This window comes from Triticum aestivum, chromosome 3A, assembly GCF_018294505.1.
Source record: "Triticum aestivum cultivar Chinese Spring chromosome 3A, IWGSC CS RefSeq v2.1, whole genome shotgun sequence".
NCBI classification, from domain to species: Eukaryota; Viridiplantae; Streptophyta; class Magnoliopsida; order Poales; family Poaceae; genus Triticum; species Triticum aestivum.
The window spans coordinates 623,396,800-623,468,888 of NC_057800.1; positions in this window are offsets into that span (position 1 = coordinate 623,396,800).

Sequence of the window (72,089 nt, forward strand, 5' to 3'; positions counted from 1 at the left end):
GGACGTATATGCGTTGGAGCCAGTCGCCCCAAACTTCAACCCATGGTCCTCCTATCCGATCACTTTCGATCGCAGGGACCATCCCACTAGTATCCGTCATGGCGGATTCGCCGCACTAGTTCTGGACCCAATCATTGACGGATTTCACCTCACTCGAGTCCTTATGGATGGCGGCAGCAGCCTGAACTTGCTTTATCAGGACACAGTGCGCAAAATGGGTATAGACCCCTCAAGGATCAAACCCACATAAACGACCTTTAAAGGCATCATTCCAGGTGTAGAGGCCCATTGCACAGGCTCAATTACATTGGAAGTGGTCTTCGGATCCCCGGATTACTTCCGAAGCGAAGAATTAATCTTTGATATAGTCTCGTTCCGCAGTGGTTATCATGCACTGCTCGAGCGAACCGCATTTGCGAGATTCAATGCGGTACCACATTATGCATACCTCAAGCTCAAGATGCCAGGACCTCGCGGGGTTATTACAGTTAATGGAAACACAGAGCGCTCTCTCCGAACGGAGGAGCACACCGCGGCCCTCGCAGCAGAAGCACAAAGCAGCCTCTCAAGGCAATCCATCGGTTCGGCGTTTCAAGACCCGGACACCTTCAAGCGCGCTCGGAGCAATCGGCAACTAGACTGCCTGGCGCGATTTGAGCTCGCGTAGCAATGCGGCCCCACCCCAGTCCCAGCCAAACGGCGAAACTCGTGCCACGCGTACATAATTACGCATTAAAAATACCATGGGCAAGGTGGGGAGGGGGGCACAACTGCGGCACGCCCCAAGACGCGGCTTAAACCGCACTAGGGGCTTCCTGTTTGGTCATTTTCTCTTTTTCAGGACCTTAATCTCTGGAAACCCTGTCTGGTAGCACTATTGCCGAACACATGATGTAGCAACCAAGGAGGCAAAAAGCTACTTCACACCACGGCATTCCCAGGTGGATTACAATAACGAGTGAAATATTTGATTTAATACTATTCCTCAGCTTGCCCTTGGAAGGGAAATAGTCCCACTCTTTGCTTATTGCACCATCTGTATCATCCTGCTTTCACGCACCTTTTTGAATAAACAATGCATAACATTACGACTATTATTGCATTCTTGTTATATATATATATATGTTCAATAATGACGCCTTGCAACCGTACACTTTGGTACGGCCAATACACCAGGGGCTTACGTACCCCACAATATGGTGTGAAAACTTCGAACACTTTCACAAGTGCAGCACCCCGAACTTATAGCATTATATGCATCAGCTCCGAATCATGTCTTTGGTCAAATGTTGGGTTTGCCCGGCTCCTATGTTTTGGTACCTTACGTTCCGCTCTATCGGCTAAGGTAGCGCTAGGAGAACTACTGCGATTGTGCCTCGGTTCTGCTGGGCTAAGCACCTCAGTAGAGAAAGCTAAAACTGACTGTCATGATAAGGCGAGAGACTGGTCGCTGTTCGGCGAGTTTTCGAGTCCCTAAAGACTTATGCCGCTTAGAGCGAGGGGTCGGCCCTGTCCGGCTTAAAGGTGTGTATCGCGCCCCGAATTCGGCCTTCCGAATACCAGGGGCTTCGCCGAAATTTAAAATTATAGAATTCTATGGCTAAGTGAGGGTGATAAAGCATTATTAGTCCGGTTGCCTTGTTTGTTGTGCTGAGCACCTCCCTCGAAGGACCCAAACATGGGAACAACAATGCTCAGGTTTATCTCGAACACCCCAGCACTCATGGCATGGGGGCAGAAGCCGAGGACTAGCCATCTCTCAGATTGGATAAACAGCCAAATAGAAGGAAATATTTTAAATTCACACAAGCGTTGCATAGCGCATATGAAACAAGTTTTCATCGTACAGGATCACACGAGCAAGTTTACTCAAATATTACATCCTTTGAACATTCGTCCGCTACAAGACGGGCACCCTTCAGGACACCCTCATAATAAATTTCGGGGGTGCGATGTGAAGGAAATATGCCCTAGAGGCAATAATAAAGTTATTATTTATTTTCTTATATCATGATAAATGTTTATTATTCATGCTAGAATTGTATTAACCGGAAACATAATACATGTGTGAATACATAGACAAAAACAGAGAGTCACTAGTATGCATGTACTTGACTAGCTCGTTAATCAAAGATGGTTATGTTTCCTAACCATAGACATGAGTAGTCATTTGATTAACGGGATCACATCATTAGGAGAATGATGTGATTGACTTGACCCATTCCGTTAGCTTAGCACTTGATCATTTAGTTTGTTGCTATTGCTTTCTTCATAACTTATACATGTTCCTATGACTATGAGATTATGCAACTCCCGTTTACCGGAGGAACACTTTGTGTGCTACCAAACATCACAACGTAACTGGGTGATTATAAAGGTGCTCTACAGGTGTCTCCGAAGGTACTATTTGGGTTGGCGTATTTCGAGATTAGGATTTGTCACTCCGATTGTCGGAGAGGTATCTCTGGGCCCTCTCGGTAATGCACATCACTCAAGCCTTGCAAGCATTGCAACTAATAAGTTAGTTGCAGGATGATGTATTACGGAACGAGTAAAGAGACTTGCCGGTAACGAGATTGAACTAGGTATTGAGATACCGACGATCGAATCTCGGGCAAGTAACATACTCCCTCCTTCCATCTATATAGGGCCTAATACAATTTTCGAGGCTAACTTTGACCAAATGTTAGAGCAATAAAATATGACATGCAACTTACACAAAGCATACCGTCAAATTCGTATGTGAAAGAAGCTTTCGATGATATAATTTTCACATTATGCATGTCATGTACTATTAATCTTGTCAATAGTCAAAGGTTGTCTTAAAAAATGCATTAGGCCCTATATAGATGGAAGGAGGGAGTACCGATGACAAAGGGAACAACATATGTTGTTATGCGGTCTGACCGATAAAGATCTTCGTAGAATATGTAGGAGCCAATATGAGCATCCAGGTTCCGCTATTGGTTATTGACCGGAGACGTGTCTCGGTCATGTCTACATAGTTCTCAAACCCTTAGGGTCTGCACGCTTAAAGTTCGGTGATGATCGTAATTAGGGTTTTTGTGTTTTGATGTACCGAAGGTTGTTCGGAGTCCCGGATGTGATCACGAACATGACGAGGAGTCTTGAAATGGTCGAGACATAAAGATTGATATATTGGAAGCCTATATTTGGATATCGGAAACGTTCCGGGTGAAATCAGGATTTTACCGGAGTACCGGGGGGTTACCGGACCCCCCCCTGGGGGGTTATTAGGCCTACATGGGCCATAAGGGAGAAGAGGAGGGTCGGCCAGGGCAGGCCGCGCGCCCCCTCCCCCCTAGTCCGAATAGGACAAGGAAGGGGGGGGGGGGCCCCTTTCATCTTTCTCCCTTCCTCCTTCCTTTTCCAACAAGGCAAGAGGGGGAGTCCTACTCCCGGTTGGAGTAGGACTCCTCCAGGCGCACCCATAGGGCCGGCCGCACCTCCCCCTCTCCCTCCTTTATATACTGAGGCAAGGGGCACCCCATGACACACAAGTTGATCCTCGTGATCGTTCCTTAGCCGTGTGTGGTTCCCCCTTCCACCATATTCCACCTCGGTCATATCGTAGCGGTGCTTAGGCGAAGCCCTGCGTCGGTAGAACATCATCACCTTCATCATGCCATCGTGCTGACGAAACTCTCCCTCAATGTTTTGCTGGATCTGAACTTGAGGGACGTCACCGAGTTGAACGTGTGCAGAACTCGGAGGTGCCGTACGTTCGGTACTTGGATCGGTCGGATCGGGAAGACGTGCGACTACTTCCTCTATGTTGTGTCAACACTTCTGTTGCCGGTCTACGAGGGTACATAGATAACACTCTCCCCTCTCGTTGCTACGCATCACCATAATCTTGCGTGTGCGTAGGAAATTATTTGAAATTACTACGTTCCCCAACAGTGGTATCAGAGCCTAGGTTTTATGCGTTGATGTTGTGCACGAGTAGAACACAAGTGAGTTGTGGGCGATATAAGTCATACTGATTACCAGCATGTCATACTTTGGTTCGGCGGTATTGTTGGATGAAGCGGCCTGGACCGACATTACGCGTACGCTTACGCGAGACTGGTTCTACCGACGTGCTTTGCACACAGGTGGCTGGCGGGTGTCAGTTTCTCCAACTTTAGTTGAACCAAGTGTGGCTACGCCCGGTCCTTGCGAAGGTTAAAATAGCACCAACTTGACAAACTATCGTTGTGGTTTTGATGCGTAGGTAAGAACGGTTCTTGCTAAGCCCGTAGCAGCCACGTTAAACTTGCAACAACAAAGTAGAGGACGTCTAACTTGTTTTTGCAGGGCATGTTGTGATGTGATATGGTCAAGACATGATGCTAAATTTTATTGTATGATATGATCATGTTTTGTAACCGAGTTATCGGCAACTGGCAGGAGCCATATGGTTTTCGCCTTATTGTATGCAATGCAATTGCGCTGTAATGATTTACTTTATCACTGAGCGGTAGCGATAGTCGTGGAAGCATAAGATTGGCGAGACGACAACGATGCTATGATGGTGATCAAGGTGTCGCGCCGGTGACGATGGTGATCATGAAGGTGCTTCGGAGATGGAGATCACAAGCACAAGATGATGATGGCCATATCATATCACTTATATTGATTGCATGTGATGTTTATCTTTTGTGCATCTTATCTTGCTTTGATTGACGGTAGCATTATAAGATGATCCCCCACTAAATTATCAAAGTATAAGTGTTCCCCCTGAGTATGCACCGTTGCGAAAGTTCTTCATGCTGAGACACCACATGATGATCAGGTGTGATAGGCTCTACGTTCAAATACAACAGGTGCAAAACAGTTGCACACGCGAAATACTCAGGTTTAACTTGACGAGCCTAGCATATAACAGATATGGCCTCAGAACACGGAGACCAAAAGGTCGAGCGTGAATCATATAGTAGATATGATCAACATATTGATGTTCACTATTGATACTACTCCATCTCACGTGATGATCGGACATGGTTTAGTTGATTTGGATCACGTGATCACTTAGAGGATTAGAGGGATATCTTTCTAAGTGGGAGTTCTTAAGTAATATGATTAATTGAACTTAAATTTATCATGAACTTAGTACCTGATAGTATCTTGCTTGTCTATGTTTGATTGTAGATAGATGGCTTGTGCTATTGTTCCGTTGAATTTTAATGTGTTCCTTGAGAAAGCAAAGTTGAAAGATGATGGTAGCAATTACACGGACTGGGTCCGTAACTTGAGGATTATCCTCATTGCTGCACAGAAGAATTACGTCCTGGAAGCATCGCTAAGTGCCAAGCCTGCTGCAGGAGCGACACCAGATGTTATGAACGTCTGGCAGAGCAAAGCTGATGACTACTTGATAGTTCAGTGTGCCATGCTTTACGGCTTAGAACCGGGTCTTCAACGATGTTTTGAACGTCATGGAGCATATGAGATGTTCCAGGAGTTGAAGTTAATATTTCAAGCAAATGCCCGGATTGAGAGATATGAAGTCTCCAATAAGTTCTATAGCTGCAAGATGGAGGAGAATAGTTCTGTCAGTGAACATATACTCAAAATGTCTGGGTATCATAATCACTTGACTCAACTGGGGGTTAATCTTCCTATTGATAGTGTCATTGAGAGAGTTCTTCAATCACTGCCACCAAGCTACAAAAGCTTCGTGATGAACTATAATATGCAAGGGATGAATAAAACTATTCCTGAGCTCTTCGCGATGCTAAAAGCCGTGGAGGTAGAAATCAAGAAGGAGCATCAAGTGTTGATGGTCAATAAGACCACCAGTTTCAAGAAAAAGGGCAAAGGGAAGAAGAAAGGGAACTTCAAGAAGAACAACAAACAAGTTGCTGCTCAGGAGAAGAAACCCAAGTCTGGACCTAAGCCTGAGACTGAGTGCTTCTACTGCAAGCAGACTGGTCACTGGAAGCGGAACTGCCCCAAGTATTTGGCGGATAAGAAGGATGGCAAAGTGAACAAAGGTATATGTTATATACATGTTATTGATGTGTACCTTACTAATGCTCGCAGTGGCACCTGGGTATTTGATACTGGTTCTGTTGCTAACATTTGCAACTCGAAACAGGGGCTACGGATTAAGCGAAGATTGGCTAAGGACGAGGTGACGATGCGCGTGGGAAATGGTTCCAAAGTCGATGTGATCGCGGTCGGCACGCTACCTCTACATCTACCTTCGGGATTAGTATTAGACCTAAATAATTGTTATTTGGCGCCAGCGTTGAGCATGAACATTATACCCGGATCTTTTTGATGTGAGACGGTTATTCATTTAAATCAGAGAATAATGGTTGTTCTATTTATATGAGTAATATCTTTTATGGTCATGCACCCTTGAATAGTGGTCTATTTTTGATGAATCTCGATAGTAGTGATACACATATTCATAATGTTGAAATCAAAAGATGCAGAGTTGATAATGATAGTGCAACTTATTTGTGGCACTGCCGTTTAGGTCATATCGGTGTAAAGCGCATGAAGAAACTCCATACTAATGGACTTTTGAAACTACTTGATTATGAATCACTTGGTACTTGCGAACTGTGCCTCATGGGTAAGATGACTAAAACGCCGTTCTCCGGTACTATGGAGAGAGCAACGGATTTGTTGGAAATCATACATACAGATGTATGTGCTCCAATGAATGTTGAGGCTCGTGGCGGATATCGTTATTTTCTCACCTTCACAGATGATTTAAGCAGATATGGGTATATCTACTTAATGAAACATAAGTCTGAAACATTTGAAAAGTTCAAAGAATTTCAGAGTGAAGTTGAAAATCATCGTAACAAGAAAATAAAGTTTCTACGACCTAATCATGGAAGAATATTTGAGTTACGAGTTTGGTCTACATTTGAAACAATGCGGAATAGTTTCGCAACTCACGCCACCCGGAACACCACAGCATAATGGTGTGTCCGAACGTCATAATCATACTTTATTAGATATGGTGCGATCTATGATGTCTCTTACTGATTTACCGTTATCGTTTTGGGGTTATGCTTTAGAGATGGCTGCATTCATGTTAAATAGGACACCATCGAAATCCATTGAGACGACGCCTTATGAACTATGGTTTGGCAAGAAACCAAAGTTCTTGTTTCTGAAAGTTTGGGGCTGCGATGCTTATGTGAAAAAGCTTCAACCTGATAAAGCTCGAACCCAAATCGGAGAAATGTGTCTTCATAGGATACCCAAAGGAGACTGTTGGGTACACCTTCTATCATAGATCCGAAGGCAAAACTTTTGTTGCTAAAATTCGGAGTTTTTCTAGAGAAGGAGTTTCTCTCGAAAGAAGTGAGTGGGAGAAAATTAGAACTTGATGAGGTAACTGTACCTGCTCCCTTATTGGAAAGTAGTACATCACAGAAACCGGTTTTTGTGACACCTACACCAATTAGTGATGAAGCTAATGATAATGATCATGAAACTCAGATCAAGTTACTACCGAACCTCGTAGATCAAGCAGAGTAAGATCCGCACCAGAGTGGTACGGTAATCCTGTTCTGGAAGTCATGCTACTAGATCATGATGAACCTACGAACTATGAAGAAGCGATGGTGAGCCCAGATTCCGCAAAATGGCTAGAAGCCATGAAATCTGAGATGGGATCCATGTATGAGAACAAAGTGCGGACTTTGGTTGACTTGCCCGTTGATCGGCAAGTAATTGAGAATAAATGGATCTTCAAGAAGAAGACTGACGCTGACGGTAATGTTACTGTCTACAAAGCTCGACTTATTGCAAAAGGTTTTCGACAAGTTTAAGGGATTGACTACGATGAGACCTTCTCACCCGTAGCGATGCTTAAGTCTGTACGAATCATGTTAGTAATTGCCGCATTTTATGATTATGAAATTTGGAAAATGGATGTCAAAACTGCATTCCTGAATGGATTTCTGGAAGAAGAGTTGTATATGATGCAACCAGAAGGTTTTGTCGATCCAAAGGGAGCTAACAAAGTGTGCAAGCTCCAGCGATCCATTTATGGACTGGTGCAAGCCTCTCGGAGTTGGAATAAACGCTTTGATAGTGTGATCAAAGCATTTGGTTTTGTACAGACTTTTGGAGAAGCCTGTATTTACAAGAAAGTGAGTGGGAGCTCTGTAGCATTTCTGATATTATATGTGGATGACATATTATTGATTGGAAATGATATAGAATTTCTGGATAGCATAAAGGGATACTTGAATAAGAGTTTTTCAATGAAAGACCTCGGTGAAGCTGCTTACATATTGGCATTAAGATCTATAGAGATAGATCAAGACGCTTAATTGGACTTTCACAAAGCACATACCTTGACAAGGTTTTGAAGAAGTTCAAAATGGATCAAGCAAAGAAAGGGTTCTTGCCTGTGTTACAAGGTGTGAAGTTGAGTAAGACTCAATGTCCGACCACCGCAGAAGATAGAGAGAAAATGAAAGATGTTCCCTATGCTTCAGCCATAGGCTCTATCATGTATGCAATGTTGTGTACCAGACCTGATGTGTGCCTTGCTATAAGTCTAGCAGGGAGGTACCAAAGTAATCCAGGAGTGGATCACTGGACAGCGGTCAAGAACATCCTGAAATACCTGAAAAGGACTAAGGATATGTTTCTCTATATGGAGGTGACAAAGAGCTCATCGTAAATGGTTACGTTGATGCAAGCTTTGACACTGATCCGGATGATTCTAAATCGCAAACTGGATACATGTTTTTACTGAACGGTGGAGCTGTCAGTTGGTGCAGTTCTAAACAAAGCGTCGTGGCAGGATCTACATGTGAAGCGGAGTACATAGCTGCTTCGGAAGCAGCAAATGAAGGAGTCTGGATGAAGGAGTTCATATCCGATCTAGGTGTCATACCTAGTGCATCGGGTCCAATGAAAATCTTTTTGTGACAATACTGGTGCAATTGCCTTGGCAAAGGAATCCAGATTTCACAAGAGAGCCAAACACATCAAGAGACGCTTCAATTCCATTTGGGATTTAGCAAGTGGGAGACATAGAAATTTTCAAGATACATACGGATCTGAATGTTGCAGACCCGCTGACTAAGCCTCTTCCACGAGCAAAACATGATCAGCACCAAGGCTCCATGGGTGTTAGAATCATTATTGTGTAATCTAGATTATTGACTCTAGTGCAAGTGGGAGACTGAAGTAAATATGCCCTAGAGGCAATAATAAAGTTATTGTTTATTTCCTTATATCATGATAAATGTTTATTATTCATGCTAGAATTGTATTAACCGAAAACATAATACATGTGTGAATACATAGACAAAAACATAGAGTCACTAGTATGCCTCTACTTGACTAGCTCGTTAATCAAAGATGGTTATGTTTCCTAACCATAGACATGAGTTGTCATTTGATTAACGGGATCACATCATTAGGAGAATGATGTGATTGACTTGACCCATTTCGTTAGCTTAGCACTTGATCGTTTAGTTTGTTGCTATTGCTTTCTTCATAACTTATACATGTTTCTATGACTATGAGATTATGCAACTCCCGTTTACCGGAGGAACACTTTGTATGCTAGCAAACGTCACAACATAACTGGGTGATTATAAAGGTGCTCTACAGGTATCTCTGAAGGTACTTGTTGGGTTGGCGTATTTCGAGATTAGGATTTGTCACTCCGATTGTCGGAGAGGTATCTCTGGGCCCTCTCGGTAATGCACATCACTCAAGCCTTGCAAGCATTGCAACTAATAAGTTAGTTGCAGGATGTTGTATTACGGAATGAGTAAAGTGACTTGCCGGTAACGAGATTGAACTAGGTATTGAGATACCGACGATCGAATCTCGGGCAAGTAACATACCGATGACAAAGGGAACAACGTATGTTGTTATGCAGTCTGACCGATAAAGATCTTCATAGAATATTAGGAGCCAATATGAGCATCCAGGTTCCGCTATTGGTTATTGACCGGAGACGTGTCTCGGTCATGTCTACATAGTTCTCGAACCCGTAGGGTCCGCATGCTTAAAGTTCGGTGACAATCGTAATTAGGGTTTTTGTGTTTTGATGTACCGAAGGTTGTTCGGAGTCCCGGATGTGATCACGGACATGACGAGGAGTCTCGAAATGGTCGAGACATAAAGATTGATATATTGGAAGCCTATATTTGGATATCGGAAACGTTCCGGGTGAAATCGGGATTTTACCGGAGTACCGGGAGGTTACCGGAACCCCCCGAGGGTTATTGGGCCTACATGGGCCATAAGGGAGAAGAGGAGGGCCGGCCAGGCAGGCCGCTCGCCCCCTCCCCCTAGTCCGAATAGGACAAGGAAGGGGGGCGTCGCCCCCCTTTCCTCTTTCTCCCTTCCTCCTTCCTTTTCCAACAAGGCAAGAGGAGGGAGTCCTACTCCCGGTTGGAGTAGGACTCCTCCAGGCGCACCCATAGGGCCGGCCGCACCTCCCCCTCTCCCTCCTTTATATACTGAGGCAAGGGGCACCCCATGACACACAAGTTGATCCTCGTGATCGTTCCTTAGCCGTGTGCGGTGCCCCCTTCCACCATATTCCACCTCGGTCATATCGTAGCGGTGCTTAGGCGAAGCCCTGCGTTGGTAGAACATCATCACCGTCATCACGCCGTCGTGCTAACGAAACTCTCCCTCAATGTTTTGCTGGATCGTAACTCGAGGGACGTCACCGAGTTGAACGTGTGCAGAACTCGGAGGTGCCGTATGTTCGGTACTTGGATCGGTCGGATCGGGAAGACGTACGACTACTTACTCTACGTTGTGTCAACACTTCCGTTGCCGGTCTACGAGGGTACGTAGACAACACTCTCCCCTCTCGTTGCTATGCATCACCATGATCTTGCGTGTGCGTAGGAATTTTTTTGAAATTACTATGTTCCCCAACACGATGCTCCTTGCCCTGCGGCGGCCCTTCCTTGATCAGCTTCACGGCGTCTAGCTTGGCCCACTGCACCTTCACACGGGCGAAAGCCCAGCGTGCACCTTCGATGTAGACGGACCGCTTGACAACCTCCAGCCGTGGGCAGGCATCCACAAGCTGCCTCACCAGGCCGAAGTAGCTATTCGGAAGGGCGTCGCCAGGCCACAGCCGGACTATAAGGCCCTGCATGGCCTGTTCGGTCGCCTTGTGCAGCTCAACCAGCTGCTTTAGCTGGTCGCTTAGAGGCATCGGGTGTTCAGTCCCAGTATACTGAGACCAGAACAACTTCTCTGTTGAGATTCCCTCCTCGGCCTGGTAAAACTGCGCGGCATCCGACACGCTGCGGGGCAAATCTGCGAATGCTCCTGGAGAGCTCCGAATTCGGGTAAGTAATCGGTAATTTACTTTTACATGCTTGCTCTGCATATTGAATGCCTTACCCGCTGCTATCTTCTTCATTGCGTCGATCTCCTGGAGGGCCTTTTGGGCTTCGGCCTTGGCACTTTTTGCGCTCTCGAGGGCCGCGGCAAGCTCAGACTCTCGCGTCTTCGAGTCAAGCTCCAACGCCTCGTGCTTCGTCACGAGAGCCTGGAGCTCTTGCTGCACCTCGCCCACCCGAGCCTCTCGCTTTTCTCGCTCGGTGCGCTCCTTGGCTGCTTTATCTTCGGCCTCGGACAGCGCTTGCTTTAGGGTCGCCACTTCGGTCGTGGCCCCTGGCAAATTCATGATGATCCTATCATTTTGCAATCACACTCTTTTTATACATATCCACAGACTAGGTACTACTTACCTTTGTTCTCCTCGAGCTGCCTCTTGGCAAGGCCGAGCTCGTCCTGCAAACCTTTAAGGTCCTGCTTCAGTACGGTGACCTCCACAGTCAGTGCGGCGGACGCCAGCAGCGAAGCCTGCATATGCATATTGACATACTCATATTAGACTCTTGCGTGATCCTCTGTTCGGCTTTTCTTTGTGAACATTGAACAGAGCATCAGGGGCTATTGTCTATGCGGTAATATTTTCCTATATTTTAAACACTTACCTCAAAGCCTGTCAGAAGGCTGGCACATGCTTCAGTCAATCCGCTCTTGGCGGACTGAACCTTTTGGATCACTGCACTCATGATAGTGCGGTGCTCCTCGTCGATGGAAGCGCTGCGAAGCGCTTCCAGCAGATTGTCCGGCGCCTCTAGATGGACAGAGGTCACCGGTACAGGCGTCTCGCCCCTCTTAGAAGGAGGCTGCCCGCCCGAGTCCGGAACCACTGGAGGTTCCGGCGCGGTGTTCGGCTGAGAGCCGGACTCGGAGCTCTCAGGGGCCTTGTCCCCTCGGCTCCCGGAGTCCGGGAGGCTGCCTTGAGGCGCCTCCAGGACTGTCTCCCCTCGACCCGGTGCCTCATGAGACAGCACCTCGGCGTCATTTGCAGGATGAGGGGAGGTGGTGGTCGGGACTGGATCGCTATCCATATTCGACGAACCCAAGGAGCCGTCCAATGATACATCGATATGGGCTCGGGGCGGCCTACATAATCATATTTTGGCGTTATGTGAAGTAGTACGACAAAGGAATACTATGACTTACTCTGGTATCCGAATACTTAAGACTTCCCCAGGGGCTTGGCCCTGGGCAGCCACTCGTCTTCGCCGTCGACGGCGGTGGTAGAGCAGTCCGGAAGGAGAGTTCTCCCCTTCTTGGACCCTTCGGCCTCCCCAGTTGGGGCGGCCTTCCTTTTCTTGTCTCCCTCGTCTGGAGGGGGAGCATCTTCTTCTTCCTCCTCGTCTTCGGGGGAGGATTACGCCGTAGAGTCCTCGGACGGTGAGTCCGACGATGCCTGGCGTCGGGAACTCTTTCGGGTTCCCTTGGCCTTCTTGGTCTTCTCCGGCACCATATAAGGAGCCGGAGTCAACATCTTTGCCAGAAGAGCGTCTGCTGGGCCTTCGGGCAAAGGAGCCGGACAGTCAATCTGTCCGGCCGTCTCCTGCCAGTCCTGTCAAAGGTATGGGAGTTTAGATCCCGCATGGAGTCAATCTATAAAAAATAAGTATCCTGTGGGAGGTAAGGCAGCTTACCGCACTGGCTTGGCGCTTCGCGTTGAATCTGCGATCCTCAGTAATGGGAGGGGGGACCTCAGCGCTCTTTAACAGCACCCTCCAGGCATCTTCGTGAGTTGTGTCGAAGAGCCTGTTCAGAGTCCGGTGCTGCGCCGGGTCAAACTCCCACAAGTTGAAGTCCCGTTGTTGGCACGGGAGGATCCGGCGGTGGAGCATGACCTGGACTATGTTGACGAGTTTGAGGTTCTTGTTCACCATGTTTTGAATACATGTTTGGAGTCCAGTCAGCTCTTCCGGACTATCCCAGGACAGGCCCTTCTCTTGCCAGTAGGTGAGCCGTCTGGGGAAGCCAGATCGGAACTCAGGGGCCGCTACCCATGTAGGGTCACGTGGCTCAGTGATGTAGAACCACCCCGATTGCCACCCCTTTATGGTCTCCACGAAGGAGCCCTCGAGCCATGTGACATTGGGCATCTTGCCCACCATGGCGCCTCCGCACTCCGCCTGGCGGCCACTCACTACCTTCGGCTTGACATTGAAAGTCTTCAGCCATAAACCGAAGTGGGGCTTGATGCGGAGGAAAGCCTCGCACACGACGATAAACGCCGAGATATTGAGGATAAAGTTTGGGGCCAGATCGTGGAAATTCAGTCCGTAGTAGAACATGAGCCCTCGGACAAATGGGTGGAGAGGAAATCCCAGTCCGCGGAGGAAATGGGTGAGGAACACTACCCTCTCATGGGGCCTTGGGGTGGGGATGAGCTGCCCCTTCTCTGGGAGCTGGTGCGCGATGCCGTCGGGAAAGTATCCGGCTCTCCTCAGCTTCTTGACGTGTCCCTCCGTGACGGAGGAGACCATCGACTTACCTCCCGCTCCGGACATGGTTGGAGAAGGTCGAGGTGGGAAATGCGAACTTGGGCGCTGGAGCTCGAGTGTGTGAAGGTGGATGAGCAAAGGAGGAAGAAGGCGTGGATGAAAAGGTAAATCCTTATCCCTTTATATGGGCGGACGAAACTATGTGTCCCCACTAGCCTGGTAAAACTCACTTGTCCCCCAAGCGCCATAATCGATGGCGCGATTGGGTTACCCACACCCGTATTGATGAGAATCCTGTGATAAGGGGACACGATCTCTGCTTTGACAAGACGTGTCAAAAAACTGCCTCGCATTATGTGCGGGGCTAGTTAAAGGAAACGGTTCGAATAATCACCGGGCCGTGACATAATGTCGTGTTGCCAAAATGAGTCAGCAAATTGGATTTGTGGAAATATTATTCTCTCTATGGTGGTATGTGGAACTTATTTTGCAGGGTCAGACACTATCCTTATATTCAAATTCTTCCATGGTATATTCGGAGGAGGAACCCACCTTGCAATGCCAAAGACAATACTGCGTGCCGGACTCATCGTCATTGAAAGCCTGGTTCAGGGGCTACTGTGGGAGTCCTGGATTAGGGGGTCTCCGGACAGCCGGACTATCTCCATTGGCCAGACTGTTAGACTATGAAGATACAAGATTGAAGACTTCGTCTCGTGTCCGGATGGGACTCTACTTGGCGTGGAAGGCAAGCTAGGCAATATGGATATGTGTATCTCCTCCTTTGTAACCGACCTTGTGTAACCCTAACCTCTCCGGTGTCTATATAAACCGGAGGGTTTTAGTCCGTAGGACAACATACAATCATACCATAGGCTAGCTTCTAGGGTTTAGCCTCTCCGATCTCGTGGTAGATCTACTCTTGTACTACCCATATCATCGATATTAATCAAGCAGGACGTAGGGTTTTACCTCCATCAAGAGGGCCTGAACCTGGGTAAAACATTGTGTCCCCTGCCTCCTGTTACCATCCGCCTTAGACGCACAGTTCGGGACCCCCTACCCGAGATCCATCGGTTTTGACACCGACACTCTCCCTCAACACTTTGCTGGATCGGGAGTTCAAGGGACGTCATCGAGCTGAACGTGTGCAGAACTCGGAGGTGCCGTACGTTCGGTGCTTGATAGGTTGAATCGAGAAGACATTCGACTACATCAACCGCGTTAAGCTAACGCTTCCGCTTTCGGTCTACGAGGATGCGTGGACACACTCTCCCCCTCTCGTTGCTATGCATCTCCTAGATAGATCTTGCATGAGCGTAGGAAAATTTTGAAATTGCATGCTACATTCCCCTTTAGTGGCATCCGAGCCAGGTCTATGCATAGATGATATGCACGAGTAGAACACAAAGAGTTGTGGGCGGTGATAGTCATACTGGTTACCACCAACGTCTTATTTTGATTCGGTGGTATTGTTGGATGAAGCGGCCCGTACCAACCTTACATGACCACGTTCATGAGACCGGTACCGATAGACATGCAACTTGTTTTGCATAATGGCTGGTGGGTGTCTGTTTCTCCAACTTTAGTTGAATCGAATTTGACTACAGCCGGTCCTTGTTCAAGGTTAAAAAGCAAACTTGACGAAACACCGTTGTGATTTTGATGCATAGGTAAGAACGGTTCTTACTAGAAGCCCGTAGCAGCCACGTAAAACTTGCAACAACAAAGTAGATGACGTCAAACTTGTTTTTGTAGGGCATGTTGTGATGTGATATGGTCAAGACATGATGTGATATACGTTGTTGTATGAGATGATCATGTTTTGTAAAAGTTATCGGCAACTGGCAGGAGCCTCATGGTTGTTGCTTTATTGTATGAAATGCAATCGCCATGTAATTGCTTTACTTTATCACTATGCATTAGCAATGGTTGTGGAAGAAATAGTTGGCGAGACGACAACGATGCTACAATGGATATCAAGGTGTCAAGCCGGTGACGATAGAAATCATGACGGTGCTTTGGAGATGGAGATCAAAGGTACAAGATGATGATGGCCATATCATGTCACATATTTTGATTGCATGTGATGTTTATCTTATTATGCATCTTATTTTGCTTAGTACGGCGGTAGTATTATAAGATGACCCCTTGCTAAAATTTCAAGGTATAAGTGTTCTCCCTGAGTATGCACCGTTGCGACAGTTCGTCGTGCCGAGACACCACGTGATGATCGGGTGTGATAAGCTCTACGTTCACATACAACGGGTGCAAGACAGTTTTGCACGTGCGGAATACTCGGGTTAAACTTTACGAGCCTTAGCATGTACAAACATGGCCTCAGAACACTAGAGACTGAAAGGTCGAACGTGAATCAACATGTAGTAGATATGATCAACATAGAGATGTTCACCATTGAAAAATACTCCATCTCATGTGATGATCAGACATGGTTTAGTTGATATGGATCACATGATCATTTAGATGACTCGAGGGTTGTCTATCTAAGTGGGAGTTCTTAAGTAATATGATTAATTGAATTTAATTTATCATGAACTTAGTCTTGATAGTTTTTGCATATCTATGTTGTAGATCAATGGCCCGTGAACCGTTCCCTTGAATTTTAATGCGTTCCTATAGAAAGTTAAGTTGAAAGATGATGGTAGCAACTAGAGGGACTGGGTCCATAACTTGAGGATTATCCTTGATGGTGTCCTAGACTAGGGGGTACTCACCACGTCGTCTCCCGATCTGTTAGATTGGGCCGAGGACCCCCATGGCCGTATACTCATGGGCCAGTTCGGACAGCTGCCGCATACAAGGAAGATTCCACAAGACTTGGCAATCAAGGCAAGGACTCCACCCCACCGGCGTATTCGGCTAGGACTCTTGTTATCCTAGGCCTCTGGTGCATTATATAAACCGAGGCCAGGCTAGTCGATAGATCAACTCCATATACAACAATCATACCATAGGCTAGCTTCTAGGGTTTAGCCTCCTTGATCTCATGGTAGATCTACTCTTGTACTACCCATATCATCAATATTAATCAAGCAGGACGTAGGGTTTTACCTCCATCAAGAGGGCCCGAAACTGGGTAAAACATCGTGTTCCCTGCCTCTTGTTACCATTGATCCTAGACGCACAGTTCAGGACCCCCTACCCGAGATCCGCCGGTTTTGACACCGACATTGGTGCTTTCATTGAGAGTTTCGCTGTGTGATCGACAAAAGGATCGATGGCTCGCCTGCAGATCAACTGCGACTTCGGCATCTTCGTCACCAGCTCGACTGGTCACCTTGGTTCGACCAAGAATTGCGCCCCATGTTCGGATCACCATGTTCGGACGAGGGCCTTCATCAAACATCAACTCCGATCTCTATCAAGATCACGGAGGAATCATCCATGGAGCTCGGGGGCTCAACGTCAACATTGCCCTCAAGCGATCGTGCTGTTTTTCTGGACATCAAACTCGTATCTGCTTCCACCACCTCCTCGAGCATCGCTTTGACGATCTCTTTGGTGGAATTGTGCGGAATTGAGCCTACAACAACCCTGGAAAATTTCGTCGAGTTCCGATGGAGGAATCTCTGGCAATCCACGATATACCGGAGCCCTGTCAAATCTGGACGGGAATTTGGATGTGTTTAGGGCGTGGTGTCCAGCTTCTAGCTCGGACGTCCTTTGGAAGATCCAATCGTTGATCGGCTGCGGAATTCCTGTATCTACCACCTCTTAAAATTTCAGCTCGATCCGACTGTCCAAACTCCGGGAACCTTCCGATTAGTGCATCACTTTTCGGATCTGTTTTCTGCGCGAAAACGAATCCGACCCGATTTCATCTTTTCTATGAACGGGATTTCGGACATCCCTTTTGAAGGAAGTTTTGTATGGGGTATTGTGTTTTGTTCCCGAACACATCCCACTAACTTTAAGATCTTTCGAACATGATCTTCAACATCATGCTGGTGTCAAACCAGTCCGGCAATATTACTCCACGGCTGCCGACCTGCGCTAAGACACGGTGTCACTTTGTTGAGCCGAGCTCAACTTCTTCGGATCATCATCTCGGCAAGCCGAACAAGAGTCCGGCATCGCGAAGGATAAATCATCACCAACATCGCCGCCCCACGGATTACACGGAGCGGGCATACCGGCATCGCCGCACGGTTGCTTCATCAAGCCGGCATCGACCACGTCACGACCTGCATTGACAGAGCCGCACTATCGCTTCTTCAAGCTGGTGTCCATCACGCCGACCTACTTCAACTCATCGGATGACATTGGGGCTTCGACATCTCGGCTGGACCGGGGGCTTCACCATCTCTTCATCAACCTACTCCGGACACTTCGGCGTCACTAGCCGACCAGCTCCGTCACGTTAGATGGGCCGAGGGCTTTGCCTCGGCGAGCCAACCTTTGTCAGCATTGCCATGCCGTCATTTTATCGCCCATCAGGCAATGGGTGTGCGGATCGAGTCCCAATTTTGGGAATCACCTTCCTTCGGATTGCTACAACAAATAAACCAGGTGCTATCAATCCCTAATATTTTTTGCTTGTTTAGGTTCATTTTTCCCAAGGAATTATTACTCTGGTTTGTCCATCATATGTACATAGGCCTATCAAATGGTAGCCGCATAGACGATAGTCGCATGGTGGTTCGGTCAATTTCCGTACATAGTCCGGCGAACGCCGCATCCGGAGCTCGGACTGACCTGCGAATTCAGGCTTTGCCATGCCTTTACCGCATCACGCCGACGCCCTGCATCGACATTGACTTCGGCGCCAGGCCATATTTCTTTTATTACTCACTTTGCATAAATTATTTATTATGCAACGATTTTTTTAAATTATCATTATTACTACTATCTCCGGTTTGCACTATTTTTTGTGCACAGGAAAATGATCTGGGGACTTCGGCGTCACTCTGCCGGTCTGCATTGACCGTGCTATGTCACCACTTCGGCGTGTCGAGCTCTCTGCGCCGCCACCTCGGGACCGGCTTGGGGGATGGAACCTTGCCCCGCATCAAGCTCGGACCGCGTCATCAATACCGAACACATTAACCAGCTAAGTCGCTTTCATGCTCAAAGCTTTAATTTCTAACTTGTGTTCGATTCGACCAAGCATTATACTTTTTGGAAAAAAGTTGCTTGTAAAAATTTCCTTGTCCAAACTTTATTTGTGACGCATAAATTCAAATACCCAATTCATTTGGGGGCTTCCTTCATGAAGCTTTTCCTCTTGCATATGATTATACTTGTACGGCTTCGTTCCTTGTTCGTGTATTACGCCACAATATGCACCATATTGACTTAAGCGATTTGCAAGCTGGGTTGCCTCGCTCCTGTGTTTACCCCTACGTTCCCGATTGTTCGGCTAGGGAGTAAAGGGAGCACCTCTGCGATTGTCACGATCGGGTCGCCCGAGCCGGACCTCAGAATGGGTGAAGCCGAAAGCTAGCACTCTTATAGTTTTCAATGATGGTCGGCACACAACGGAACTCATGAGTACAAAAAATCTATTGCACAAGTCTCATAATAACAATGAGCACCGAAGAAAGGTATCGGTGGGGGTACTATTTTCTTCGAAGATGCTTCTTACACTTCACGGTAATATAGCATAAGTTCCCTGAGCGCGCTTTGTCTGTTACAGCCTTATGGCCTGATTGCCTGGTTATTGGAAACACCATCGTTATTCTTGACCGATGGAGTACATAACACTTTTCGGTCCTTTACCAAAGAGGGAGAAGCTGACGGTCGGTTAAGACGCGTTTAAAGTTCGGTTGAACATAGATATGATATAAGTACTTCGGTACATGCAATCATTCTTCTACCCAAGTCACTTGGGGGCTCTTAAAATTTCTATGAGCTATTTTATAGTAAATGTGTTTTCTTCTTGGTCGTTGCAAAGTCTTTTTCTATCGCTCCTTTTTCGACGTGAGTGTGTGGTCAAAATCCAGATAACCCATTTTCTCGCTAGCGACCGCTTGAGTTTAGTTCGCTAAACTGGTCTAACGAGAAGCACTCCGCCTTCGGGATAGGAGGCTGCAGCCGTAGGCTGACCCGCTTGAAGTCTTGAGATCGGATGTGTAATGTTAAAGCACGACAGAAGCACTTTTTTTTCTAAGACCAATTTTCGGATTGGCACCGAACACTTGATATTGTTTGGACATCATGTTTTTACTGACGTTTCTTGGTTTTCCAAGCTTTTTGGCACTTTTAAACTAGTTGTGCTTTTCCAGCATCAGTGTCACAGTGCAACGCCGGACACCTTTAGGGATTCGGCAAAAACATTCTCAGATATTTCTATATACGCATCGGTTTCGAATTGTGTCTTCGGTCAATAGTTGGGTTTCCCGGCTCCTGCACTTGCTTCCTATGTTCCTTTTTGTTCAGCTAGGCGTGCAAAGGGAGAACCACTGCGATTGTGCTTCTAGCTCACATGGTTAAGCACCTCAGTGGAGAAAGCCGAAAACTGACTGTCACAATAAGCGTAAACTGGTCAGCGATCCGATGATTGTGTTAAATAATCGGCCACTCATAACAATGGCCGAAGTGTTTACGGCTGGACCTCGACTGTCGCCGAACACTACCGGGGGCTATTAACTAGCCTCCCAAACTAAATCCTTGATATTTTGCTCTTACATAGGAGCTGAGGTTTCATGATCATGCTTAGCATGACAACCCAAAGAAAGGAACCGATAGCGGGACTATTTTCTTTGGAAGACATTTCTTCTGTTAAACAGTAATATAACATATCTCTCTGCGTACCTTTGTTTATACAACTGTGTGGCCAGATTGCCTTGTTTGTCGTAAATCTTTGCCCTCATAAAGGATTTATAAAGTAGGACAAACACTCCTTGGCTACTGGCCGAGGAGGTGGAAGCCGATGGTCGGTCAACAAAGTTTTGTACAATGCGGATCCAAGCATTAATGACGTAAAGTACTTGGATACATAGAGTCATTACACATAATTTGTGATTTTACTATGGATATCGATCCTTAATTCGGCCACCCATGCCCGCATTAAGGCTCGGGGGCTACTGGGCTTCGGGCTTATTATTTACAAATATTAAAGGGGCACATTGATCCCCTGATCTGGTGTTGCCACCCGACCAGTGTCTCGGGGGCTACTGCATTGCTTGTCCAATGCAGAAAATTTTATGTGCAATATAGTTTCCGACGAGATTTTGATCCTCAGGTTGGTCGGCCGCACCCAACCTAAGTCTCGAGGACTGAGCACGCCGCTTTTAGTGTCCCGAAGTATTCTGCCGAGCTTGGACTTGATCCTCAGGCCGATTTTGCAAATCAACCTGAGTCTCAGCGGCTACTAGGATCAGCGGTCTTACGTCATCCTTCAGGTGCATCTCGGGTTTTAGACCGATACACACCTTGAGGGCTACTGGCTATATATCTCGGTAGAGAATAAATTGCACCGACAAAAAATATTCACAAAAATCGGCCCACATTCGGGGTGGTGCACCACCTCGGAAGCAGTCCGGCATAAAGCTTAGGCGCTAGTGGCTGGCTCCGTAGAGGGCATTTCCGGCGTTAAGCTCGGCTAAACTCCTTCAAACTTTTTTGAACCAAGGTGATATGACACCTCGGATATAGTCCGGCGTTGGAGCTCGGATACATAGTCCGGCATTGGAGCTCGGATACATTCCGGCATTAGAGCTGGGAAGCGGTCCGGCATTGGTGCTCGGCTGCAAAAGATACCTCGAATACAGTCCGGCGTTAGAGCTCGGACGCAAGAGGACACTACCTCCCGGGAACAACTTCAAACCCGAGGTGTGGCATAAAAATAATAAGGCATTGATAAAGGCCAGAAACTTAAAGGGGCTCCTCGGATACCCGGCGTATAAACTCGTCGAATGCATTTCGGCGATCCTCAAGATCGAAGATGAGAAGATTTGTTGAACCAGTTTTCAAGACCGGCGACCGAAGATGAAGAACAGTTCGGAAGAATCGAGGAGCGTCCCTAACTTGAAGACCGGTTCAGGGGGCTACTGACGGTGTCCTGGACTAGGGGGTACTCACCTCGTCGTCTCCCGATCTGTTTGATTGGGCCGAGGACCCCCATGGCCGTATATTCATGGGCCAGTTCGGACAGCTGCCGCATACAAGGAAGATTCCACAAGACTTGGCAATCAAGGCAAGGACTCCACCCCACCAGCGTATTCGGCTAGGACTCTTGTTATCCTAGGCCTCTGGTGCATTATATAAACCGAGGCCAGGCTAGTCGATAGATCAACTCCATATACAACAATCATACCATAGGCTAGCTTCTAGGGTTTAGCCTCCTTGATCTCGTGGTAGATCTACTCTTGTACTACCCATATCATCAATATTAATCAAGCAGGACATAGGGTTTTACCTCCACCAAGAGGGCCCGAACCTGGGTAAAACATCGTGTTCCCTGCCTCCTGTTACCATCGATCCTAGACGCACAGTTCGGGACCCCCTACCCGAGATCCGCCGGTTTTGACACCGACAATCCTCATTGCTGCATAGAAGAATTATGTCCTTGATGCACCACTAGGTGACAAGCCCCCTCCCGCTAATGTAAATGCTTTGAACGTCTGGCAGATGCGGTCTGATGACTACTCTATAGTTCAGTGTGCCATGCTCTATGACTTAGAATCAGGACTTCAAAGACTTTTTGAACGTCACAGACCATATGAGATGTTCCAGGAATTGAAATTAATATTTTGAGCAAATGCCCGAGTTGAGAGAAATGAAGTCTCCAACAAGTTCTATAGCTGCAAGATGGAGGAGAACAGTTATGTTAGTGAACACATACCCAGAATGTCTGGGTACCATAACCACTTGACTCAGCTGGGAGTTAATCTTCTAGATGATAGTGTTATTGACAAAGTTCTTCAATCACTGCCACCAAGCTACAAAGGCTTCATGATGAACTATAATATGCAAAGGGTGGATAAGACAATTCCCGAGCTTTTCGATATGCTCAAAGTTGCGGAGGTAGAAATCAAGAAAGAGCATCAAGTGTTGATGGTTAACAAGACCACTAGTTTCAAAAAAGGCGAGGGAAAGAAGGGGAACTTCAAGAAGAATGGCAAGCAAGTTGTCACTCCCGGGAAGAAGCCCAAGTATGGACCCAAGCCTAAAACTGAGTGCTTCTACCGCAAAGGGACTGGTCACTAGAAGCAGAACTGCCCCAAGTATTTGGCAGATAAGAAGGATGGCAAGATGAACAAAGGTATATTTGATATACATGTTATTGATGTATACCTTACTAATGCTCGTAGTAGCACCTGGGTATTTGATACTGGTTCTGTTGCTCATATTTGCAACTCCAAATAGGGGCTATGGATTAAACGAAGATTGGCTAAGCACAAGGTGACGATGCGCATCAGGAATGGTTCCAAGGTCGATGGGATCGACGTTGGCACGCTCCCTCTACATCTACCTTCAAGATTAGTTCTAGGCCTAAATAATTGTTATTTGGTGTCTGCGTTGAGCATGAACATTATATCTAGATCTTGTTTGATGCAAGACGGTTATTCATTTGAATCAGAGAATAATGGTTGTTCTATTTATATGAGTAATATCTTTTATGGGCATGCACCCTTGAAGAGTGGTCTATTTTTGTTGAATCTCGATCGTGGTGATACACATATTCATAATATTGATGCCAAAAGATGCAAAGTTGATAATGATAGTGCAAGATATTTGTGGCACTGCCGTTTAGGTCATATTGCTGTAAAGCGCATGAAGAAACTCCATTCGGATGGACTTTGGGAATAACTTAATTATGAATCATTTGATGCTTGTGAACCATGCCTCATGGGCAAGATGACTAAGACTCCGTTCTCTGGAACAATGGAGCAAGCCACTGACTTATTGGAAATAATACATACCGATGTATGCGGTCCGATGAGTGTTGAGGCTCGCGGTATGTATCATAAATTTCTGACCTTCACAGATGATTTGAACAGATATGGGTATATCTACTTAATGAAACACAAGCTTGAAACATTTAAAAAGTTCAAAGAATTTCAAAGTGAAGTGGAAAATCATCGTAACAAGAAAATAAAGTTTCTACAATCTGATCGTGGAGGCGAATATTTGAGTTACAAGTTTGGCCTTCATTTAAAACAATGTGGAATAGTTTCACAACTCACACCACCTAGAACACCATAGCGTAATGGTGTGTCCAAACGTCGTAACCGTACTTTAATAGATATGGTGCGATCTATGATGTCTCTTACCGATTTACCACCATCGTTTTGGGGTTGTGCATTAGAGACATTTGCATTCACGTTAAATAGGGCACCATCTAAATTCATTGAGACGACACCGTATGAACTATGGTTTTTGGCAAGAAACCTAAGTTGTCGTTTCTTAAAGTTTGGGGTTGCAATGCTTATGTAAAATGCTTCAGCCTCATAAGCTCGAACCCAAATCGGATAAGTGCGTCTTCATAGGATACCCAAAAGAAACTGTTGGGTACACCTTCTATTACGGATTTGAAGGCAAGATCTTTGTTGCTAAGAATGGATCCTTTCTAGAGAAGGAGTTAATCTCGAAAAAGTGAGTGGGAGGAAAGTAGAACTTGATGAGGTAATTGTACCTTCTCTCGAATTGGAAAGTAGCTCATCGCAGAAAACAGTCCACGTGATGCCTACACCAATTAGTGAGGAAGCTAATGATGATGATCATGGAACTTCAGATCAAGTTACTATTGAACCTCCTAGGTCAACCAAAGTACGTTCTGCACCAGTGGTACGGTAATCATGTTCTGGAAGTCATATTACTAGACCATGACGAACTGATACGTCCATTTTGCATCATGCTTTTATATCGATATTTATTGCATTATGGACTATTATTGCACATTATGTTACAATACTTATGCCTTTTCTCTCTTATTTTACAAGGTTTACATGAGAATGCCGACAACTAGAACTCTTGGCTGGAAAAGGAGCAAATATTAGAGACCTATTATGCACAACTCCAAAAGTCTTGAAACTCCACTAAAGTCAGTTTTGGAATATATAAAAAATATTGGGCAAAGAAAGCACCAGAAGGGGGCCACCCACCGTCCATGAGGGTGGGGTGCGCGCCCTACCCCCTGGGCGCGCCCCCTGCCTCGTGGGCCCCCGGGCAGGCCTCCAGTGCCCATCTTTTGCTATATGAAGTCATTCGCCCTAGAAAAAAAATGAAGGAAGCTTTCGGGACGAAGCGCCACCGTCTTGAGGCGGAACCAATCTAGGGCTCCGGCGGAGCTATTCTGCCGGGGAAACATCCCTCTACTACCTCTTTTAGCACTATGTTGGTTTTCCCCGAAGAGGAAGGGATGATGCTGCAAAGTAGCGTAAGTATTTCCCTCAGTTTTTGAGAACCAAGGTATCAATCCAGTAGGAGCCCATGCTCAAGTCCCTTGTACCTGCACAAAGCGATAGCTACTCGCAACCAACGCGATTAGGGGTTGTCAAGCCCTTCACGGTCACTTACGAGAGTGAGATCTGATAGATAGAATATTTTTAGTATTTTTGGTATAAAGATGCAAAGTAAAAAAGTAAAGGCAAAGTAAAAAGCAAAACAATATTAAAGTGATGGAGATTAATATGATGAGAATAGACCCGGGGGCCATAGGTTTCACTAGTGGCTTCTCTCAAGAGCATAAGTATTCTACAGTGGGTGAACAAATTACTATTGAGCAATTGATAGAATTGAGCATAGTTAATAGGTTAGTCCCAAAAATAATATAAAAGTGGAAAATAAAGCCCAATATAGTCCAAAACAGTAGATAATATAGCATGGAGCAATCAAAATTTATAGATACATCGGAGACGTATCAGGCATCCCCAAGCTTAATTCCTGCTCGTCCTCGAGTAGGTAAATGATAAAAAGAGAATTTTTGATGCGGAGTGCTACTTGGCATAATTTCAATGCAAATCTTCTTAATTGTGGTATGAATATTCAGATTAGAAAGATTCAAGACAAAGGTTTATATTGACATAGAAAATAATAATACTTCAAGCATACTAACAAAGCAATTATGTCTTCTCCAAAATAACATGGCCAAAGAAAGGTATCCCTACAAAATCATATAGTCTGGCTATGCTCCATCTTCCCCACACAAAGTATTTAAATCATGCACAACCCCGATGACAAGCCAAGCAATTGTTTCATACTCTAACTTTTTCAAAACTCTTTCAATCTTCACGCAATATATGAGCGTGAGCCATGGATATAGCACTATAGGTGGAATAGAATGGTGGTTGTGGAGAAGACAAAAAGGAGAAGATAGTCTCACATCAACTAGGCGTATCAACGGGCTATGGAGATGCCCATCAATAAATATCAATGTGAGTGAGTAGGGATTGCCATGCAACGGATGCACTAGAGCTATAAGTATATGAAAGCTCAAAAAGAAACTAAGTGGGTGTGCATCCAACTTGCTTGATCATGAAGACCTGGGTAATTTGATCATTGGAATATACAAGCCATTCTATAATGAAAGATTCCCACTAGTATATGAAAGTGATAACATGAGAGACTCTCTATTATGAAGATCATGGTGCTACTTTGAAGCATAAGTGTGGTAAAAGGATAGTAACATTGTCCCTTCTCTCTTTTTCTCTCATATATATATATATATATATGGCCTTTCTCTTTTTTATGACCTTTCTCTTTTTTATTTATTTGGGCTTCTTTGGCCTCTTTTATATTTTTTTATTATTTTTCGCCCGGAGTCTCGTCCCAACTTGTGGGGGAATCATAGTCTCCATCATTCTTTCCTCACTGGGACAATGCTCTAATAATGATGATCATCACACTTTTATTTTTCTTACAACTCATCAATTACAACTCGATACTTAGAACAAAATATGACTCTATATGAATGCCTCCAGCGGTGTACCAGGATATGCAATATGACAATGATGGAGTGTGTCATAATAAACGGAATGGTGGAAAGTTGCATGGCAATATATCTCGGAATGGCTATGGAAATGCCATAATAGGTAGGTATGGTGGCTGTTTTGAGGAAGGTATATGGTAGGTATATGATACCGGTGAAAGGTGCGCGGTATTAGAGAGGCTAGCAAAGGTGGAAGGGTGAGAGTGCGTATGATCCATGGACTCAACATTAGTCATAAAGAACTCATATACTTATTGCAAAAATCTAGAAGTTATCAAAGCAAAGTACTACGCGCATGCTCCTAGGGGGATATATTGGTAGGAAAAGACCATCGCTCGTCCCCGGCCGCCACTCATAAGGAAGACAATCAATAAATAAATCATGCTCCGACTTCATCACATAACGGTTCACCATACGTGCATGCTATGGGAATCACAAACTTCGACACAAGTATTCTTTAAATTCACAACTACTCAACTAGCATGACTTTAATATTATCACCTCCATATCTCAAAACAATTATCATGCTTCAATCTTTTCTTAGTATTCAACACACTCAAAAGAAAGTTTCACAAATCTTGAATACCAAGCATATTATTATTAGGAAAATTACCATGCTATTAAGAGACTCTCAAATTAATTTAAGTGAAGCATGAGAGATCAATAGTTTCTTTAAAACGAATCCACCACCGTGCTCTAAAAGATCTAAGTGAAGCACATAGAGCAAAATTATAACGCTCAAAAGATATAAGTGAAGCACATAGAGCAAAATTATCTAGCTCATAGGATATAAGTGAAGCACATAGAGCAAAATTATCTAGCTCATAGGATATAAGTGAAGCACATAGAGCAAAATTATCTAGCTCATAGGATATAAGTGAAGCACATAGAGTATTCTATCAAATTTTAATTCATGTATGGCTCTCTAAAAAGGTGTGTACAGCAAGGATGATTGTAGTATACTAGCAAACAAAGACACAAATAATACAAGACGCTCCAAGCAAAACACATATCATGTTGGTGAATAAAAATATAGCTCCAAGTAAATTACCGATGGAAGTGGACGAAAAGAGGGGATGCCTTCCGGGGCATCCCCAAGCTTTGACTTTTTGGTGTCCTTGGATTATCTTGTGGGTGCCATGGGCATCCCCAAGCTTAGGCTCTTGCCACTCCTTGTTCCATGATCCATCAAAAGAATTCACCCAAAACTTGAAAACTTCACAACACAAAACTTAAAATAGAAAACTCGTGAGCTCCGTTAGCAAAAGAAAACAAAAGACCACTTCAAGGTACTGTAATGAACTCATTATTTATTTATATTGGTGTTAAACCTACTGTATTCCAACTTCTCTATGGATTATAAATTATTTTACTAGCCATAGATTCATCAAAATAAGCAAACAACACACGAAAAACAGAATCTGTCAAAAACAGAACAGTCTGTAGTAATATGTAGCTAGCGCAAGATCTGGAACCCCAAAAATTCTAAAATAAATTGCTGGACGCGAGGAATTTATCTATTACTCATATGAAAAAAGAATTAAGTAAATAGCACTTTTCAAATAAAAATGACAGCAGTTCTCGTGAGCGCTAAAGTTTCTGTTTTTTACAGCAAGTTCAACAAGACTTTCCCCAAGTCTTCCCAACGGTTCTACTTGGCACAAACACTAAGGCCCCGCTTGGAAGCCCTGTAGAATGTTACAACCGGATATAAATTACAACCGGATTTTACTTGTGCCCAGTAATATACAACCGAGTAGTTCTTCCCTCCGTAATCCTGTGCCGCACAGTTTTGATGTTCCTGTAATCCTGCATCTTCCCATTTTCTCCGCTGACTGCTGGAAGAAGACAGATGGATCAGGAGCAGCCGGCGGCGCCGTTGCCCTCCCCCGCCACCATCTTCTCCTCCTCCTCCTCCTCCCTCCACCACCACCATCTACTACTCCTCGTCTGAGCACCCGTCTCCAATGGCGCCCTCTGCCGAGGACGAAGCTGACCTTCCCGGCCGCCCCATTGCCGAATGCCAGCGGCCACCCTTCAGAAGCCCTTCCCGGCGGCGACCAAGCCGCCCTCGTCGGCCTTTTGCTGGTCTTGACGGTGTCCGCAAGCCGCCTGCTCGTCCTCGCCTCAACTCGCCGGCCGGCGAGAGGTCAAGCTGTGCGGCGGCGCCAACACCGGAGACCAGCGCGAGGCAGCTAGATGCCCCACCAGGTCCAGGCTCGTGGTCCTCGGCCCTTCCCCTGTGGCTCCGGTCCTCCGAGATCGAGATCGAGCGAGAAATACAGGGGAAACGAGGGAAAACGACCGACCGAGAGGTGTTTTGGAAACCTGCGGGATACTAAGGCAATACAAGTGTAATTTGTAACCACGTGTAAAGTTTACAACGCAAAAACGATCATCCAAGTGGGCCGCCCGTATTCTATTACAAGGGTATATTTTACATCTGTAAATCACTGGGAAACGCCAATCCAAGCGCGGCCTAATTAAACACAAAAACACAACCAAAACAGAGGCTAAATAAATTATTTATTGAATAACAGGAAGGATAAATATTGGGTTGTCTCCCAGCAAGCGCTTTTCTTTAAATCCTTAAAGCTAGGCATTGATAATTTTAATGATGCTCACATGAAAGACAAGAATTGAAGCACAAAGAGAGCATCATAAAACAGGTGACAAACACATATAAGTCTAAAATAATTCCTATGCATAGGCATCTTATAGGAAAACAAATTATCAAGGCAAGCAAAAACTAGCATATGCAAGGAAACGGAAAGAAACAATAGCAATCTCAACATAACGAGAGGTAATTTAGTAACATGAAAATTTCTACCACCATATTTTCCTATCTCATAATAATTACATGTAGGACCATAATCAAATTCAACAAAATAGCTATCACATAAAATATTTTCAACACGATCCTCATGCATGCAAAGTTGACACTCTTCCAAAATAGTGGGATTAACATTAACTAAAGTCATGACCTTTCCAAACCCACTTTTATCAAAAATTTCATAAGGTTGAACATTCTCCAAATATGTGTGATCTAAAGTTGACACTCTTCCAAACCCACTTTCAATAATATTGCAAACACTATTATCAATCTCATATTCATCATGGGGCTTAAATAAATTTTCAATATCATAAGAAGAATCACCCCAATGATGATCATTACAACAAGTAGTAGACATAGCAAAACTAGCATCCCCAAGCTTAGGGTTTTGCATGTCATTAGCACAATTGACATCAAGAGAATTTATAGTAAAATCATTGCAATCATGCTTTTTATTCAAAGATCTATCATGAAGCGCTTCATAAAGTAATTCATCACACTTTGCAGATTCACGAATTTCAAGCAAAACTTCATAAAGATAATCTAGTGCACAAAACTCACTAGCAATTGGTTCATCATAATTGGATATCTTAAAAAGATTAGCAAGTGGATGAGGATCCATAGATCTTAGGTTCTCTGTTAGTAATAAATAAACAACTATTCCAACCATACGAGCAAACAAGAAACGGGCAAAAAGAGGCAAATAGATAGGGAGGATGGAGAGAGAGAGGGCGAATAAAACGGCAAGGGTGAAGTGGGGGAGAGGAAAACGAGAGGAAAATGGCAAATGATGTAATGCAAGAGATAGGCATTGTGATGGGTACTTGGTATGTTGACTTTTTGTGTAGACTCCCCGGCACGGCACCAGAAATCCTTTTTGCTACGTCTTGAGCTTGCGTTGGTTTTCCCCAAAGAGGAAGGGATGATGTAGTAGAGTAGCGTAAGTATTTCCCTTGGTTTTTGAGAACCAAGGTATCAATCCAGTAGGAGCCCACGCTCAAGTCCCTCGTACCTGCACAAAGCGATAGCTACTCGCAACCAACGCGATTAGGGGTTGTCAAGCCCTTCACGGTCACTTATGAGAGTGAGATCTGATAGATAGAATATTTTTGGTATTTTTGGTATAAAGATGCAAAGTAAAAAGTAAAGGCAAAGTAAAAAGCAAAACAATATTAAAGTGATGGAGATTGATATGATGAGAATAGACCCGGGGGCCATAGGTTTCACTAGTGGCTTCTCTCAAGAGCATAAGTATTCTACGGTGGGTGAACAAATTATTGTTGAGCAATTGATAGAATTGAGCATAATTATGAGAATATCTAGGCATGATCATGTATATAGGGATCACGTCCGTGACAAGTAGACCGAAATGATTCTGCATCTACTACTATTACTCCACTCATCAACCGCTATCCAGCATGCATCTAGAGTATTAAGTTAAAAACAGAGTAACGCCTTAAGCAAGATGACATGATGTAGAGAGGTAAATTCATGCAATATGAAATAAACCCCATCTTGTTATCCTCGATGGCCATGATACAATACGTGCCTTGATGCCCCTTCTGTCACTGGGTAAGGACACCGCAAGATCGAACCCAAAGCTAAGCACTTCTCCCATGGCAAGAACTACCAATCTAGTTGGCCAAACCAAACGGATAATTCGAAGAGACTTGCAAAGATAACCAATCATGCATAAAAGAATTCAGAGAAGATTCAAATATTATTCATAGATAGACTTGATCATAAGCCCACAATTCAACGATCTCAACAAACACACCGCAAAAAGAAGATTACATTGAATAGATCTCCACAAGAGAGGGGGAGAACTTTGTATTGAGATTCAAAGAGAGAGAAGAAGCCATCTAGCTACTAACTATGGACCCGAAGGTCTGAGGTAAACTACTCACACTTCATCGGAGGGGCTATGATGATGTAGAAGCCCTCCGTGATGACGGCCCTCTTCCGGCGGAGCTCTGGAACAGGCCCCAAGATGGGATCTCATGGATACAGAAAGTTGCGGCGGTGGAATTAGGTTTTTGGCTCCTGTTCTGATCGTTTAGGGGTACGTGTGTATATATAAGAGGAAGAAGTGCACCGGAGGAGCAACGAGGGGCCCACGAGGCAGGGGGCACGCCCTAGGGGGGTGCCCCCACCCTCGTGACCGCCTCTTTTGTTCCTTGGAGCAGGGTCCAAGTCGCCTGGATCACGTTCAGTGAGAAAATCACGTTCCCGAAGATTTTATTCCATTTGGACTCCGTTTGATATTCCGTTTCTTCGAAACACTGAAATAGGAAAAAAAAACAACAATTCTGGGTTGGGCCTCCGGTTAACAGGTTAGTCCCAAAAATAATATAAAAGTGGAAAATAAAGCCTAATATAGTCCAAAAAGTAGATAATATAGCATGGAGCAATCAAAAATTATAGATACGTTGGAGACGTATCAGTAGTACCGGGTCTGGGAGCGGTAGTAGGATCTTAGTGCCACAGCTAGCACGGTAGTACCGCACGAGCGGTAGTACCGCACGTGATACATGGTAGTACCGCACCGTGTCAGATCCGAACAAGTTCAAATCTGAGAAAGCCCGCGAAACCACGGCGGTACTACGGTTGGACAAATCTATTACAGGACAACATATCAAGTATAATTCCTGCGCAACACGACTTTCCTACATCCTACTCTTGCACAGATTTGGCCTAAAATCTCAAGAACAACATGCATCTCCCCAAAAACCTAGAAGCGAGAGAACAACCAAGAAAGAGAGGGATTTGGGGAAAAACCTTGTTCCATGGCAAGAGGAAGTGGTGGGGAACGATCCCACCGGTCGGAATCCGAGGAGAGTGGCCGGAGACGGAGATCCGGCGAGGACCTCCGGCGCCGTTCTTGAGAGAGAGAGAGAGAGACGTGGGGAGAGAGACAAGTGAATGTGTATGGGGAGTTGGAACTCCCCTGCCCGAGTCATAACCCCCACGCCCACTCAAAGGCGTGGTAGTACCGTGCATGCTCGCGGTAGTACCGCTCTCCGGCGCGGTAGTACCGTGCCCTCTCAACGCGGTAGTACCGCGGCAGGCCGCGGTAGTACCGTGGGCTCAAGAAGTTGCATGTTTCAAGCACACGAAAAAGAGGTCTTTGCATGAAAACTTCGAGGCAACACGACACCACAAGACCACATGACACATGAAGGCAGAAGGGCAAACAACAACACGAAACAACCACGAGACACCACCTCTCCAAAGAGAGGGCGGTGGCCGGAGCCACCTATGTTTGAGTCAATTGGTATGGCACCGCGAAGAATTATCCTTGGGCCCATGACCAAAACTCGTCTTTGAATCACAAGTACCATCAAACATGGCTAATGTGAAAGACTTGATCAATTTATGCATAATGGGGGGAAGGAGAGTTCATTGAGAGAACAACACTCCCCTATGTCCATGCCTACATCTAAACAAGACAACAAGTTGAGTATGGTGGGGTGTGCAAGGGTTCAAGCAACATTGCTCGAATCAATGATATTTAGCTCATGCCTTAACTAGCGAAATATTGCTTCATCCAAGGGCTTCGTGAAAATATCTGCAAGGTTATCATGAGTGTTGACATAGTTGAGCTCGATCTCTCCTCGCCTAATGTGATCCCGGATGAAGTGATACCGAATCTCAATATGCTTCATCTTGAAGTGTTGCACCGGGTTGAGAGAGATCTTGATGGCACTTTCATTGTCACACCAAAGAGGCACTTTGTCACAAATGACACCGTAATCCTTTAAAGTTTGCCTCATCCATAAGAGTTGTGCACAACAACTACCAGCCACCACATACTCTGCTTCGGTGGACGAGAGAGACACACAACTTTGCTTTTTGGAAGACCAACTTACCAAAGAGCAACCAAGGAATTGGCACCCTCCGGAAGTGGACATCCTGTCCACTTTGTCTCCCGCCCAATCGGAATCCGGATACCCTACAAGCTTGAAGTTTGCTCCTCTTGGATAGCATAAGCCAAAGTTTGGGGTATGAGCCAAATATCGAAAGATTCGTTTGACCGCCACATAGTGACTTTCCTTGGGTACGGCTTGAAACCGTGCACAAATTCCCACACTCAACATGATATCCGGTCTAGATGCACAAAGGTAAAGCAAGGAGCCTATCATGGAACGATATACCTTTTGATCCACCGCTTTACCATTGGGATCTATGTCAAGTTGGCACTTGGTGGGCATTGGAGTGGAAGCCGGCTTGACATCACTTAGCTTGAATCTCTTGAGCATGTCTTGAGTGTATTTGGCTTGGTTGATGAAGGTTCCTTCTCTTCTTTGCTTCACTTTGAACCCTAGAAAGAACTTCAACTCTCCCATGGAAGACATCTCGAACTTCGAGGTCATGAGAGCGGCAAATTCCTCATTGAAAGCTTTGTTAGGGTGTTGGGGATATTACTACTGGGCGTAAACCGGCCTATCTGGGCCGGGTTAACTTCATCAGTAGTTAAGTATGTTAAAGCCCATGAAGGTAGATGAGGGCTCAAGATCCATAATCGGTTGAGAGCCTGTAGCCGTAAACCGGCGTCAATATGTAACTTGTATTGTAAGTTAGGAATAAGTAGAGACCAAACCGGACACATCTATGAGCCGGTGTTGGGACTCTGTAAAACCGACGGGCGTCACCCATGTATATAAGGGGACGACCTGGCGGCGGTTCAAGGACAACAGACAACAACTCGAGACATAGGCGAAGCTTGTTTGCTCCCTAGTCATCGAAACCCCATTAATTCCATCACAACTAGACGTAGGCTTTTACCTTCATCGAAGGGGCCGAACTAGTATAAACTCTCTTGTGTCCTTGTGTCCGCTTTAACCCCTTCAAGCTAACCAGTTGCGATGGCTCCACGACTAAGTCCTTTCTCTAGGACATCTGCCATGACAAAACCACGACAGTTGGCGCCTACCGTGGGGCTATCGCACGATGGTTTCCGATTCTTGGAGGGCCGCTTTGAAGGACTCGAGGGCTACGCTGTAGGCCGGATGACTAAGAGTCATCGCGGCAAGCTCTACATCGACGATGCAGGCCGGGCCCCCGAGGCCGGCTCAATTGAGTACGGGTATCGGGTCCCCTTTGGTAGCATTCACGTTTTCATTGGCAAGATCTGTGAACCGGACCCTGAGCCGGACATCTGCACCGACCTCGTCGAGACGGCTCAGCATGCGCAATCCGCCCGGGTTAAACCGGCCATGAAGCGTGCCTTCGTGGGAGTCATCCATGGAGGAAGTTATGAGGACGGATCGGAGTTTCGCCAGGCGACTGTCGTTTGTTCCGGTGACGAATCTTCGACCGGAGAAACCGAATCTCTTTATCAGCTACAAGATGGCCGGATTGGGAGCTGTTCCGATGGCGACAGTATCCCGGACCCCTCTGATCTACCCAACCGGGTTGGAATATTCATGACCGGAACACAAGCAGCGGTTCATTCTTTGACAGCCACAGCAACGATCTCCGGTTCAGCAGCGGCGACGGCTGCCGGGGCAAGAGGCCCTGTGCGCCCGCCGGCTCAGGTTCTATCAGAACTATTTGATGCATTGGTTGTGCTTATGGCGGAAGTTAATCCGCCAGATCAGGACGTTCACAACACGGAGATTGCAAAGGTAAAGGAACTGATCACCCAGGCCAAGGCGGATCTGGCGGCTGAGGACACCAGGATGGCCACAGAGCGGGCCGCTTTAGACGCACAGGCCTACAGGCTTATGTTGGACCAGAGCGCGTCGCATGAAGTCATGAGGAGGAAGCACCGATCCCGCTTACCTCCGGTTTTCGAGGCCAGAGACCTTTTCAACACTCCAGGACCAAGAGCCGGCAATCCACTGGAGGGGAACCTGGCAGAAGCCCCTCGGACCGGTGCACCAGTTCAGCCTCGTCAGATGGACCTGCCTCGTCAAAACACCGTTATACCTCAGGATGCTTTAACACCTCCGGGTCACTACTCCAACCCAATGGACAATCTTGTTGCCGCTGCTGCACGGCTGGAGGCCATTCCAATTGAAGGTGACTCACCGCAGGCAGTAGAGACGCGACGGGTCAAGGAACTTCTGAGGACAGCTTTGGCCCAACAGGAAGCGTACTCGTACAGCCTCGACCGGATCCACTTGACCCCCCGTCCAAGCCTTAGCTATAGCAGACATATGGATGAACCAGCAGTGTCGAGTAATGAACGACGTGGAGCACCCCGTGGCAACAACCCGACGGGTGGTGCTGATGACGCTCAGGAAGTGGTGAACCGGGCCCGAGCGCGCAGGGAGGCCGAGTTAGCCGCACAACATTAGGCTCGGCAGCTCACGCTGGTTCGTCCAACCATCTCGATCGAACCTGGTGTTACTTCTAGTTCTTTGGGGGTGCCTTGCCTTATCCCCGCTTTACGCAACGTGCGCCTGCCCAAGGATTTCAAAGGCCCGCGCAAGGTACCAAATTACACGGCGGATCATCCTCCAGAGACATGGGTGGAGAGCTTTGAGATGTCCATGGAGATGCTTGATGTGGATGACACGGCGTGTGCGAAATACTTCACCATGATGCTTGAAGGAACGGCCCGTACTTGGTTAAAAAGCTTGCCAGCTAATTCTATCAGTTCATGGGCCCAATTACGAGCCTGGTTTATCAGCAATTTCAAGGATACCTGTAAACAGCCTATGTCAATAGTGGACTTAGCTGCATGCGTCCAGGAGGAAGGAGAATCAACGACTCATTGGGTGCGTCGGGTTTCACAAGTGTTGCACTCCTCAGACCGCATCAACGCTGACACCGCAGTATTAACCCTAGAAGGCAATTGCCGGTTTGGGCCCCTGAAGTTGAAATTGGGACGGATGAAGCGTCATTGCACCGACATGGGGACCCTCATGGCCGCTTTGGTGAAATATGCTGATTCTGATAGTACCAAGGATCCCGAATCTGATGATGACAAGACAGGGAAAGGGTAGAAGAACAGCAGCTCCAAAGGTCAGCAGCATCACTGGGTAGGCAATGGCGGAGGAGGCAAGCGTAAAGCGGATGGTAACATGGACTTTGTGGCTAATACCAACGCACAGGACAATGGCCAGCGATGCAAGGGTAGGTCGAAAAATCGTAATGGAGCACTCACCCTAACCCAAACCGCCTAAACTATCTGCTAAGCCAGCCCTGTCCAAGACATGGGACAAAGGAGGAGCCAGCAAACCACCTTTGGAAGGACTGCTTTATTATGCAGGAGTTCAAGAATTCTAATAATTTCCGGTATGATCACGAATCTGGCAGTGGCTCAGGGTCCGGGCCGGGTTACGGTGGAGGAAGTTCCGGTTCAGGATTTAATGGTAATCCGGGCGGGCATAATGGTCAAAATAGTCAGAACAACCAGGGTGGTTACAACCAACAGTAGCAACAGACAGGTTACCAGAGCAACCCAAAGCAGTTGAGTAGTGGGCAGTACCACGTCTTTCCCACTAGCTTGGACAAGCGAGACCGGAAGGTTCAGAGGTGGGCAGTCAACTCTGTTGAACCGGCCATACCTCGTTATCTACGTTGGTCTGAACAGCCAATCATATGGAGCAGAGAGGATCACCCACCCCAGGTTGATAATCCGGGTCAGTTGGCTCTGGTGGTGGCGCCTCAGGTGGGAGGTTATAAGTTCACCAAGGTTCTCATGGATGGAGGGAGCAGCATTAACATCCTGTACTATGAGACCTTCCGTCGTATGGGACTAACAAATAAGAATCTCAAACCGTCTAATACAATATTCCACGGTGTAGTGCCTGGCAGATCAGCATATCCCGTTGGTAAGATAGCTCTCGAAGTGGCCTTTGGGGATGATCATGATTCCAGGTCGGAGACATTGACGTTTGAAGTGGTGAAAATCCAAAGTCCATATCATGCCCTGTTTGGGCGACCGGCATACACCAAGTTTATGGCTCGGCCCTGTTATGTGTATTTGCAACTCAAGATGCCGGGTCACAAGGGGACAATAACGGTTCACGGAAGCCACAAAATCGCTTTGGAATGCGAGGAAGGAGATGCGGCTTATGCAAAGTCGGTTTGTGCCACCGAGGAGTTGAAGTACTATAAAGACAATGTTGATCCGGCGGACATGACTCCGTTGAAGAAGCCAACTACGGAGCATGATCCGGCCCTGAAATCCAAATCGGCAGCAGAAACTAAGCTTGTTGACTTCATACCTGGTGATTCGTCCAAGCAGTTCAGCATCAGTGCCAACTTGGATCCGAAATAGGAAAGCGCGCTCATCGAGTTCATCCGTGAGAATCGGGACATTTTTGCATGGAAGCCCTCCGACATGCCAGGTGTACCGAGGCAACTCGCTGAGCGCACACTTAATGTGGATCCTAAATATAAACCGGTGAAACAGTTCCTCCACCGGTTTAACGAAGAAAGATGCAAGGCAATTGGAGAAGAGGTAGTCAGGCTCTTAGCAGCTGGCTTTATTGTTGAAGTTTTTCACCCCGAGTGGCTTGCCAATCCGGTGCTGGTCCTCAAGAAAAACGGCACCTGGCGCATGTGTGTGGATTACACAGATCTTAATAAAGCTTGTCTAGCAGATCCTTTTGCCCTCCCCCGTATTGATCAAATTATTGATGCTACGGCGGGTTGTGAGCGTTTAAGTTTTTTGGATGCGTATTCTGGCTATCATCAGATCAAAATGGCAGTTAAGGACCAGGAGAAGACAACATTTATAACTCCCTTTGGAGCCTTCTGCTATGTGTCTATGCCCTTCGGGCTCAAGAGTGCCCAGGCAACTTACCAACGGTGTGTACAAAATTGTCTTCACATGTAGATTGGTCGTAATGTACATGCTTACGTGGATGATATCGTGGTTAAATCCAGGGAGAAGGAGACTCTGATTGATGATTTGAAGGAAACCTTTGATAACCTGAGAACATACAAGATGATGCTTAATTCGGACAAGTGTGTCTTTGGTGTACCGGCGGGCAAGCTATTGGGTTTTCTAGTGTCCAACAGGGGAATTGAGGCTAATCCGGAGAAGATCACGGCTATCACCTCCCTGGCTAAACCGAAGTGTATCAACGATGTTCAACGCCTGGCAGGCCGGATTGCTGCGCTAAGCCGGTTTATCTGTCGCCTGGGTGAGAAGGCAATCCCTTTGTATCAGATGTTGAAAAAGACGGATCAGTTTGTCTGGAGTTCTGCTGCTGATGAAGCATTTGAGGACTTAAAGCGGCAATTGGCCAATCCGCCTGTGCTCGCCGCTCCCGTTGACAAGGAGCCATTACTGCTATATGTTGCTGCTAATGTTCGGGCGGTCAGCGTAGCTATTGTGGTGGAGCGAAAGGAGGCAGGTAAGGAGCATTCGGTTCAACGTCCGGTCTATTATATCAGCGAGGTGCTCATTGAGTCCAAGCAAAGGTATCCGCATTGGCAGAAGCTGGTGTATGGAGTTTTTATGGCAAGCCGGAAGCTTAAACAATATTTCCAAGGGCACTCAATTACGGTGGTCGGTTCTGCTCCTTTGGGAGATATCATCCAGAACCGGGAAGCAACTAGCCGGATTGCAAAGTGGGCCATAGAGCTGGGGCCGTACGGTTTGAAGTATGTGCCTCGGACAGCGGTTAAGTCTCAAGCACTTGTTGATTTCATCAATGATTGGACGGAAATGCAAGCACCTGAAGAAAAGCCGGATCATACGTATTGGACCATCCATTTTGACGGATCCAGGCAGTTGGAAGGCTCGGGGGCTGGAGTCGTATTAACTTCCCCACGAGGTGATAAGTTTTGTTATGTTCTCCATTTAATGTTCCCTTGTACTAACAATGCAGCTGAGTATGAAGCCTTGCTCCATGGTCTCCGGATGGCTAAGGAGATGAATCTAAGTCGAGTTAAGTGCTTCGGTGACTCGGACCTTGTGGCTCAGCAAGTGTCTGGCACTTGGGACTCCAAGGACCCACTCATGGCAGCATATCGTCGTGAGGTGGATACTGTCGCAGGTTATTTCAAAGGCTATCAGGTGGACCACGTGGACCGACGGAAAAATGAAGCGGCAGACGCTTTAAGCCGGTTGGGCTCTCAGCGCAAACCGGTCCCACCCAATGTTTTCTGGATGTGCTGCACAACCCGTCGGTCAAGATCCCTGGTGAAGAGGATTTGGCTATTCCTGATCCGGAGGCTCAATTGGTGGCGGCTCTTCATGTTATTCCAGATTGGACACTTCCTTACCTGGCGTATAAGAACCGGGGTGAGTTGCCAGAGGATGAGATTCTAGCCCAGCAGATAACCGGCAATCCAAATCCATGGCTATCATCAACGGCGAGTTGCATCATTGCAGTATATCAAGAGCTTTTCAACACTGCGTTTCTCCTGAAGAAGGCCGTGAAATTTTGCGTGAGATCCATGAAGGAGATTGTGGTCACCACGCCGGTTCAAAGTCTCTGGTGGCTAAAGCGTTTCACCATGGTTTTTATTGGTTAACTGCTCATGCTGATGCGGAGGATCTGGTCAAACGATGTGATGGTTGCCAAAGGTTTTCAAGGCGTGCTCATGTACCGGCTCAAGAATTGAGAATGATTCCAATTACTTGGCCGTTTGCGACTTGGGGGCTGGATATGGTTGGGCCTTTCAAAAGGTCCAAAGATAATAAGACCCACCTCCTGGTGGCGGTTGACAAGTTTACAAAGTGGGTGGAGGCAGAACCTGTTAGCAAGTGTGATGCGGCCACGGTGGTTCAGTTCATCAAATAAGTGATTTTCCGGTTTGTCTTTCCGCACAGTATTATCATAGATAATGGTACCAATCTGTCCAAAGGTGCTATGAAGGAGTTCTGCGAACGGGAGCACATCCGGCTCGACGTTTCATCAGTGGCACATCCATAGTCCAATGGTCAAGCAGAAAGAGCTAATCAAGAGATCTTGAGAGGCATCAAGCCCCGGCTCATGGTTCCTTTGTAGAGAACGCCGGGTTGTTGGGTAGAAGAATTACCATCTGTGTTATGGAGCATCAATACAACACCCAACAGATCAACAGGATACACACCATTCTTCATGGTTTATGGAGCGGAGGCGGTTCTCCCCAGTGATATCCGTCATGATTCACCTCGTGTCACGGCTTATATTGAAGCGGACAACGATACAACACGGCAAGATGCTTTGGACCGGTTGGATGAAGAGCGTGACATCGCAGCCGCCCGATCGGCGATTTACCAGCAGGATCTTCATCGTTATCACAGTCGCCGGGTCAGAACCAGAGCCTTTCAGGAAGGAGATTTGGTGCTTCAGCTCATCCAAGATCAGACTGATATGCATAAACTATCCCCACCTTGGGAGGGGCCTTTCATGGTCAGCAAGAATCTGCACAACGGGTCATACTATCTGATCGATATTCGAGAGCATAAGGACTCACGTACATCAGAGGAGGAGACTAACAGGCCGTGGAATATAGCTCATCTTCGGCCTTACTATACCTGAGCCATTGGCTATACTTATGTACATATTACGACAATGTATATATTATGATTGAATATAATAAACCGGAACCTCAGCTAAAGCGGGGTATCTGTTCTTTTACATCATGTGAGGTTACACGAAGTTGCTCTAAAGCGGCCTCCGGTTTACCCCTTGAGTTCGCTTTGCTAAAAGCATCGTGTTATATCACTTGGAGGATTGGTCGTGTCCGAACCAATACCATGCCTATTGATAGGCGAGAGCCACCAGATCACTTGGGGACTTGGTCATGTCTGAACCAGTCATGCCTCTTGATCGTCCTAAGGCCACAGAATCACTTGGGGGCTTGGTCGAACCCGAACCATGACCATGCCATTTGGTCGGCATAAATGCCACGGTTTCATTTGGGGACCTGCCTGACTAGAACCATAGTTACACCTAACGGGAGCTTGGTCGTGTTTGGCCATGGTAACGCCATTTGATCAGCTTAAATAAACCTTTTTTGGCAAACGGTTTTGTCATTGCTTTTGCTTCACACTTTTCTTTGAAGTTTTTTTTTTGCTTTTCATTGTTTTTTTAAACCGACAAAGTTTTTTAACCAATCAATTGATGGAACACAGTTCATGTCAATCTAGAGACTATTTGTCCGGTTTGATCCTTGTTGTTAACATCCTCTTATGGAGTAACACGGTGTTTATTATAACCCAGCACGGTTTACATGGTAAACCAGCGTCATATATATATATATATATATATACACAGGAGTTGTTATCTCCTCCAACAGTGTGGATTTGCAAAACTCCGCTTCAAGGTTGGCCAAGCCAACTTCACACTCAACGATGGCAGGTATTATGTATCTCAAAAATTTGATCATATACTTAAAATTTTGTTTTGGATGTTTTGATTTCATATATACAGACATCATATTCCGCCTGACGGTACAACCGCGGTGGCACTTGACGAATTTCTTATTTCAGAAAGTGTTTTGGAAAGTTCATTACCACAGGAAGAACAAGTTATGCACGAAGGCATATCAACATCAAAGGTATCAGCTAGCCTATTACAAGGCAACATGGTGCCCATAATAATATAATTGTTTTTCACAAAGGAGAGGCAGTTTTAAAACCGGCTTCCGGTTCAAGCTTGGCCACCAGCCTGGCCTGATGGTTGTGGGTCATCCTGCGCCGCTTTAGCTTCCGTTTCTCTACCCAGTGGCTGGAAATCCACAGTTGTCCAGTCGATTCCTATTAATGCTTGAAAAACAGCTTCATCATGAATCAGCAATGACGGGTCAATATCGGGAGCATAAGTATGCTTACGGATTGGAGGGATCAGATTTTCCGATTCATGGATTGGTGCAGCTATTCGCTTGTTCTGACTGTCATATTGGGCTTGATAATGAGACAAGTCTGCTTCCTCAGCCAGTTGACAAGCTAGCGGACGTACCTCCTGGTTTATTGCTCGTAGATCCGCTTCGCCAAATTCTGACCCATCTTCCTTCAAGCTGGGATAGCTCTGAGCCACTTCAATAGGATCAAAATCCGGCACCCAGGCTTTTGCCCGGATTAAGGCATTGATTGCACCGGTTCGAGCAGCAGATTTCTTCAGCTCTTCAACCCGGGCAGGAAGCACCGATAGTTTCATCAGAGTATCTTGAATCAAAGTGGGTGCCGGTTTGTTATGAGATGCGGTACAGATGATCCGCTGGGCACCAGTATACAATTGTTCAACCAATGTATAGGCGGCTTTTAGTTTCTTCCGCACATCTGACCCCAAGTGATCAATGCGTGTCCCTGAAATACCATAAAGGGTTAATAAACCGGCGACTCTGTCAGAAGGCAGAGCCAATTCAGAAGGCAAACTGTCTTACCAAAGATAGCAGTAGTCATGGCATGCACATGCCGCTTTATGCTGGTCAGTTCATCCGCCACTGGTTTTAGTGCAGCCTCGGCATCCTCTGCTTGTTTGATCAAAGCGGACTTTTCAGTGGCCCAATCCGCCCGCTTCTTCTTGAAGCTCTCCTTAAGCTGTTCCATGGCGCTTAAAGCGCTGGCCAATTCCTCTTTTGCTTTGGAGGTTTCAGCCTGTTGGGTTTTCAGGTTTTCTTGGAGATCGGTGACTTGATTTTCTTTCGTCTTCAGCTCCGCCTGCATGCATACAGATATACGCTTCAACAAATCGGTATAAGGATTCAAGTACCAATCACATAACAAGTTATGCACTTAGCACTTGGGGGCTAATGCATATTCGGTCTTCATCTTTCAACTGCTTACAAAATCCCAAGATCAATACAAGTATTCAACTTGGCACTTGGGGGCTAATGGCTATTTGCTCGTATATATTCTGATGCGGCAATTTCAATTACTTAAAGTACCGGTTTAACTACGTTAAGTTGAACCGGCCCTTGGGGGCTACATCAGCAAACTTCAAAGCATCAAGATTTATATTGGTAAGTCCCGGTTTGAAAGAATATAACAAACCGGCCCTTGGGGGCTAGGAGAGTCAACAAGAATGGAAGCATACAAGCAGGAAGGAGCATATGGAAGTTACCTCATATTTCTCTTTCATCATATTAACCAGACCGGCTTCATAGTCGCGACTGGTATACAACCGGTTCAGATAGCCGGAATGGATATCTTGGGCGTTCAGAGCAGCATAAGTCGTCAGATCAGCGTTCACTTGCCTTTGCCAAAGGCAGCAAATTCTTCCTTGGCAGAATGTTTGGATAAAGCGACAGGATTGCTTGGCTCAGTATGGTCAGTGCCAGTAATGACAACCTCATCATCCTGGGTACCGCCGGTTTGCACTGGGGCTGTTGGCTTATTAGTAGGTTTTGCTGGACCGGTGGAACTTTCAATCCGGATGGAACCTGTGGGCTGATTGACAGGACCTAAGGAGTCAGCAGGTCTCTCATCAGCAATAAGATCATCGTCCTTCTGCGGTGGATCATTGGGTATATCCTCAGGAATAGCCGCTTCAAGATTGGGTGTCTTGCCTGGTTCAAGAATGACATCTTCTTCGGCCGCTTTGTCCAGGCGGGCCTTCTTGCTTGGCCTAGGTTTGGCTCTGAGAAGAATAACAAAATCAAATACAACATATGTTCTAAGGCAATGTACTGCAAACATCACAATAAGTATAGCTTACCCAAGCACCATTTTGAGTGGTGGGAGCTGAGTAGCCCATGACTCGCCAGAAGATGAGTGGGAAGTAACCTGGTAATCGGAGTCAGACGGATTAAGAGGTTGAAGAAAGCAGCCCGCTTTAGGACAAGCACTGACAAGCAAATTAGAGACCTCGGAATGGCATTTCCGAACCAGACTGTTTGGTAAACCGGCGGAGTAACTACCTGGCCGCTGTGCCGGGTGGTGCGGCGAGCTTCGTGTTGTTGGGTCTTCATAAGAAGTTTAGGATCCAAATAAGCAAGAGGATGAGAAAATTTAACTTTCCGGTTTGCCTGACGGATTTTTTGTGAAGGCAAAATTTCTGAATCGGAAGAGAGAATAATTATCTCTGCAACATCCGCGTGGCTGGCTTCGGCATCATCCTGACAAATATCATCATCAATAAGACGCATGAAAAATAAACCAAGTGAGTCAAGCTCTACCTCAAAGTCTGGATTATCCACCTCATCATTAGGGGCCGGATTAGAAGATGCAGTGGTTCTTTTCCTGTGGGCAGTCTTCTTTACAGCTTTAGTCTTTTGCCGGGTTGCTTTTTCCGGTTTGTCTGGTTTTTCTGGTTTCTCCTGCGGCAGTTTTTTGCTCCAAAACGGATCATCGCCCTGATTATGCAGACACTGATATTAAAAACAATGACCAGACATATCAATAATAGATTCAGCAAAGAGAAAAATCAAAGTCTTACAGCTGGCGGTTTGTTGGTGGCACAGAAGGGAAGCAGGCCGGTTCTAGCGCAGACGTGTTCCGGTTCATTCAGTATCTTATGCACAGCCTCTGTGATTTCTGCACCGGAGAGCTGGAGTTTTGAATGTCGCAGTGGGTCATCAACACTGTCAGTATACTCGCACATCAAACTGGAGCGCTGACTAAGGGGCAGTATGCTCCATGATATCCAACAGCGAGCGAGATCAACCCCTGTTAAACCGTTGGCCATAAAGGCTCTGAGCTTTAACAGCTGGGGAGCATATTTGCTTCTCTCCTGGGCAGTCAATCTTTGAGGAAAAGGGTGTGTATTGCTGAGCCACTCCGGACGAAAGCCAGGCAAGGGATTCTCACCAGCAGGGGAGGTGTCTTTGCAGTAGAACCATGTCTGATTCCACTCCTTGGGGTGACTGTGCAGCTTGGCGTGAGGGTATGTGACCTCTTTCCTTTTCTGAATCGCCATGCCGCCCAACTCCGTATTAGAGCCATCAGTAAACTCAGTACGGCGGTTTAGATGGAAAAGATCTCTGAACAATTCCACTGTGGGCTCCTCTTGAAAGAACACCTCACAGAGCACTTGGAAGTGGCACATATTTGTAACAGAGTTGGGGCCAGTGTCTTGCGGATGGAGTTGGAAATCGTCTAAAACATCCCGATAAAATTTAGAACCGGGCGGCTTAAAGCCCCGGGCTAAGTGATCTACGAAAACAACAACCTCTCCTTCTCAAGGTGTGGGAGGGCATTCTTTGCCAAGAGCCCTCCAATGGATGGTATCTTTGCTGCCTAAAGCACCAATCAGGACTAAGTCGTCCAGTTGATCCTCTGTGACGCGAGAAGGAACCCAATTGCACTCATATACTTGCTTGGCCATGATGGAATCTACAAGGTAGAAGATCCCGGTTCAAAAATGCATTTGATCAAGGTACGTTGGTATGGGCACTGTTAAACCGGACACAGAACTATCGGAACCGGAGTTTCATGAAGCAACCAACATCTGGCGGTTCAACAAGGGGACTAATGGTATATATCAGTTTGTCAATTTTTCTACAAAGTTAAACTGCCTGGTCTAAACATTGAACAGTCAAGACTACAGATGAGTAAGTACACAAAAATAGATTTCACAAGATTATACTACAGCTTTGGATCTGGAACATGTTCATAAAGGAGATAATATTCAAGGCCCAAAAGGAGCAGTGCCGAATCAATGAGCGAAGGTACGGATAAGATCTATGGTCTTAATATGCGAAAGTGAAAACAGAGGATAAAAACTACTGCTACACAGAGCAAAGATTCACAGACTCGTCTAAGGATCTATCATATGAACAAGAAGCAAGCGATGAACGCTAGAGAACATGGAAACCCTAGAACAGATCTATGACGAAAAGGATAGAAGACTTACCGGAGCTGAGGAAGAAGCGGAAGGTCGACGCGGTGCTCTGGTACGCTCAGGGTGATGCAGTGGCCAAAGTTGGTGCAGAGGTTGACGGCGGCGGCGGAGCTCCGAAGGTGGGCGATGCGAGGAAGATGAAGCAGAAGGGCATGAAGGGGAAAAAGAAATGACCCTTCGGTCCTATTTATAAAGCAAGGGACATGGGTCACGCGCGAAAATCAAGGGGCCGCAAGTTTGCAAACAGAGTTGTCGCCTCGATTATCGCAGATCTATTAAACAAGAAGGTATCATGGGTAGTTTCTTTATGACAGATGACGTCACGCCGGTTTACAGCAATCAGAGAAGATGACATCATGGCAGTTCACCAAACTACAAGAAGATGTTGAAGATGAAGTTTTTGCTAAGGATTGACATGAACCTGTTCAAATCAATCTGGGGCCTAATGTTGGGTATATTACTACTGGGCGTAAACTGGCCTATCTGGGCCGGGTTAACTTCATCAGTAGTTAAGTGTGTTAAAGCCCATGAAGGTAGATGAGGGCTCAAGACCCATAATCGGTTGAGAGCATGTAGCCGTAAACCGGCGTCAATATGTAACTTGTATTGTAAGTTAGGAATAAGTAGAGACCAAACTAGACACATCTATGAGCCGGTGTTGGGACTCTGTAAACCGATGGGCGTCACCCATGTATATAAGGGGATGACCCAGCGGCGGTTCAAGGACAACAGACAACAACTCGAGACATAGGCGAAGCTTGTTTGCTCCCTAGTCATCGAAACCCCATTAATTCCATCACAACTAGACGTAGGCTTTTACCTTCATCGAAGGGGCCGAACTAGTATAAACTCTCTTGCGTCCTTGTGACCGCTTTAACCCCTTCAAGCTAACCAGTCGCAATGGCTCCACGACTAAGTCCTTTCTCTAGGACATCTGCCGTGACAAAACCACGACATAGGGGAACCAAAGATAATATCATCAACATATAATTGGCACACAAACAACTCCCATTTGACCTTCTTAGTAAAAAGAGTGGGGTCGATTAGCCCAACTTCAAAACCACGGTCTTGTAACAACTCGGTAAGGTGGTCATACCACGCACGTGGGGCTTGTTTAAGGCCATAGAGTGCCTTATCGAGTTGATACACATGATCGGGAAAGTAGGGATCCTCGAACCCGGGGGGTTGCTTGACATAAACCAATTCATTAATAGGACCATTAAGAAAAGCACTCTTCACATCCATTTGTTGTAACTTAAAGTTATGATGAGAAGCATATGCAATCAACATGCGAATGGATTCAAGATGAGCAACGGGAGCAAAGGTTTCACCGTAGTCGATACCCTCGACTTGGGAGTAGCCTTGTGCTACCAAACGGGCCTTGTTGCAAATGATAATCCCATGGGCATCTTGCTTGTTCTTAAATATCCACTTGGTTCCAATGACATTGTGGTTTCCCGTCGGTCTTAGCACCAATCTCCACACTTTGTTGCGCTCGAAGTTGTTGAGTTCTTCATGCATGGCATTGAGCCAATCCGGATCTTCGAGTGCCTCATAGACCTTGTGGGGTTCGACACAAGAGACAAATGCGCGATGCTCACAATAGTTTGCTAATTGTCTACGAGTGCTTACCCCCTTTCTTAAGATTCCAAGCACATTCGTCATGAGATGATCCTTGGTGGAGAGCTTGGAAGCAACCTTGGCGGCACGACGCTCCAATTCCTCCTCGGGGGTGAGACGAGGAGTGGTCACTTGATCATCTTGAGCGTCGTCTTGAGATTGTTCTTGTTCTTGAACTTGCTCGGAGGAGAGAACTTGACCTTGGGCATCACTTGGTTTGTCAACACTGTCTTGAGCATGATCTTGCCCTTGGTCTTGTTCTTGAGGATGAGGGCCTTCATGTTGTTCTTGTTGGGGAACGTAGCAGAATTTTAAAATTTTCTACGCATCACCAAGATCAATCTATGGAGTCATCTAGCAACGAGGGAGAGAGGAGTGCATCTACATACCCTTGTAGATCACGAGCGGAAGCGTTCAAGAGAACGGGGTTGATGGAGTCGTACTCGACGTGATCCAAATCACCGAAGATCCTAGCGCCGAACGGATGGCACCTCCACGTTCAACACACGTACGGAGCGAGGACGTCTCCCGCGCCTTGATCCAGCAAGGAGGAGGGAGAGGTTGAGGAAGAGGGCTCCAACAGCAGCACGACGGCGTGGTGGTGGTGAAGCTGCAGTACTCCGGCAGGGCTTCGCCAAGCTCTTACGGAGGAGGAGAGGTGTTGGGGAGGGGAGGGGTTGCGCCTTGGATGTCGTGTGCAACCCTCCCCTAACCCCTCTATTTATAGGGGAAGGGGGGAGGGGGCCGGCCCCCTCTAGATGAGATCTAAAGGTGGGGCAACGGCCAAGGGGAGGGGGGCTTGCCCCCCAAGCAAGGGGGCGCCCCCCTTTAGGGTTTCCCCCCAACCCTAGGCGCATGGGCCCTAGGGGGGTGTGGTGCCCCAGCCCACTTGGGCTGGTTCCCTTCTCCATACAGCCCATAAGGCCCTCCGGAAGAGGTGGCCCCTCCCGGTGGACCCCCGGAACCCCTCCGGTGGCCCCGGTACAATACCGATATGCCCCCGAACCTTTCCGGCGACTGTATGACAACTTCCCATGTATAAATCTTTACCTCCGGACCATTCCGGAACTCCTCGTGACGTCCGGGATCTCATCCGGGATTCCGAACAGCATTCGGTAATCACATACAAGTCTTCCTAACAACCCTAGCGTCACCGAACCTTAAGTGTGTAGACCCTACGGGTTCGGGAGACATGCAGACATGACCGAGATGACTCTCCGGTCAATAACCAACAGCGGGATCTGGATACCCATGTTGGCTCCCACATGCTCCTCGATGATCTTATCGGATGAACCACGATGTCGAGGATTCAATCAATCCGTATACAATTCCCTTTGTCAATCGATACGTTACTTGCCCGAGACTCGATCGTCGGTATCCCAATACCTTGTTCAGTCTCGTTACCGGCAAGTCACTTTACTCGTACCGTAATGCATGATCCCGTGATCAACCACTTGATCACATTGAGCTCATTATGATGATGCATTACCGAGTGGGCCCAGAGATACCTCTCCGTCATACGGAGTGACAAATTCCAGTCTCGATTCGTGCCAACCCAACAGACACTTTCGGAGATACCTGTAATGTACCTTTATAGTCACCCAGTTACGTTGTGACGTTTTGCACACCTAAGGCACTCCTACGGTGTCCGGGAGTTGCACAATCTCATGGTCTAAGCAAATGATACTTGACATTCAGAAAAGCTACAGCAAACGAACTACACGATCTTTGAGCTATGCTTAGGATTGGGTCTTGTCCATCACATCATTCTCCTAATGATGTGATCCCGTTATCAATGACATCCAATGTCCATAGTCAGGAAACCATGACTATCTTTTGATCAACGAGCTAGTCAACTAGAGGCTCACTAGGGACGTGTTGTGGTCTATGTATTCACACATGTATTACGATTTCCGGATAACACAATTATAGCATGAACAATAGACAATTATCATGAACAAAGAAATATAATAATAACCATTTCATTATTGCCTCTAGGGCATATTTCCAATAGTTCTTCGGAAGCGTGTGGGCCTTGGGTTGGTGATGGCTCCACTTGAGTGGAGCATTGTCCTTCTCCTTCCGCCACACGGGGTTCCTCAATGGGTAGGATAAAACCAACACCCATTCTTCTTATGGCTTGAGGAGGAATTTCATCACGTACATCACAAGTGCCACTTTGCTCCACTTGGGAGCCGTTATTCTCATCAAAATCCACGTTACACGTCTCCTCAATAAGTCCCGTGGATTTATTGAGGACACGGTAAGCATGAGAGTTTGTAGCATAACCAACAAATATGCCCTCATAAGCTCTAGCCTCAAATTTAGACAACCGAACACCTTTCTTGAGAATGAAACACTTACACCCGAACACCCGAAAGTACTTGAGGTTGTTCTTGTTACCGGTGAGTATCTCATATGGAGTCTTGTTCAAGCCCTTGCATAGGTAGAGCCGATTGGATGCATGACACGCGGTGTTGATGGGTTTGGCCCAAAAGTTGTATGGAGACTTGAACTCCGCCATCATGGTCCTTGCCGCATCCATCAACGTCCGGTTCTTCCTCTCAGCAACACTGTTTTGTTGAGGGGTGTAAGGTGCGGAATATTGATGCTTGATCCCCTCATCACTAAGAAACTCATCCAAGGTGTAGTTCTTGAACTCGGTGCCGTTGTCATATTGTCAAGATCTTTGCATTGTGTTGACGTTGTGCTTCATTTGCAAAGTCAATGACGGTTTGTTGGGTCTCGCTCTTCCTCTTGAAGAAATACACCCAAGTGTATCTTGAGTAGTCATCCACAATCACCAAGAAATACTTCCTACCCCCAAGACTATCGAATGATGGAGGCCCAAAGAGATCCAAGTGAAGGAGCTCCAAAGGCCTCTTTGAGTAAATGATAGTCGTGGGAGGGTGAGCCTTCTCATGTAGCTTTCCTTCGATACAAGCATTGCAAGCACGATCTTTAGTAAAACTAACATTCGTTAGTCCACGGACATGGTCCCCCTTGAGAAGACTTTGCAAAGATCTCATATTGACATGGGCTAGACGGCGATGCCAAAGCCATCCCACATCAACTTTAGCCATTAGGCATGTCGCGGTCTTAGTGGGTCGCTCCGAAAAGTTAATCACATATAAACCGTTCTCGACATGCCCAACAAAGGCTACTTTAAGAGTCTTGCTCCACAAGAGGGCCACAGTATCGATATCAAAGAAAGTGGCAAAGCCCATGATTGCAAGTTGACGAACGGAAAGTAAATTGTATGCAAGGGACTCAACAAGCATGACCTTCTCGATCGTGAGATCATGAGAGATGACTACCTTGCCAAGTCCCAATACCTTAGAAGATGAGGCGTCACCCCATTCGACATTGGTGGGCATAGATGGAATCTTGTGCACGTCCACCACCAAGTCCTTGCTTCCGGTCATATGATTTGTAGCTCCGCTATCGAGCAACCATGATCCCCCACCGGAAGCAAACACCTACAAGAGATCAATGCTTGGTTTTAGGTACCCATTTTGTAATGGGTCCTTTGATGTTAGTAACAAGGGTCTTTGGAACCAAAATAGACCATTCAATGTACTCATGAGGAGAACCAACGAATTTGGCATAGACATGCCCATCACTAGCAAGACATAACATATAAGATGGATTAAAGTCGCCGGCTTTGATGGGAGGAGTGGCATTGCCCTTTTTGACACCGCCACCCTTCGCATTGTTCTTCTTCTCCTTGGAAGCACTCTCTCCCTCCTTCACAAAGGTTTGCATGAGAGGAGGAGGTCGTTTGGTCTTGTCATTCTTCTTCTTGTTCTTGGACTCGGGCACGTACCCAACCCCTTCCTTGGCCACAACTCCCTTTTGATTGATCAAGAGGTCATTGAGGTTCTTCTTGCCTTGTATGCAAGTCGCAAGACCTCTCTGTAACACCCTCGATGCGACTATAGCTCCCACGTGTCGAGGCACGACTTAGAGACATAATCGCATTGAAGGCATATGTCGCAAGTTAGGCAATCTTCACAAACATCCCATGTAATGTAATAATAAAAGGGGAGATAACATAGTTGGCTTACACTCGCCACGTCAATCAAGTACATAAATAACATTACATCATCCAAACACTCATGGCCCGACTACGGCGCCAAAATAAAAGAGAACCCAACATGCGACACGGTCCCAATCACCCCCAACTGGGCACCACTACTGATCATCGGGAAAGGAAACATAGTATCATTGAGAGTCTTCGTCGAACTCCCACTTGAGGTCATACGCGTCTCCTGGAGCGGAATCATCGGGCCCTGCATCTGGTGTAATAGTAATCTGTGAGCCACAGGGACTCAGCAATCTCGCACCCTCGTGATCAAGACTATTTAAGCTTATAGGAATGGCAAGGTAAAATATGAGTGGAGCTGCAGCAAGCGACTAGCAAAATATGGTGGCTAACTTATTCGCAAAGGAGAGCGAGAAGAGGAGGCAAAGCGCGAGCGAGAAACTAGAGAACAACCTGCGCAAAACATTACTCCAACACCGTGTCCACTTCCCGGACTCCGCCGAGAAGAGGCCATCACGGTAACACACTCAGTTGATTCATTTTAATTAAGTTAAGGTTCAAGTTATCTACAACCGGACATTAACAAATTCCCATCTGCCCATAACCGCGGGCACGGCTTTCGAAAGATCAATCCCTGCAGGGGAGTCCCAACTTAGCCCATGACAAGCTCTCACGGTCAACGAAGGAATAGACCTCCTCCCAAGACGTTCCGATCAGACTCGGTATCTCGGTAACTCAAGACACTTCGACAGGTTAAAACAAGACCAGCAACACCGCCCGAATGTGCCGACAAATCCCGATAGGAGCTGCACATATCTCGTTCTCAGGGCACACTCAGATGAGCAAGACGTCGGGTAGGCCAGCCCAGAGTTGCCCCTGGTAGCCCCGGACATCGCTCGGTTGGACCAACACTCAGAGGAGCACTGGCCCGGGGGGGTAAAATAAGATGACCCTTGAGTCTGCAGAACCCAAGGAAAAGAAAAGGCTAGGTGGCAAATGGTAAGACCAATGTTGGGCATTGCTGGAAAAGCTTTAATCAAGGCGAACTATCAAGGGGTTCCCATTATAACCCAACCGCGTAAGGAACGCAAAAACCGGGAACATAACACCGATATGACGGAAACTAGGGCGGCAAGAGTGGAATAAAACACTAGGCGAGAGGCCGAGCCTTCCACCCTTTACCAAGTATATAGATGCATTAAGATAACAAGGCAATATAATGATATCCCCAACAAGTAAATAAATGTTCCAACAAGGAACGGCCTCCAATCTTCACCTGCAACTAGCAACGCTATAAGAGGGGTTGAGCAAAGCGGTAACATAGCCAATCAACGGTTTGCTAGGACAATGGTGGGTTAGAGGTTTGACATGGCAATTTGGGAGGCCTGCAAGCAAGTGGTAGGCATCGTAGCAATGGCATAGCAAAAGAGCGAGCAAACTAGCATAGCAAAGATAGTAGTGATTTCGAGGGTATGAACATCTTGCCTGCACAGTTGTTAGAGTTGACTGGATCCTCAAAAGCAAACTTAACGGGCTCCTCATTAGCGAACTCGTCTCCCGGCTCTACCCAAACAAGACAAACAAGCAACAAAGATACAATCAACCACGTGCAAGGATCAAACAAGACGATGCAACGATGATATGCTATGCGGGATGCGATGCGGGATGCAAAATGCAAGATATGACAGGAAATTCATGAACCTGGCCTCAACTTGGAATTCCAAGGGTGCCACTGGAAAGATGAGATGAAATCGTTTGAAAATGATATAAAGAATGCCGGAATCGGAGTTACGGTTTGGAAATGGCAAGCGATTCAAATATGACACCGGTCTACGATTTACAGCAAGTAGGCATCTAAATGCAATGAGATGAACATGCTACAGCACCCAAACATGGCAACAAAATACATGGAAGGGAAGCATTCAAGATGCTTAACAAAAGTCTAGCACTAAGCTACGGCCTATTCATCCATTAACAGGCAACAAAACAACATGCTACAGGACCCAAACATGACAAAGAAAGACATGGCATGGAGCTACTCAACAAGCTTAACAAAAGTCCCTTAGTGACCTTGAGTCAAAAGGGATCACAAAATATACTAACGAGCACACGAACATAGCAAGAACATAATCAGTTTTCAGACTTAGTGAAAACTGGGACATGCTGAAACATAACCCACGAAGGCATGTTTACGAGCTCGATGCACTCACCACGGTGCAAGTCATGGCAAGACAAGCATGCATCCCTTAAGAAGGCACAAAATTCAAGCTAGAAATGGCAATAACAATGGCATAGCATGCACGGACCAACTACAATAACATCGGCAAAATCGCAAACAAGTTGACGATCTGCCTAGATTCGCAACGAAGCAAAAGTAGAGCTCGATTGACTCAAGCTAGGGTGCTCCATAATTGCAAACAAGGACATGGATGGATAGAGCACTACAAGATTAACAAAATTCCCTTACTGGTCATCCTCAAAAGGGGCACGGATCACTAGGAAACAACGTGAACATATGGCATCGTGAGATAAACAATCCCAGGACTTAGTGAAATCACTAAGTCCCTGAAAACAGAATTAGCAAGTGCACCACTTTGCAAGCTTGCACAAGTCACCACACACATCCTAAAAATACATGGATTGCACCTCTGGATAGATGACAAAACCCTTAACAAAACATATGAAGAACTCACGGGCATATCATGTACACATTAATCATGGCAAAAATGACAAAAGTGCTAAACGGAGTAACAGATCTAACAATTATCTCAAGTAGCCCTCTTCTAACAGCATTTCGGGCATCAAGAAGAACTCAAATGAAAATGATGCAATGGAATGAAATGATGTACTCTCTGAGATGAACATTTTGATATGCTATATGTCCAAATCTGAGCTACGGATGCAAAGTTACGGGTCCTCAAACAGGAGCATATGGACTGAAAATTTAGGGACTTAGAAAAAAAATTAGGTCAACCCTGAAAACAGATCTGGATCGGGGCGACGCGCGAACTGAGGTGGCCGGGCTCTCGCCGGAGCTTCTCGCCGGAGGAGGAGGGAGGACCGGCCGGGGCGTCGCCGGTGAGGTCGGAGGAGGTAGGCGGCGGGGCGGCGACCACCGGGCGGCGGGGCGGCGAGCACCGCGGCGAGGCGGCGAGTGGCTGCGGCGGCCGGGCGAACTCCGGCGACGGTGAAGCGAGGCGGCGGTGGTGGAGCGAGGCGGCGTGCGGGAGGAGGACGAGGCGGGCGGCAGCGCGGTGCTCTGGCCCGTGCGCGGGCGAGGGCGGGCCGGCCACGGGCCGCAGCGGGCTCCGGCGGCGGGGATGTGGGGCGGCGGCGCGAGCCAATGGTGGAGCGCCGCGTGGCGGCGGACGGGCACGGCGGACGTGTCCGGCGCCGTCCGGATGTGTCCGGCAGCGACGGATCTGAGATTTTAGGGTTTCGGGGGAGGAGACCCGGGATTTGGAATGGGGGGGTCTATTTATAGGCATAGAGGGAGCTAGGAGAGTCCAAATGAGGTGCGGTTTTCGGCCATGCGATCATGATCGAACGCTCTAAGACATGGAGCAGAGTTTGGTGGGTTTTAGGCCAAATTGGAGGGGTGTTGGGCTGCAACACACACGAGGCCTTTTCGGTCCCTCGGTTAACCGTTGGAGTACCAAACAAAGTCCAAATGGTACGAAACTTGACAGGCGGTCTACCGGTAGTAAACCAAGGCCGCTTGGCAAGTCTCGGTCCAATCCGGAAATATTTAATCCCCACACACGAAAGAAAGCTAGAAATGACCACCGAAGGAGAACGAAGCGTCGGAATGCAAAACGGACAATGGGGAAAATGCTCGAATGCATGAGACGAACACGTATGCAAATGTAATGCACATGATGACATGATATGAGATACATGACAACGACAACAACACACGGAGACAAAAACCCGAACCCGAGAAAATAAAATAACTTAACGCCGGAAACGGCAAGAGTTGGAGTACAAAAAGGGAAAGTTACATTCGGGGTGTTACAACACTCCACCACTACGAAAGGATCTCGTCCCGAGATCTAGGACTGAAAGAACTCCGGGTACTCAGAACGGAGGTGATCCTCGCGTTCCCAGGTAGCTTCACGGTCGGAATGGTGTGACCACTTGACTTTGAGAAATTTGATTGACTTGTTGCGAGTCTTGCGTTCAGTCTCTTCAAGAATAGCAACTGGGTGCTCACGATAAGAGAGATCTTCTTGGAGCTCAATGTCCTCGAAGTTGACGGTGCGGTCAGGAGTCTTGAAGCACTTTCGAAGCTGAGAGACATGGAACACGTCATGAACATTTGCAAAGTTTGAAGGAAGCTCGAGTTGATAGGCGAGGTCGCCTCTCTTGCTGACAATCTTGAAAGGTCCCACGTATCTGGGGGCAAGCTTCCCTTTGATACCGAAGCGACGAGTACCTTTCATAGGAGAGACGGGGAGGTAAACATGATCTCCGATCTCGAAAGCCAAATCACGGTGCTTACTATCATAGTAGCTCTTCTGGCGGGATTGGGCTGCTTTGAGGTTATCACGAATGACTTTGCACATTTCTTCTGCCTCTGTGATTAAGTCATTACCCAAAAGCTGACGTTCACCGGTTTCAGACCAGTTGAGAGGGGTACGGCACTTCCTGCCATACAGAATTTCAAAAGGGGTCTTGCCCGAACTTGCTTGAAAACTGTTGTTGTAGGAGAATTCAGCATAAGGAAGACAATCCTCCCACTTCATGCCGAAGAAGATCACACAAGCCCTGAGCATATCTTCAAGAATCTGGTTGACACGCTCAACTTGATCGCTTGTTTGAGGATGGAAAGTTGTGCTGAAGCGGATGTTAGTGCCCATGGCCTTCTGAAAAGAATCCCAAAACTTCGAGGTAAAGATGCTGCCACGGTCTGAAGAGATCACTTGAGGAATACCATGCAGAGAGACAATGCGAGAGGTATAGTGTTCCGCCAATTGAGCTGCAGTGATCGACTCTTTGATAGGCAGAAAGTGAGCCACTTTGGTGAGTTTGTCGATGACAACAAATATAGCATCATTGCCACGCTTGGACTTTGGAAACCCAGTCACGAAGTCCATTTCAATGTGGTCAAACTTCCATTCTGGAATGGCAAGAGGTTGGAGGAGACCTGCTGGCCTTTGGTGTTCTGCCTTCACTCTTCTGCAGACATCACATTCATTCACGAATTGAGCGATCTCGCGCTTCATTCGAGTCCACCAATAAGCTTGCTTAAGGTCCTGATACATCTTCGTGCTCCCAGGGTGGATGGAGAGGAGAGAATTGTGAGCCTCGTTCATGATCAGTTTATGGAGGTCACCTTTGGGCACAACAATACGATCCTCGAAGAAGAGAGTGTCCTTGTCATCAAGGCGGTAGCACTTGTACTTGGACTGATTCTTGGCAATCCCAATCTTCACCTTTTTCACCATAGCATCAAGAAGTTGAGCTTGGCGAATCTGGTCTTCTAAGGTAGGAGAGACTTGAAGGTTGGCGAGGAAACCTTGAGGAACAACTTGCAGATTAAGTTTGCGGAAAGCTTCACGAAGCTCGGGTTGATAAGGCTTGAGAATCAGACTGTTGCAGTAAGCCTTTCTGCTCAATGCGTCAGCAATCACATTAGCCTTGCCTGGAGTGTACTCAATACTCGGATTATACTCTTGAATCATCTCGACCCATTGAGTTTGCCTGAGGTTGAGATTAGGCTGAGTGAAGATGTACTTGAGACTCTTGTGATCAGTGAAAATGTCCACTTTTCTTCCCAATAGAAGATGTCTCCAAGTCAAAAGAGCATGGACAACTGCCGCCAACTCGAGATCATGAGTGGGGTAGTTCTTCTCATTAGGCTTCAACTGGCGAGATGTATAAGCAACAACTTTCTTCTCTTGCATCAATACTGCGCCAAGACCTTGGAGAGAGGCATCACAAAAGACCTCGTACGGCTTGGATTCATCAGGCGGAGTCAGAACTGGAGCGGTGATCAATTTCTCTTTCAAAGTGTTGAAAGCAATGTCACACTCCGGAGACCAAACGTACTTGACGTGCTTCTGAAGAAGATTTGAGAGAGGCTTCGCGATCTTAGAAAAGTTTTCAACGAATCTTCGGTAATAGCTTGCGAGACCGAGAAAACTGCGGAGTTGCTTCACGTTCTGAGGAGGTTCCCAATTCACAATTGCAGACACCTTCTCAGGATTCACGGCAATGCCCTTGGCAGAGATGATATGAACAAGATAAAGAACCTCATCGAGCCAAAATTCACACTTGGAGAACTTGGCGTAGAACTGATGTTCCCTGAGCTTATCGAGAAACAAACGCAAGTGCTTGGCATGATCTTCCTTGTTCTTCGAGAAAACCAGAATGTCGTCGAGATAGACCAAAACGAAGTCATTGGTGTAGGCGTTGAAGATGAAGTTCATCATGCGAGAGAACGTCGGAGGAGCATTGGCGAGGCCAAAAGACATGACAGTGTATTCATATGAACCAAAGCTTGTTCTGAATGCTGTCTTGGGAATATCTTCTTCACGAATGCGAATCTGGTGATAACCCATACGGAGATCAAGCTTGGAGAATACTTGGGCACCTTTGAGTTGTTCGAACAGCTCATTGATGTTGGGAAGTGGGTATTTGTTCTTGATGGTCTTCTTGTTCACTCGACGGTAATCAACACAAAGTCGGTCCGTTCCATCCTTCTTCTTCACAAAAGAACACCACAACCCCACGGAGAAGAACTAGGCCGGATGAGACCCATTTTCTCTTGCATATCGAGTTGCTTCTTCAGCTCTTTCAACTCTTCAGGTCCGAGCTTGTAAGGATGTTTGCACACAGGTTCCGTACCAGGCTCAAGATTGATAACGAATTCAACTGGCCGGTGCGGAGGCATTCCTGGAAGCTCTTCTGGAAAGACGTTTTGATATTCGCAAACGACTGGAATTTGAGAGATGGCATCGAGTTCACCCTTCTCATTGAGAGAAAACAGACGGATGGTATCTTCACGAGCGGCAAAGACAATTACATCCTCAGACGAATGAGTCAATTGAATCTGCCTGGATGCACAATCAAGCTAAGCCTTGTGCTTAGAAAGCCAATCCATTCCGAGAATAAGATCAATATCTGAGTTACCAAGCACCATAGGAGAAGAAAGGAACTTGTAGTCGCCCAATGTGATAGTAACATCCGGAGCCATCATTTTGGTGTTCATGAACAAACCCGGAGAAGAAACCGCTATCGGCTTAGGCAAATCAATAGTGTGCACGTCATGCATGGATGCAAAAGGCTTCGACAAAAATGATAAAGATGCACCGGTGTCAAAAAGAACTCTTGCGGGAATGTCATTAACAGGAAGGTTACCCATGATCACATCTGGTGATTCCTCTGCCTGAGCTGCATTCAGCAAGTTGACCTTGGCGGACTTGGGGTTATGCTTGACCACAGTTGTACTTGTCGACCTGACAGGAGGAGGAGGAAGACGCCTCTGGTTGAAACACTTGTTGGCATAGTGACCCTTCTGTTGGCACTTGTTGCACGTGACCTCTGAAAGCGGACGGTGATACGAAGCACTCGATCTTGGAGCTTGAGACGAAGTCTTGTTCTGAAAGCCAGGGTTGGGTGGGTGGGAAGAACCACTGCCACCTTTGCTCTTCTTCTGATACGGCTGACGGAACGGAGGAGGAGGAAGCCAAAACTTCTGCTGCTTGGCCACTTGAGTAGAGGAAGAAGGAGCAACATCTCTGACTCGCTTCTTGGAAGCATCACACCTCAACTGAGCAGCCTCTTGCTTCAGTGCCATGTTGTAGAACTCATCGTACCTCAAGGGCTCAAAGAGAACAAGAGCGAGCTGGATATCTTCTCTGAGACCACCCCTGAATTGATATATCATGCTCTTCTCATCAGGGACGTCCTGCTTGGCAAAACAACATGCTACAGGACCCAAACATGACAAAGAAAGACATGGCATGGAGCTACTCAACAAGCTTAACAAAAGTCCCTTAGTGACCTTGAGTCAAAAGGGATCACAAAATATACTAACGAGCATACGAACATAGCAAAAACATAATCAGTTTTCAGACTAAGTGAAAATTGGGACATGCTGAAACATAACTCACGAAGGCATGTTTACAAGCTCGATGCACTCACCACGGTGCAAGTCATGGCAAGACAAGCATGCATCCCTTAAGAAGGCACAAAATGCAAGCTAGACATGGCAAGAACAATGGCATAGCATGCACGGACCAACTACAATAACATTGGCAAAATTGCAAACAAGTTGACGATCTGCCCAGATTCGCAACGAAGCAAAAGTAGAGCTCGATTGACTCAAGCTAGGGTGCTCCATAATTGCAAACAAGGAGATGGATGGATAGAGCACTACAAGATTAACAAAAATCCCTTACTGATCATCCTCAAAAGGGGCACGGATCACTAGGAAACAACGTGAACATATGGCATCGTAAGATAAACAATCCCAGGACTTAGTGAAATCACTAAGTCCCTGAAAACAGAATTAGCAAGTGCACCACTTTGCAAGCTTGCACAAGTCACCACACACATCCTAAAAATACATGGGTTGCACCTCTGGATAGATGACAAAACCCTTAACAAAACATATGAAGAACTCACGGGCATATCATGCACACATTAATCATGGCAAAAATGACAAAAGTGCTAAACGGAGTAACAGATCTGACAATTATCTCAAGTAGCCCTCTTCTAACAGCATTTCGGGCATCAAGAAGAGCTCAAATGAAAATGATGCAATGGAATGAAATGATGCACTCTCTAAGATGAACATTTTGATATGCTATATGTCCAAATCGGAGCTTTGGATGCAAAGTTACGGGTCCTCGAACAGGAGCATATGGACTGAAAATTTAGGGACTTAGAAAAAATTAGGTCAACCCTGAAAACAGATCTGGATCGGGGCGGCGCGTGAACCGAGGTGGCCAGGCTCTTGCCGGAGCTTCTCGCCGGAGGAGGAGGGAGGACCGGCCGGGGCGTCGCCAGTGAGGTCGGAGGAGGTAGGCGGCGGGGCGGCGACCACCGGGCGGCGGGGCGGCGAGCACCGTGGTGGGGCGGCGAGCACCGCAGCGAGGCGGCGAGCGTCTGCGGCGGCCGGGCGAACTCCGTCGACGGCGGAGCGAGGCGGCGGTGGCGGAGCGAGGCGGCGTGCGGGAGGAGGACGAGGCGGGCGGCGGCGCGGCGCTCTGGCCCGTGCGCGGGCGAGGGCGGGCCGGCCACGGGCCGCAGTGGGCTCCGGCGGCGGGGATGTGGGGCGGCGGCGCGAGCCAATGGTGGAGCGCCACATGGCGGCGGACGGGCGCGGCGTACGTGTCCGGCGGCGGCGGATCTGAGATTTTAGGGTTTCGGGGGAGGAGACCCGGGATTTGGAATGGGGGGTCTATTTATAGGCATAGAGGGAGCTAGGAGAGTCCAAATGAGGTGCGGTTTTCGGCCACGCGATCATGATCGAACGCTCTAGGACATGGGGCAGAGTTTGGTGGGTTTTGGGCCAAATTGGAGGGGTGTTGGGCTGCAACACACACGAGGCCTTTTCGGTCCCTCGGTTAACCGTTGGAGTACCAAACGAAGTCCAAATGGTAGGAAACTTGACAGGCGGTCTACCGGTAGTAAATCAAGGCCGCTTGGCAAGTCTCGGTCCAATCCGGAAATGTTTAATCCCCACACACAAAAGAAAGCTAGAAATGACCACCGGAGGAGAACGAAGCGCCGGAATACAAAACGGACAACGGGGAAAATGCTCGAATGCATGAGACAAACACATATGCAAATGCAATGCACATGATGACATGATATGAGATGCATGACAACGACAACAACACAGGAGACAAAAACCCGAACCCGAGAAAATAAAATAACTTAACGCCGGAAACGGCAAGAGTTGGAGTACAAAAAGGAAAAGTTACATTCGGGGTGTTACACTCTCTCAAGTTGCACCTTTAGCTTAGCGTTCTCCTCAACAAGATGCACATGCTCACAACACGGGTTAGTAGCATTTGCATTATCAATTAACATCATACAAGGAAAAGTGGCTTTTTCCTTGGTTAGCTTTACTTGAAGTTGATCATGAGACTCTTTGAGGCTAGCATGAGCACCCTTCAAGACCTTGTGAGCCTTGTCAAGTAGATCAAACTCCTCTTTGAGTCTAGCAAGATCAACCTCAAGTTCGGCCTTCTCGGAGTTTAGCACATGAGAAACAATGAGAGCATGATCGCAATCTTTCTTTAACTTAGCATGATCAATGTTGTGTGACTCCTCAAGAGCCAAACGAAGACCACGCTCTTCCTCAAGAGCATTGGAAAGATCCGAAATCTCATCGCCATAGTCACGACTATGCCCTTCCATCTTAGTGATGGTATCTTCGTGAGCCTCGATCATGTCATTGGCTTCACCAAGTTATTCCAAGAGAGAAACAAAGTGCTTCTTGGATTTACCCTTAAGTTTTCCCATAAAGGCCTCAAACTCATTCGCCTCCACATTAGCTCCCTCATGTTCATCAATGCTATCCGTCGAAGAAGGATGATTAATGATGGCAGTTTTGATGTTGGGGGTTACCTTGTTGGTGGCTTTAGTCATGAGGCACTTGGCGGTGATGCTCTCATTGGGTGAGTCGAAAAGAGACACCCGTGGAGTCGTCGCAATGGCAACTGAGGCCATGGCAGCCGACTCACCATCTTCATCATCGTCATCATCGTCATTGTACTCTTCTTGTACCACCAATGCCTTGGGAGGAGTCTTCTTGGTGAAGTTGCTCTTGTTGGGGAACGACTTGACCTTGTCCTTTCGGATGAGCTTGCCACCATTGTCTTCCCTCTTCTCATACGGGAACTCCGCAACAAAATGACTCACATTGCCACAATTGTAGCAAGTCCTTACACGTTGCTTGCTCTTCATGCCACTTGAGTTGTTTTTGTTAAAGTTTGGCCTTGAGTTTTTCTTGCTCCAAAATTGCCTTGAAGCGAGTGCCATGTGTTCATGATATGCATACTTTGTATCTTCGGGGTTGCTCTCCTCTTATTCCTCTTCTTCTTCTTCAACGCAGAGCTTGGCCTTCAATGCAAGGTTGGGCTTCTTTGCCCTTTGAGAACGAAGCACCACATTGTCGGCGGTCTTGTCCAAAATTTTCATGGCCACAAACTCATCCAACACTTCGCTTGAGGTCAAAGTGTGGAAGTCCGGCCTTTGACGAATGATGGAGGACATGGCCTTGTGGTAGGGCATCATTGCCTTGAGGAATTTGCGCTTGATCCAATTGTCATCCGTGTCCTTGCTCCCGTGATCTCGGAGTGAGACCGCGAGTTTGGTTACTCTCCGATAAAGCTCATGAGGTTCTTTATCTTCTTTCATTGCAAACTCATCGGCCTCATCTTGCACCACTTCATAGTTGGAGTGTTGAATGCTTGCGCTTCCCCGGTAGAGAGAGACAACACAAAGCCATGCGTCTTTGGCCAAGGAGAAGGGCCGAAGATGAGGTAGATCTTAGGGTGGAATTGCATCTTGAATGATGAAGAGAGCATTTTCATTGAATTGATTGTCTGTGGCTTCTCGAGGAGTGAAGTTGCTTGGATCATGCGGATAGAAACCTTCTTCAATGATTCTCCAAAGATTAGTGTTCACATGATTTAAATGACGTTTAAAGCGGTAAACCCAAGGATGAAAGTCCTCATTTTTCACAATCTTAGGTGGAGGACCGGCATGATTCAAATGAGTGAAAGGAACCGGTCCACCATAAACAAGTGGTGGTTCCACATGAGCAAAGATGCCAGTGCCATTCTTACCACTAGAAGAAGGATCCTTTTCACTACTAGCTTCCCCCTTATCGGAGGTAGCATCCGTCACCTTGTCGGTGGGATTACCCACTTTCAACGGAGCGGTGGATAGTTTAAGCCCTTCAAGGAATTTAGTAAACATGCTTTCAACCTCGGTCGTCATGGAGGTTTTCAATGTCTCCAAGGCCACATTGAACTCCTCACAAGAGACCGAGGTTCCCCCATCGCCCGTAGATGAGATCGGATTCACACTGGAGTGTTCCTCCACACCGTCTACGGTATCAACCATACTCTTCGGACGGTAAAGTCCTTAATAAAGAGACGAGGCTCTGATACCAATTGAAAGGATCGATATGGTTGACTGGAGGGGGGTGAATAGGCAACTAACAATTTTTAGCTTTTCTTTAACAATTTAAACTTTGCATCAAAGTAGGTTGTCTAGATATGCAACTGGGTGAGCAACCTATATGATGCAACAAGGATAGGAACACAAGCAAGCAAGAGATATAACACAAATAAGCTTGCACAAGTAAAGGCACGAGATAACCAAGAGTGGATCCGGTGGAGATGAGGATGTGTTACCGAAGTTCCTTCCCTTTGAGGGGAAGTACGTCTCCGTTGGAGCGGTGTGGAGGCACAATGCTCCCCAAGAAGCCACTAGGGCCACCGTATTCTCCTCATGCCCTCACACAATGCGAGATGCCGTGATTCCACTATTGGTGCCCTTGGAGGCGGCGACCGAACCTTTACAAACAAGGTTGGGGCAATCTCCACAACTCAATTGGAGGCTCCCAACGACACCACGAAGCTTCACCACAATGGACTATGGCTCCGCGGTGACCTTAACCGTATAGGATGCTCAAACACCCAAGAGTAACAAGATCCGCAAGGGATTAGTGGGGGGAATCAAATTTCTCTTGGTGGAGGTGTGGATCGAGGCCTTCTCAACCACTCCCGAGCAAATCAACAAGTTTGATTGGCTAGAGAGTGAGATCGGGCGAAAATGGAGCTTAGAGCAACAATGGAGCTTAGGGTTGGAAGAGATAAGTCAACGGGGAAGAAGGGGACCCCTTTTATAGTGAGGGACAAAGATCCAACCGTTATCCACCTACCAGCCCGCGGCCAGCGGTACTACTACACCAGGCCAGGGGTACTACCGCAGGGCCACACGGTACTTCCGCTTGCTGCCAAGCGGTACTACCGCAAGGTCATGCGGTACAACCGTGCAGGCCTACGGTACTACCGCTGCACCAGCAACAGCTAGGGCAGACCTGTAGCACAAGTGTTGAGGGCGGTACTTCCGCGGGCGCGGTACTATCGCTCCCCCTTGCGATACTACCGCAAGGCAAGAACCCCCAGCCTGGGAAGAGTGCGGATAAGGAAACATCCATGCCTACTTCCGCTGAAAAATAGAAGAAGCAAAAACCCGACACAGTACTACCGCAGAGGGGCGGTACTACCGCTTGACAGCTGAGCACAGTACTACCGCGGAAGGGATGCGGTACTACCGTGGTAGGCGCGGATGTAAAAAATTACATCCGCCCCTACTACCGCGAGGGAGCGGTACTAGCCTGGTGGGCCACGGTAGTGCAGCTCCAGAGGAGCGGTACTACCATGGGCACCTGCGGTACTACCGCGCCGCAGCATGGTACTACCGCTGGTGCCTACGGTACTACCGCTCACCTGGGAGCAGTACTACCGCGAGCCAACACAGCAGCCAGAAACAAGGTGACGAGATAACAACGAAGGAAGCTCCAAGGTGCAGGGGAAAGGAGGGGACTATGAAGAAACGTGTACGTGATGATTCCACCCAAACCTTTCTGATGCGGACCCCCTCTTAATAGTACGTCTTTCCTACGACTCAAATCCACCAAAAAGAAACATAGAAAAGATGTCGTCTTCAACAGTCTTCGAGGGGCACCCAACCGTCTTGTGCCTAGCGATGAAACATCTGGGATACTCAAGGCACACGATTAGTCCGCAAACGCATTGTCATAAATCACCAAAACACCTTAGGGATAAATATGCCCTTACACTTTCTCTTTTTTTTATTCCTCACTTGGGACAATGTTCTAGAAAATGATGACCATCACACTTCTATTTATTTACAACTCAATGATTACAGCTCAATACTAGAACAAAATATGACTCGATATGAATGCCTCCGACGATGTACCGGGATATGCAGTGAACCAAGAGTGACATGTATGAAAGAATTATGAACGGTGGTTTTGCCACAAATACTATGTCAACTACATGATCATGATAAGCAATATGACAATGATGAATGTGTCATGATGAACGGGATGATGGAAAGTTGCATGGCAATATATCTCGGAATGGCCATGGAAATGCCATAATAGGTAGGTATGGTGGTTGTTTTGAGGAACATATAAGGAGGTTTATGTGTGAAAGAGCGTATCATATCACGGGTTTCGATGCACCGGCGAAGTTTGTGCCAACTCTCAATGTGAGAAAGAGCAATGCACGGTACCGAAGGGGATAGCAAGGATGGAAGGGTGAGAGTGCGTATAATCCATGGACTCAACATTAGTCATAAAGAACTCACATACTTATTGCAAAAATCTACAAGTCATCAGTACTACGCGCATGCTCCTAGGGGGATAGATTGGTAGGAAAAGACCATCGCTCGTCCCCGACCGCCACTCATAAGGAAGACAATCAAATAACACCTCATGTTTCAAATTTGTTGCATAACGTTTACCATACGTGCATGCTATGGGACTTGCAAACTTCAACACAAGTATTTCTCAATTTCACAACTACTCAACTAGCACGACTTTGATATTATTACCTCCATGTCTCAAAACAATCATCAAACATCAAACTTCTCTTAGTATTCAACACACTCATAAGAAAGTTTTATTATTAATCTTGCATACCAAGCATATTAGGATTTTAAGCAAATTACCATACTATTAAGACTCTCAAAATAATCTAAGTGAAGCATGAGAGATCAATAGTTTCTATAAAACAAATCCACCACCGTGCTCTAAAAGATATAAGTGAAGCACTAGAGCAAAATTATATAACTCAAAAGATATAAGCGAAGCACATAGAGTATTCTAAAAAATTCCAAATCATGTATGGCTCTCTAAAAAGGTGTGTACAGCAAGGATGATTGTGGTAAACTAACAAGCAAAGACTCAAATCATACAAGACGCTCCAAGTAAAACACATATCATGTGGTAAATAAAAATATAGCTCCAAGTAAAGTTACCGATAGAAGTAGACGAAAGAGGGGATGCCTTCCGGGGCATCCCCAAGCTTTGGATTTTAGGTGTCCTTAGATTATCTTGGGGGTGCCATGGGCATCCCCAAGCTTAGGCTCTTGCCACTCCTTGTTCCATAATCCATCAAATCTTTACCCAAAACTTGAAAACTTCACAACACAAAACTTAAAGTAGAAAACTCGTGAGCTCCGTTAGCGAAAGAAAACAAAAGACCACTTCAAGGTACTGTAATGAACTCATTATTTATTTATATGGGTGTTATACCTACTGTATTCCAACTTCTCTATGGTTCATAAACTATTTTACTAGCCATAGATTCATCAAAATAAGTAAACAACACACGCAAAACAGAATCTGTCAAAAACAGAACAGTCTGTAGTAATCTGTAGCTAGCGCAAGATCTGGGACCCAAAAAATTCTAAAATAAATTGCTGGACGTGAGGAATTTATCTATTAATCATCTTCAAAAAGAATTAAATAAATAGCACTCTCCAAATAAAAATGGCAGCAGTTCTCGTGAGCGCTAAAGTTTCTGTTTTTTACAGCAAGTTCAACAAGACTTTCCCCAAGTCTTCCCAACGGTTCTACTTGGCACAAACACTAATTAAACACAAAAAACACAAACAAAACAGAGGCTAAACAATTTATTTATTACTAAGCAGGGGCAAAAAGCAAGGAATAAAAATAAAATTGGGTTGCCTCCCAACAAGCGCTATCGTTTAACGCCCCTAGCTAGGCATAACAAGCACGAATAGATCTAGGTATTGCCATCTTTGGTAGGCAATCCATAAGTGGCTCTCATAATAGATTCATAAGGTAATTTAATTTTCTTTCTAGGAAAGTGTTACATGCCTTTCCTTAGCGGAAATTGGACTCTAATATTTCCTTCCTTCATATCAATAATTGCACCAATCGTTCTAAGGAAAGGTCTACCAAGAATAATAGGACATGAAGGATTGCAATCTATGTCAAGAACAACAAAGTCTACGGGCACATAATTCCTATTTGCAACAATAAGAACATCATTAATTCTTCCCATAGGTTTCTTAATAGTGGAATCCGCAAGGTGCAAGTTTAGAGAGCAATCATCAAAATCACGGAAACCTAACAAATCACACAAAGTCTTTGGAATCGTGGAAACACTAGCACCCAAATCACATAAAGCATAGCATTCATGATCTTTCATTTTAATTTTAATAGTTGGTTCCCACTCATCATAAAGTTTTCTAGGGATAGAAACTTCTAATTCAAGTTTTTTTTCATAAGATTGCATCAAGGCATCAACGATATGTTTAGTAAACGCTTTATTTTGACTATAAGCATGAGGAGAATTTAGCACGGATTGCAACAAGGAAATACAATAAATCAAAGAGCAATTCTCATAGTTAAATTCCTTGAAATCCATAATAGTGGGTTTAGCAACATCTAGGGTTTTAATTTCTTCAATCCCACTTTTATCAAATTTAGCATCAAGGTCAAAAGATTCAGAATTCTTGGAACGCCTTCTAGGTAAAGGTGGATTATGTTCAGTCCCATCATTATCAAGATTCATATTGCAAAACAAAGATTTAATAGGGGACACATCAATAACTTTTAGATCTTCATTATTATTTTCATAGGAACTAGAAGAACACGCTTTTATAAAGGCATCTTTCTTAGCACGCATCATAGTGGTTCTTTCTTTGCACTCGTCAATGGAAATTCTCATGGCTTTGAGAGACTCATTGATATCATGCTTAGGAGGAATAGATCTAAGTTTCAAAGAATCAACATCAAGAGCAATTGTATCAACGTTCCTAGCCAAATCATCAATCTTAAACAATTTTTCTTCAATCATAGCATTAAAATTCTTTTGCGAAGTAATAAATTCTTTAATATTAGAATCAAAATCAGAGGGCATCTTATTACAATTTCCATAAGAATTGTTGTAGGAATTACCATAATTATTAGAGGGATTACTAGGATAAGGCCTAGGATTGAAATTTCCTCTATACGCATTATTACCAAAATTGTTCCTACCAACAAAATTCACATCCATAGATTCATTATTATTCTCAATCAAAGTAGACAAGGGCATATCATTAGGATCAGAATAAACACTCTTATTAGCAAATAATTTCATAAGTTCATCCATCTTTCCACTCAAAACATTAATTTCTTCTATCGCATGCACCTTTTTAGTAGATCTTTCAGTATGCCATTGAGAATAATTAACCATAATATTATCTAGGAGTTTAGTAGCTTCTCCTAAGGTGATTTCCATAAAAGTGCCTCCCGTGGCCGAATCTAAAAGATTTCTAGAAGCAAAATTCAATCCGGCATAAAAAATTGTATAATCATCCACAAGTTTAAACCATGAGTAGGGCAATTATGTATCATTAATTTCATTCTCTCCCAAGCTTGTGCAACATGTTCATGATCAAGTTGCTTAAAGTTCATAATATCGTTTCTAAGAGAGATGATCTTAGCAGGAGGAAAATACTTAGAGATAAAAGCATCTTTGAAATTGTTCCATGAATCAATACTATTTTTAGGCAAAGACGAAAACCAAGCTTTAGCACGATCTCTAAGTGAAAAAGGAAATAGCTTCAATTTAACAATATCATTATCCACATATTTCTTCTTTTGCATGTCACACAAATCAATGAAGCTATTAAGATGGGTAGCGACATCTTCACTAGGAAGGCCGGAGAACGGATCTTTCATGACAAGATTCAGCAAAGCAGTATTAATTTCACAAGATTCGGCATCGGTAAGAGGAGCAATCGGAGTGCTAATAAAATCATTGTTGTTGGTATTGGTGAAGTCACACAATTTAGTTTTATCTTGAGCCATCGTGACAAACAAGCAAACTAACACACAAGCAAACAAAAAGCAAGCGGACAAAAAGGGGCAAATAGAGAAAGAGAGGGGGGATAGAGAGAGAGAGAGGGTGAATAAAACGGCAAGGGTGAATTGGGGGGAGAGGAAAACGAGAGGCAAATGGCAAATAATGTAATGCGGGAGATAAGGGTATGTGATGGGTACTTGGTATGTTGACTTTTGCGTAGACCTCCCCGGCAACGGCACCAGAAATGGCTTGTTGATGGGAGATAAAATGTTAACTTGACTTCGCGTGAGCCTCCCCGGCAACGGCGCCAGAAATCCTTCTTGCTACCTCTTTTAGCACTGCGTTGGTTTTCCCCGAAGAGGAAGGGATGATGCAGCAAAGTAGTGTAAGTATTTCCCTCAGTTTTTTAGAACCAAGGTATCAATCCAGTAGGAGGCTACGCGCGAGTCCCTCGTACCTGCACAAAACAAATAAATCCTCGCAACCAACGCAAATAGGGGTTGTCAATCCCTATAGGGCCACTTACGAGAGTGAGATATGATAGATATGATAAGATAATATTTTTGGTATTTTTATGATAAAGATGCAAAGTAAAATAAAAGTAAAGTAAATAGCAAAGTAAATAACTAAGTAGTAGGAGATTAATATGATAGAGATAGACCCGGGGGCCATAGGTTGCACTAGTGGCTTCTCTCGAGAGCATAAGTATTCTACGGTGGGTGAACAAATTACTGTTGAGCAATTGACAGAATTGAGCATAGTTATGAGAATATCTAGGTATGATCATGTATATAGGCATCACGTCCGAGACAAGTAGACCGACTCCTGCCTGCATCTACTACTATTACTCCACTCATCGACCGCTATCCAGCATGCATCTAGGGTATTAAGTTAAAAATAGAGTAACGCCTTAAGCAAGATGACATGATGTAGAGGGATAGACTCATGCAATATGAAGAAAACCCCATCTTGTTATCCTCGATGGCAACAATACAATACATGCCTTGCTGCCCTTACTGTCACCGGGAAATGACACCGCAAGATTGAACCCAAAGCTAAGCACTTCTCCCATTGCAAGAAAGATCAATCTAGTAGGCCAAACCAAACTGATAATTCGAAGAGACTTGCAAAGATAACCAATCATACATAAAAGAATTCAGAGAAGATTCAAATATTATTCATAGATAGACTTGATCATAAACCCACAATTCATCGATCTCAACAAACACACCACAAAAAGAAGATTACATCGAATAGATCTCCACAAGAGAGGGGGAGAACATTGTATTGAGATCCAAAAAGAGAGAAGAAGCCATCTAGCTACTAACTATGGACCCGTAGGTCTGAAGTAAACTACTCACACTTCATCGGAGAGGCTATGGTGTTGATGTAGAAGCCCTTCGTGATCGATGCCCCCTCCGGCGGAGCTCTGGAACAGGCCCCAAGATGGGATCTCGTGGATACAGAAAGTTACGGTGGTGGAATTAGGGTTTTGGCTCCCGTTATGATCGTTTGGGGTACGTGGATATATATAGGAGGAAGAAGTACGTCGGTGGAGCAACAGGGGGCCCACGAGGGTGGAGGGTGCGCCTGGGGGGGTAGGCGCGCCCCCCTACCTCGTGGGCTCCTGTTACGTGGCTTGACGTAGGGTCCAAGTCTCCTAAGTTGTATTCGATGAGAAAATCACGTTCCCGAAGGTTTCATTCCGTTTGGACTCCGTTTGATATTCCTTTTCTTCGAAACCCTAAAACAGGCAAAAAGCAGCAATTCTGGCTGGGCCTCCGGTTAATAGGTTAGTCTCAAAAACAATATAAAAGTGGATAATAAAGCCCAATAATGTCCAAAACAGTAGATAATATAGCATGGAGCAATCAAAAATTATAGATATGTTGGAGACGTATCACCCTCCGGGAGGGGGAAATCGTCACCATCATCATCACCATCGATCCTCTCATCGAGAGGGGGTTAATCTCCATCAACATCTTCACCAGCACCATCTTATCTCAAACCCTAGTTCATCTCTTGTATTTGATCTTTGTCTCAAAACCTTAGATTGGTACCTGTGGGTTGCTAGTAGTGTTGATTACTCCTTGTAGTTGATGCTAGTTGGTTTATTCGGTGGAAGATTATATGTTCAGATCCTTTATGCATATTAATACCCCTCTGATTATGAACATGAATATGATTTGTGAGTAGTTACGTTTATTCCTGAGTACATGGGAGAAGTCTTGCTATAAGTAGTCATGTGAATTTGGTATTCGTTCGATATTTTGATGAGATCTATGTTGTCTCTCTGAGGGTGTCCTGGACTAAGGGGTCCTCGGGCATCCGGCCTGTTG